This window comes from Aethalodelphis obliquidens, unplaced genomic scaffold (genome assembly GCF_003676395.1).
Source record: "Aethalodelphis obliquidens isolate GAN/ISIS:26980383/991018 unplaced genomic scaffold, ASM367639v1 scaffold19, whole genome shotgun sequence".
In the NCBI taxonomy this organism is placed as follows: domain Eukaryota; kingdom Metazoa; phylum Chordata; class Mammalia; order Artiodactyla; family Delphinidae; genus Aethalodelphis; species Aethalodelphis obliquidens.
The window spans coordinates 5,371,372-5,442,600 of NW_020837963.1; the positions used below are offsets into that span (position 1 = coordinate 5,371,372).

Consider the following 71,229-nt stretch of genomic DNA (forward strand, 5'->3'; position numbering starts at 1 on the left):
GGCGCTCCAGACCCACATTCTGGTGAACGGACCCAATAATGGGAGGAGCTGGGCAAGCCAATGGCGGAATTTTTTAAATTCTCTTTAGTCTCTTCCCCTCTTCATCACAGGCACTACTCTCCAGTCACTACGGGCATTAGATATGTTCTTCTGGGCTTAACTTCTGTTTTCCATTTTGTCTTTGCCTCTGTTCCCTGCCTGTAATAATAACAGTAGATAAGAATTACTGAGTGATTCCTCTGGGCCAGGCACTGTTCTAAGAGCATCGTGTATATTAACTCACTTAAGTCCTGTATAAGCCAGTAGTTCTCAATCGGGGTCAATTTTGCCCCCAGGAGACATGTGGCAATGTCTGGAGACATTTTTAGTTGTCATGACTGGGGGTAGCAGGTGCTACCGGGATCCAGTGCGTAGGGGGATAACGGTGCACACAGGACAGCCTCTCACAAAGAATCATCCCGGCCCAAATATCAACAGTGTCGAGGCTGAGAAACCTTGCTCTAATCCTTAGAGTCTAAGATATTGTCTGTGATTATCATCTTATTTTCCCACTGAGAAAACTGAGGCCCGGAGAAGTTAAGTAAATTTCCCAAGGTCACTCAGCTAGTCAGCAGGTTGTTTTAACCCAAGCAGTCTGGGGCCACTGTCTTGGCCTCACTTTGTGGCATCTCACGTCTGCCCTGTGGCCAGGATCCCCTTCCTTGTGGGCAGCCCTATCTGCTTACCCACTGACATCACCTCTCAGTCAGAGGGAGGAACGGTCCCATCAGGGCCCGGCTGAGGGACCCAGAGTGTTTAGCCACATTCCACGACCCCTGAGAACCTGGGACGTCCTGTGTCAAGCCAGCCCCAGCCCTGCAGCCCACGCTGACCTCCCTTCCCTGAACTGGGTCACAGCCCCATGCATGATGCCTGGCCATCTTATGTGCAGGGATCTTACGGAGGGCAGAAAGATGCTGGGGGCAGAGGCCACACCTCCTCCTGCATCCCCACGCCTCCAGGTGCAAGGCCCTGCGCCCACACTTGGGCCTTACTCAGCCCTCTGTGGTTTGACATATGACATGAGGGTGTGGGTATGGAGGTTCCAGCACAGACGAAGATAGGGATGACTGGTGAACAGACGTGAGGGCAGCCATCAGACCACCTCCAGGCGCCATGGGGCCTGGGCTGGAGAGGAAGCGGCGGTTGAAATGAGGAACCTGCCAGGGCTTTCCAGACAGCAGGCAGGAGGAAGAGGCCCTGTGCAGAGGGAAGGAGAGGCCGGGACTGACACCATCCGTCTCAGGATGCAGGCCCCTGTTTGGCCAGGCCTGCAGCTACTCTCCCACTTGTGAGACAGTTGGCCAGGGTGAGGGGTGCAGGCTGGAGCTGCACACAGGAAGGAGCCAGCAGGTGCGGTGGGAAATCTCCCCACGTGCTGGCCCATTGCTTCTGGGGGGGATGGCAGGGAGGGAGGCACCCTTCCTTCTCCCCACCCAACCTGATGGGCAGGACATTACGCAATCCAAGTGCTCCCAGCAGATCCTGCGGCCCATCCCCTGCCTGCTAGAGAAACATCGGAAGAGACTCAGGCCAAAACCAGGAAAAGATCCTCAAGGGGATGTGAGAATGAGAAGCCCACAAGATGAAAGATGAAAACCCCTAGAGGAGGAAGCCCAGCCCAGGGGTGGGAGTAAGTCGCTTCCTGCAGGAACCCCTTTCAGGCAGCAAGGGTCTCCACTGGGCCCCTCACCCTGGCTGCTCCCAGACCTCCCAAGAATGCCCATTTCCTGGGAGCAGCACCCTTGGCCTCCCTGGAGTCTTGCTCTGGCCTCACAGCCACCCAGAGTGAGCAGGTCTGCTCCCCTTGTCAATGGTCAGGTCCTCCAGCTGCTCCCAGATACATCAGCTCTTCTCTTCCTACAGTTCAACAGCTCCCTCCTGCCTCTGCAGGAGACCTTCTTAAGACACACTTAAGGAAAAGGGGAGAGACAGGAAAAGCAAAAATAAAAAGTACCTTATTGTACTTTAAGATATTATCTCATTCATCCTCATAACATGCTCATTGCTATATCCCCAGCACCTCTCACAGTGCTAAGCACAGTAAGCATTTGTTTGAAAGTGAGTGGGCCGCCCAAAAGTGAAATTAAGGAAACAGTGCCATTTACAATAGCATCAAAAAGAATGAAATACTTAGAAATAAATTTAACAAAAGAAGCACAACAACTTATACCCTGAAAATTACGAAACTTTAAAAGAAGTGAAAGAGGATCTAGATAATTGGAAAAACATTCCACGTTTATGGATCAGGAGACTTAACAATGTTAAGACGGCACTACCCCCCACTTGACCTACAGATGCGGTGCAACCCCAGCTGACGTCTTTGTAGAAACTGGAAAGCTGATTCTAAAATTCAGATAGAATTGCAAGAGACCCACCATAGCCAAGATAATCCTGAAAAAGAAGAATAAAGTAGGAGGACTCACTCTTCCTGATTTATAAACTTACTACAAAACAACTGTAATCAAGACAGTGTGGTACTGGCACAAAGATAAACATACAAATCAATGGAATAGAATTGAGAGTCCAGAAATAAACCCATGCACCTATAGTCAACTGATTTTCGACGAGGGCGCCAAGACCATCCAAGCAGGGGAAATAGTTTTTTCAACAGATAGTGCCGGGACAACTGGATTTCCACACACAAAAGAATAAAGTTGGACCCTTGCCTCATACCATATATAAAAACTAAGTCGAAATGGATCAAAGACCTAATGTAAGAGTTAAAACTATGAAACTCTTAGGAGAAACATAGGGATAAGCCTTCATGACCTTGCATCTGGCAAAGAATTCTTACATATGACACCAAAAGCATGAGCAACAAAAGAAAAAATAGATATGTTGGACTTCAACAGAATAAAAAACTTTTGTGCATCAAAGGACACCACCAAGAAAGTGAAAAGACAGCTCACAGAATCAGAGAAAATATTTGCCAACCATGTATCTGATAAGAGACTTGCAACCAGAATATATAAAAACTCTTACAACTCAACAATAAAAGGACAAATGGGCTTCCCTGGTGGCACAGTGGTTGAGAGTCCACCTGCCGATGCAGGGGACACGGGTTTGTGCCCCGGTCTGGGAAGATCCCACATGCCGCGGAGCGGCTGGGCCCGTGAGCCATGGCCGCTGAGCCTGCGCGTCCGGAGCCTGTGCTCCTCAACGGGAGAGGCCACAACAGTGAGAGGCCCGCGTACTGCAAAAAAAAAAAAAAGGACAAATAATCCAATTTAAAAATGGGCAAAGGAGATGAATAGACGTTTCTCCAAGACACGCAAATGGCCAATAAGCACATAAGATATTTGACGTCATTAGTTATCAGAGGAATGTAGATCAAAACCACTTCATACCCACTAGGATATCTAGACTCAAAAAGTCCGATAATAGCAATTATTGGCAAGAATGTGGAGAAATCAGAACCCTCATACATTGCTGGTGGGAATGTAAAATGGTGCAGCCACTTTGGAAATTAATCTGGGAGCTCTTCAAAATATCAAAGATAGAGTTACCATATGACCCAGCAATTCCACTAGTAAGTATATACAGGCATACCTTGTTTTATCACACGTTGCCTCACTGGGCTTCACAGATACTGTGTTTTTTAGAAGTCAAAGTTTTGCGGCAACCATACATCGAGCAAGTCTATCAGCGCCGTTTTTCCAACTGCATTTGCTCATTTTGTGTCTCTGTGTCACATTTTGGTAATTCTCAAAGTATTTCAAACTTTTTCATTACTATTATATTTGTTATGGTGATCAGTGACCTTTGATGTTTACTACTGCAAAAAGATTACAACTCACTGAAGGCTCAGGTGATGGTTAGCATTTTTTAGCAATAAAGTGTTTTTTATTTAAGGTATGCACATTGTTTTTAGACATGAGGCTATTAAACAAGTAATAGACTACAGCATAGCATAAACATAACTTTTGTATGCACTGGGAAACAAAAAATTGTGTGATTCATTTTATTTCGATATTCACTGTAGTGCAATGCACTGGAACCAAACCCTCAATATCTCCAACATCAGCCTATACCCAAGAGAAATGAAAACATATGGTCACACAGAAACTTGTACATGCATGTTTATAGCAGCATTATTCATAAGAGGGAAAAGGTAGAAACAACCCAAGTGCCCATCAACAAGTGAATGGATAAACAAAATGTGGTATATCCAGACACTGGAATATTTTTCAGCCAAAATTAGTGAACCTTAATGGAAATTATGGACTTTGGTAGATGATGATGTGTCAACGGTGGTTCATTGATTGTAATAATTCGGTGGCACACTGTATCACATGGGACGTGTGGGATGGTAGGGGAGGCTGGGTTTGAGGGTAGGGGTATGTGGGAATTCTGTACTTTCAATTTTGCTGTGAACCTAAAATTGCTCTAAAAATGGTCTATTATTTCGAAAATTAAAAAAAAAGTGTTGCTATGTGCTACAACATGGATGAAACTTAAAAACATGATTTTAAGTGAAAGAAGCCAGTCACGAAAGACCATAGTACATAATTCCCTTTATATGAAATATCCAGAACAAAGGAAATCTATAAAGACAGAAAATAGATTAGTGATTCTCTAGGGCTGGTTGGAGGGAGGGAGTTGGGGGAAGAAAGTGGGTGATAGCTAAAGCATACTGGATTTCTCTTTAGGATGATGAAAATGTTCTAAAGTTGACAGCGGTGGTTGAACATATCTTTGAATATTCTAAAAGCCATTGAACTGTACACTTTAAATGGGTGAATTGTGTGGTATATGAGCTATATTTCAAAATATAGTTGTTATTTTAAAAAGCTGTTAAGAAAAAGACATTTTTTAGACAACTGAAACTAAATATAGACCGTGGATTAGAAAATTGGTCAATATGAAAGCTTTCTGACTTGGATAACTGAAAAACAAATTGATGGACAACTCTGTAAAGTAGGCACTATCATTATTCCCATTTTACAGATGCAGAAGCTGAGGCATGGAGACATCAAGCTACTTGCCAAGGATCACACAGCAGTTTAAGAACCCATAGTCTTTACCCTCTCCTTGTTTCTCCTGGCACCCTGATCTTATCCTTTACAGCACTTGTCACAATTTGTCATTTTATATTTTTTGTTCTACCAGACAATAAGCTCCCCGAGGGCAGAGACAGGTCTCTTCTTTTTTTTTTTTTTAAATAAATTTATTTATTTATTTTTGGCTGCATTGGGTCGTTTCTGTGCGAGGGCTTTCTCTAGTTGTGGCGAGCAGGGGCCACTCCTCATCGTGGGCCTCTCACTGTCACAGCCTCTCCCCCTGCGGAGCACAGGCTCCAGAGGCGCAGGCTCAGTAGCCGTGGCTCACGGCCTTAGTTGCTCCTCAGCATGTGGGATCCTCCCGGACCAGGGCTCGAACCCGTGTCCTCTGCATCGGCAGGCAGACTCTCAACCACTGCGCCACCAGGGAAGCCCTGGAGACAGGTCTCTTCTGTTCATCACTTCTCCATTTTTTTTTTTTTTTTTTTTTTTTTGTGGCCGTGCCGTGCGGCTTGTGGGATCTTAGTTCCCCGACTAGGGATTGAACCCAGGCCCCCGGCATTGGAAGCACTGAGTCCTAACCACTGGACCACCAGGGAATTCCCTCCATCGGTTTAAACAAACATTTATGGAGCCTATTTACTATAAGTGAAGCCTGTATGTGTAACAGTCAGTGAAAATATTTAGTACAGGTCTTGGCTCATTGTGGGTGTTTAATAGATATTTGTAGTTTGGATGGATGGATGGATGGATGAATAGATGGATGGATAAATGGGTGGGTGGATGGATGGGTGGCTGGATGGGTAGATGGGTGTGTGGATGGGTAAATGGGTAAATGAATGGATGGATGGATGGATGGTTGGTTGGATGGATGGGGATGGATGGGTGTCTAGATGGGTGGAGAGGTGGGTTCTGGACAAAGGCTGACTGGGCCTGCCCAGGACCACTAGTTCCTGGCCTTATGCTTCTCACATAGCTACCCTTTTCCTCCTACCCCGACCCTCTACCTCTGCCCCAATCTTCAGGCTTATCACATCCAGAGACCCCCACCAAGTGCACAGTCTCTCCTCTCTTCCTCCATCAAGGTAATCCAAACCTTCCCCATTTTTCAAGGCCTTTTCAGGCCCTACAGCCTCCAGGAAGTCTTCCTAGCCTGCCCCTTTCCTACACTCCTTCTAATGCATAATATTTGACGGACATGCCCTCTCATCCCTGGTCATTCCCTGTAGATGTCCCTATCCTGAGATGCAGGCCTGGAACTCGGGGAGGGGAGAGGCCTTGGCTCCCTCCTCCTCTGCTGTCCCAGGGGCTGGTCAGTGGCAGGCACTGGGTAAAGCCTCTGCATTGGCCACACAGGTAGGAGTCATGGCTTCTCCCTTGGTAGAGAGGGAGTTACTTGCCAAGGACTCCCTCTGGAGGGAGGGAGGAAGGCCCTCAGCAGCACCAGCTCCACAGGGACAGCCAGGCCCAACCCAGGTGGAGGCTGGTCCAGAGCCTGACCCCTGGACCAAGCCGGGGTTGAGCTGGCAGGGGGACACAGGCGAGCTGGCCACAGCAGGGGCCAGGCGTGGGCGCCTGCCTCCCCACCCAAGCCTGAGCTGACCAGCCCCCAGGCAGGCTGGAGGCCTGTTTGCCTTGGCCCTGGGCCAGGGCTGCCCCGCCAATGAGTAATGCGTGAGGACTGCCTGGCTCCAGTTCAAGGGAAACGGGCTGGAGACAGGGCCTCCTCGGCCTGCGCAGGGCTAGGCTCTGGGGGCGGCTTCCCAGAAAGTGTCTGCTGAGGCTGCCTCAGGGCCACTGCTGGGCCTGACACACCCCCTTCTCCCTCCCCCTCGTCCCCTTCCTCCTCCAGAAAGACCACAGAGAGGCAGAGCTTGAGTTCCCAGGAAAAGATCCTTGAGTGTCGCCAAGGACCCCAGCAACCCACCCACACCCCAGCAGAGCTGGCCCTTCCCTGGTGCTATCAACCCACACTTTTAGAGCACCTACTGTGTGTATGGCAGGGACCTGCTGTCAGGGAGTTCATGGGAGTTCAGCGGGTGGGGCAGGGGCAGGAGGGGAGAGGAGGCCCCAGAGGCTGTGGGTGCTCATACTGGAAGCACGAGTACTAGGGGAGACCTCGGTTATCTGTCCATATCCCAGGCTTCTGGGTGAGGCCCAGAGAATAGGAGTGACTTACCCAAGCCACACAGGGAGTTAATTACAGCAAGATAAGAACCCAGGCCTCCTGACCATGGGTGCCCAGCCCCTGGCTGCTCTGAAGGGCAGCCCTGGCTTTAAAACTGCATGGCTGTCATGATTGGAAGGACACTGCCTAGGACATTTCTATTTCAAGGCTGGGTCCTCCTGGGGCTTTCCTAAGGGCTTCCGTAACCTTACGACTCTACCCCTGCTGAGTGGCCTCTGCTGGCTTAGGACCCTAGTGACCACCCAGGTGGGGAGCATGCCACGGCCATCATCAGTGTCAGGAGGGGCAGAGATTCCCAGCTCTCCTGTCCCAGTGGGATGGCTTTGCAGCCAACCATGTCCTATGCCCCTCCCGGCCTCTATCTATGGTCAGTCTTTGGAGTTGCAAACTACAGAAGATCATTCTAGCTGAGTTAAGCACAAAAGAAAAGTCCTGACAGGATCCTGGTAGGAGTCCCACAGAATCAACAGTGGGCCAGAGAACTTCTCCATAGCGGGGAGGGCTGGCAAAACCCCACCACAGAGCTGCCTCTTGAGATCCCACTGGCCACCCTCACCCCAGCGCCGGAGCTCCAGATCACTCTCCTCTCCCCACTGACAGCTGCACCGGACACCAAACGCTGGACTGTGCTGTTCGCCCCACGAATGCTGCTGATCCCCAGAAATGGGATGTGGCCACTGCCCACCCCTAGAATCACTCTCCTGCCTCCTGCGCCTCTGTTCCCTCACTCTGACTCCACCACCAGAGCAGGGGCATCTGATTGGCCAATTCCAGGTCACGTGCCTATACTTGGCCACTAGGGAAGCTGGGAAAGCAAGTGTCTTGCTCTTTAGTCTCTCAAAGAATTTCCCAAGCCAGGTAGAGAGCCCAGGTGGCATACAGGCAAATCAATAACAGACGTCCTCTTGCTCGCATTCCCCCACCTCCCAGTCTTGGCTTATCCCACTCCCGCCCAGACTGTCAAAGGTGCACACACGGGCTTCCCTGGTGGCGCAGTGGTTGAAAGCCTGCCTGCCGATGCAGGGGACACGGGTTCGTGCCCCGGTCCGGGAAGACCCCACATGCCGCGGAGCGGCTGGGCCCGTGAGCCATGGCCGTCTGCGCATCCGGAGCCTGTGCTCCTCAACGGGAGAGGCCACAACAGTGAGAGGCCCACGTACGGCAAAAAATAAATAAATAAAAAAAATAAAAGTGCCCACAGGCACAGAAGGGTGTTGCTGAAGGGCTTTGAGTTCAGTTTGTAATTGTATCATGTATGGAAAATTCTCAGCTGAGGGCGTGGCACACAGTCCGTGTTGAATACAGTAGGGCTTTTCACCCCAGGGAGTGTGCAGATGTAGGAGCTGAGGGAAGGTGACCTGTGGTTTAGCTAGCTGGTGTTAGGATCTGGCCCAAGGCAGATAAGGATGGGGGTTATAAGAAAGTGTCATATAAAGTGCTGCAGAATCTGGCTCATGCCAACAGAAGAGACTGGAAGGCTTCTTGGAGGAGGAGATATTTGAGCTGGACATTGAAAGAATAGAGTTCATCAGCTAGAGAAGGGGGGAAAGACATTCCCAGCCAAGAGTCTGTGGGAAAGTGTGGAAACGTGAAAGTGCATGGCTTTTACAAACAAAACTCAGATCTGGCTTTACAGAATGCCCTCTGCCATAACCAGGAGTATCAATCAGCAGGGCGACAAGCATGGGTACAGGGAGAATGGCTAGGAGGCCTCCGAATTACTCAGGCCAGAGGCCAGGAATGCCTAAGTTGAGGTACTGGCAGGGAAAAGAAAACGATTTGATATCCAGAAACTTCCAGGGAATTCCCTGGCGGTCCAGTGTTTAGGAACCCACGCTTTCACTGCCAAGGGCATGGGTTTGATCCCTGGTCAGGGAACTAAGATCCCGCAAGCCGTGCAGTACGGCCAGAAACAAACAAAAAACCCAACAAACAGGGCTTCCCTGGTGGCGCAGTGGTTGAGAGTCCGCCTGCCGATGCAGGGGACACAGGTTCGTGTCCCGGTCCAGGAAGATGCCATATGCAGCGGAGTGGCTGGGCCCGTGAGCCATGGCCGCTGAGCCTGCGCATCCAGAGCCTGTGCTCCGCAATGGGAGAGGCCACAACAGTGAGAGGCCCGCGTACCGCAAAAAAAAAAAAAAAAAAGATAATTGGCACCAAAATGATGGACTAAACCAAGGAAGATGAACTCATGGGATCCAGGGAAAGAGAGACCCAAGCCAACAAAGGGGTGGAGGGATGCTTCGGGGTGACTGCTGTGCATCAATAAGGTCCATGAGGCAACCCGTCCAGAAGGAGCAGAAGGATGGATACTTGAGGAGGAAAAACATTGAACTGACAAATTGTCTGATAGGTTTGACCTTAAGGAAAAGTCAAGAAGTGCTTGAAGTATATTGAGAAGTGCCTGAAGTGTATGGAAAGCAAACTACAATGAACTCTAAGGCAATGAAAAGAACCTACGCAAGTCTTAACTCCAGGAATACCAGAGTTGTGTAAGGAAAGAAATGCAATCATAGTACACTCCATGGCTCCGCAGTGAACAAGACTGGCATGGTTCCAATAGTGTAAGTATTGACTATTGATGAGAAGGGAAGTAGTATGAAGATTCAAGACAGTGATCGCTAACTAGAAAGTTAATAGAAAGTTAACTGATAATATTTAAAATTAATGCATTAAGGAATATCAGAATATTATTTAGAAATATGGTGATATAATCACAGCTGTAATGTAAATTACCCCTGAACAGTAGCACTGAAGAAATTGAGAAGGGTTTAACATTTTTTCTTAACACACTTTTGTAGCTTTTGAATATCTGATAATGAATATATATTACTTTTACCACATCTTAAACCAATAAAATATGTTTAAATACTAAAGAAAAAAAGAGATATGGTGATAAATACCAAAAGAAACAGCTGGAAGAGTTGAAAAGGTTATTTCTGGGAAACTCAGGGGAAGAAAGAAAGGGCAGGGGACTGCTGTATTTCATTGTAAGGCTTTCAATTACCTTTGACTTTTAAGACTTTGTGCATGAACTTGAAAAAAGTTTTTAATTCCTTAAAAATAAATGGTCACAAAGAATAACAAATCAAGAGAAAAAATAGGCAAAAGATATAAAGAAATTCACAAAAGAAATGCAAATGTCCCCCAAATACATGGAAAAAAATTACATCCACACACACCATTCCACTCCCTGATGATGAAAAAAAACATCAGAAGTAGCTGTGCATTCACGGACCTGGAACATGATCTCATTAGATTATTAAGTGTCTGGAGGACGGTACAGTTTACAAAACAATATTATAGTGTCATTTTTATAACAATTTAACAGCTTTTCTTCGAGCACCTACTACTATGGTAGGCACATAAGAATGTATTTTTTAAAAAGTCTAAAAGGGATGTGCTAAGATGTCAGCAGGTTCAATGTGATTGTGGAACTAACGATAATTTTTAAAGTTATTTTCCCTTTTTCTTAATTTAGTCTAATTTTTAGTGAACCTAGCTTGCTAAGTTTTGCTGAACAACAAAACAAATGAAATTTTACTTATCCATTTACCTATTTGGAGCACCCTAGAATATGAAATAAAACACTGAACATTGGTTTGGTTAAGCACCCAATTACTAACCCGCTCAGACACTGCAGAGGGTGTATCATGCCAATTTGTACACCTCAGGGCTCAACAGAGTCTGGCACATAGCAGGTCCTTAAACGAACAGCTAGACAATCAAAATTAAGCAGGGGCTGGTGGGATATTGTAGGCAGGGGGCTTACTGTACATATGTGAGCCTCCAATACGTATGTGGAACACAAATAACTACATGCTAAAAGGATTAAGAGGAGGGATGTATATAAAACACTTAGCATAGCGCCTGGCGCTTTGTAAGTGCTCAAGAAATACTAGTTACTATTTGTAATAATAGTTGTAGTAGTGGTTATCATTGTTCTGATAGTACCTAGGACTCCAGAAATTCTACCCCTCACGCAGCTGCCCAGACACAAGGCTCTTTGTCGGAGCACTAAACAGTCATGAGGACAGGAACCCCTTTACCTCCTCCCACCACTCTCCCTCCTCCTCCTTCTCCTCCCCCTGCTGCCCACCACCCACCGGAGCAAGCCTGGGGGGCAGTGCAGCCTGAGTGCACCCCCCAAGGCTGGCCACCAGGTCCCAGGGATCCCACAGCTAGAATGTCTGGCTCATTCTCTCCCTGCCCTACAGGACCAATGAAGACATGCCACACCTGCTGTGTGCGCTCCTTAGGTCCTGGAAGAGAGAGAGAAAGGGACACACCTAGGGGAAACAGGACTGATTCGGGGGAAGGGATTGCATGCCATTGATCCTCTTTTTAGAAAATAGACTCTAACTGAAGTATAATACATACAGAAAAGTGCACAAATCCTAAGTGTACAGCTCAATGAATTTCCATGTAGAGAGCCAGTTGATTAAGAAACAGCATCGTCAGCCCCCAGAAGTTCCTCTCATGCCCTTTCCTGACATCTAACACCGTAGACCCATTTTGCCTGACATGGAACTTTATACAAATGGAATCATACTTGTCTGGGTTTTGTGTGTCTGGCTTCCTCAGTTCAGCACTGCGCCTGTGACTTTCACTCTCTCGTGTGCAGTTGTAGTTCTTTCCTTCCCATGCTGTACGACATCCACTATATAAATAAACCACATTTTAAAAAAATCCATTCTACTTTTGATGGACATTTGAGTTGTTTCCAGTTTGTGGCTATTCGAACAGTGCTGCAATGAATATGCTAATATTCAGAAGGCTCAGGCGTTTTGGTGAATGTACATCTGCATTTCCGATGTGAGTATGATTAGCTTCAGTAGATACTGACAAGCAGTTTTCCAAAAATGGTTAAACTAATTGATACGCCCACCATCCTCACGAGAGAGTTCCAGTTGCTCCACACCTTCGCTCCTGTTCAGTATCAAGTGGTATATCTTTTAAATGAATACGAGCATCCTTTAAGTTCAGCTCCAATACTAGACCAGCATGAAAATGAATGATCTACAGAAATGCCTGTGATGTATCGTTAAGTGACAGAAGCAGGTTGCAGGTCAATATGCATAACTTGATTCCATTCATGAAAATTGTGTATGTGCATAGGCAGAAGCAGAGACCAGGTTCAGAAGGGGATGAATCAAAGCCTCCTGTGATCGTGATCATTTCTGGGGAGTGGCATTGGAAGGCATGATTTTAAACGTTGAGATTGAGGATAATTTTTACTTTTGTGTTTTTCAGTATTTTTTGAAGTTTGGGAAAAAACCTGCATAAATAAAATAAAATTCTCCATCCCCCATGCCCCATGCCCATGACACACCATTCCATTACCTAAGACTGGCAGCCTGACCCTGTCTTTCTTGTTATTCCCAGCATTCTCTCCTGCTCTGGAACTACCCTGGGCAGGGTCTCTGGGACAAGTCTCCTGGGCACTGTAATTTCTCAGGCTGCAGTGCGCCATTAGAAGATCTGGTGCTGGTGACATGAGGCCTGGACGCAGCAAAGATTCCAGACCCTGATGGGACAGGACAGCCCAACCACAGGGCAAGTCTCCTGGCAGAGACACCCTTGGAGTCCTGAGCTGCCTCAACAGAACCTGGGCCTCAGGATGTATCTTAACCTCGAAGAAAGAGACCAGAAAAACTGCTGTTTCGCAGCTGCAGCCTCCCATGGGGGCTCAGGACTCAGAACAAGAGCTGTGGAATTAGGCAGACCTGGGCTCCTGCTCTACTCCTCCCTGGGCCTCCATTTCCTCACCTGTAAAATGGGCTAATAACAACATTTACCTTAGAGACAACACCAAGTGCCTTGCTGAGAGTGCCTGGCACAAACTTTGCCTTCAATAAACACAGGCTGCTGTTATTATTATGATTGCGGTGGCAGCTCTTACCATCACCCCAAGAGGCAAAGTTTTGCACATACCTTTTGGGGGAAAAAATATAAGAATGCACTCTTTCTTTTCACAAATATTATAAAACAAGTACAAACCTACTTTTCTTGGGGGAAAACTAAATTCATCTGAAACTTGAATGCATTTATTTCAGTTGGAAAGTTGAGTAGTCATTCAACACTGATTCATCCAAGGAATATTTGTCAAGAGCCTACTATGTCCCAGGCACTGTCCTAGATACTGGGGATATAGCAGTGACCAGCGCTTCCCATCTACTAGGGGAGTCAGACAATAACCAAATCAATAAACAGGTTATAATAAAATGCTAAACATGTATATAATACAGTACAAATAATGCCGACCAGTGTTATGGAGAAAAGCAAAGCAGGATAAGAGGAGCTATGGGGCTCCCCTGGTGGCTCAGTGGTTAAGAATCCGCCTGCCAATGCAGGGGACACGGGTTCGAGCCCCGGTCTGGGAGGATCCCACATGCCACGGAGCGGCTGGGCCCGTGAGCCATGGCCGCTGAGCCTGCGCTCTAGAGCCCATGAGCCACAACTACTGAGCCCGCAAGGCACCTAGAGCCTGTGCTCCACAACAAGAGAAGCCACTGTAATGAGAGGCCAATGCACCACCACAAGGAGTGGCCCCCGCTCGCCGCAACTAGAGAAAACCCGCACACAGCAACGAAGACCCAATGCAGCCAGAAATAAAATAAATAAATAAATTTTAAAAATAATTAAAAAAAAAAAAAAAAGAGGAGCTATGTGCTGGGAATGCTACCTGATGTGTTCAGCTGAGCCAGGGCTCTGCTCTGGAAATTTCTCTCTCCTTGGCTGAGTGAGGAAGCCCAGGAGGCAATGGTCTTGGCCGGGTCTCCACTGACACTGGCCTGGGCTGAAACTGTCTCTTGTGCCTGGGGAGTTGGGTGGGGTTTGAGGAGAAGGTGAGAGGGGCTGCCAGTGGCTTTTAGGAGGTGAAGCTCCAGCAAGGGGGTATTTCCATGTAGCCTTGGACCACATGGGGAGACTGTGCCCTTAGAGGGCAGCCAGCAGTCCCTCCAGGGACACCACTGGGGGAGGCCCCTCAGTTCGTGTCAACCACAGCAGGTAATTACTGAGCACCTACTAGGAGCCCAGAGCTGGGCTTGGTGCGATGAAAGCTGTGATTCAAGTAAGTATGCGAAAACACCAAAACAAAACAAACAGAAAAAGTTAAGTAGGCGAGCTGGTGCCTGACCTCAAGGAGCTCCAGTCCCGCTGGAGATACAAGACCAATCTCCACAAAAAGAAGAAAGCAAGACAGATTGGGTCGAGTGTCTGGGTGGGCGGAACAGGTCATGGGTTCATCAGGATGGCAAATCACCCAATCTCCGTCCGTGGCACCATAAAGCTGTACATTCACACAGCCTGCGGCAAGCCCAGGGGCTTTCCAGGGCAGCGATTCAGGGATCCAGGCTGTTCTCATCTCATGCCTCCATCTTCCAGCTCCCTGCGGCAGAGGGAGAGAGGGAGAGCTGGATCACCTCTCACCAGTTCTTTACGAGGTCCCTCCACTTGCAGCCCATCGGCCGGAGCTAGTCACACGGCCCCAAACAAACTGCAAGGGAGGCTGGGAAACGGGGGCCACATAGCTATGGATGAAATGTCTGAGAATGAAATGTCCGGCCTCGGGTACGTGTGTCTATGGGATGACCTCGGAGCTGGGGTCTGAGATCCTGCGGCTCTTAAATCCCAAGGAAGTCCCATCCTACAGGCTCCCTAGAAAGATGGCCCCAGCTCTCCTCGTCTCTGTGGCTCTAGTGGGCACTAGATAGACCCCAGAGTGAGCCCAGCCTGGCACCCAGGCCAGGCACCCTCGCCCACCCCTCACCCCCAGCCATGAATCGTTCCTGATGAGTCAAAGCACTTGCATTGGTCCGAACTCACCAAGGGCCTCCTGCAGCGGCCACTTCGTGTTCGCTAGATTAATTGCAGCTGGGGGAGGGGAGGGAATCCATTTTTAGAAAATCATTAGTTTCAGAAAGAGAGGGGGGCGCTTCTGGTTGGGGAAAACCGCTGAGCTGGCAACTCGGGCCTGCTGCTTCAGCGCCAGGCAACCTGGGGCTGTGCACGCTGCTCCACTTGGTGGGCACCGTCCGGGGCCCATGCCCCCTCCTCCCGAGGCCGGGCATCCCAGCCCTCCTGCCCTGGCTCCCACCGGCCTTCGCTTCTGCTCTGGCCTGGACTCGGCAGTTTGCTGGCATTCCGAGCAGCAGGGAATCACCCCGATATTGACCACCCACCCACTGCCTTCTCTCGGCCCCGTTGCCACACAGCCCCCGTCTGTGGCCCCAGGGGAAAAAGAAGGTTGGGGACCCCTAATCACCACCGCCTTGGATTGAACATCTAGTAGATTAAATGGCATGAAATTGCCATTTTTGTAGGTCTAAACAGTCAGATAGTAGCAACCCCACGTGGTTCAGCCTCACCATGCTATGCCTGGCTCTTCGATGCATTTCCTCACTAACCCCCTTTTGGCCCCATGGGGCAGGTATAATGTGCATTTGATGTTTCAGAAATTGAGGTTCAGAGAGGTTAAGTGACTTACCCAAGTGAGCACTCCAACCTTGGTCTCTCTGACTCCAAAACCCAGCACGCTGAGTCATATCCCCTGAGTCACCCACCTGCCCTGGCACTCGGCTCTCGAGTGTCTAGAGCTGTGCTTCCACGTGGTTGCGTTGACAACACGCGGACGGACAGAAAGCTCCTGGGGAGGGTGAGTGTGCAGGCCTCACCGTCAGGAAGTCTGTTTGCTGTGGGCTTGGGTGCAACTCCATCCTTCCCTCCCCCAGGCTGTATGTGGGTGTCCTGGGCAAATCACTCACCTGTGGGAGGGTCTCCTCTTCCGGAGCTGGCCAAGGCCTGCCTGTGTGGTGCCGCAGCGTGGGCCTGTGGAGGACATGCGCTGGGAAGACCCTTGGTGCACACAAATCTTTACAAACCTCAGGCGCTGTTTCTACTGTTCAACAGATCAGCCTGGTCCTTTCAAACCAGAACTGGTTTTAGAAAGAACATATGCCCGACTCAGTCACCCTTGACCCAGGCCTGCCCACAGAGGTGAGATAGCACAGAGGTGATGAAATCTGACGCTATCACTTACCAGCTGGGGGACCTTGGGCAACTCTCTAACCTCAGTTTCTTCATCTGTAGAATGGGGTCATGACACTGCATCTACTTTTAGGATAGTTGTAAGGATCACATGGCACAATCGCAGTGTAAAATGCTTGGAACACTGCTACCGCAGAGTCAGAACGCAATCAGTGCTCGCCATTATTATTATTACTATTTCCATCCCAAGCACGGTTCTGCCTCTCCCTCCCTCATCAGGACAAGCCCTGTCTGAACACTGTACCGGAGATTTTTAAGGTAGTGGATCCTAAGAGGGATCCCAGAGTGCCGAAAGCTTACTGTTCAGTAGGGAAGAGAGAATCCTATACCACTGCTGTCTCTTTAGAGCAGAAATTTTTGAGAGGCTTCCTGGAGGAGGTGTGGTCTGAGTTGCATCCTGAAGGATGAGAAGAAGACAGCCAATTGAAGAAGGAGCTGGAAAGCGCTTGCTTGGAAACACATAAGCAAGGCGTGTTTGACGAATTGCAAGTTACCCTGAATGCTGGGGACCAAGATGGGGTGGGGGGTGGGGTGTGTGTGTGTGTGTATGTGTTGAGGGGGTGGGGGGTGGGGGGTGTGTGTGTGTGTGTGTGTGTTGAGGGGGTGGGGGATGGGGGTGTGTGTTGAGGGGGTGGGGGGTTAAGGCATGAGGTTGACGGAGGCAGATGCTGAAAGGCATCTGGAGTAGAGGAAGGAGGCTCTAGAAGGTCCCAAACTAAATCGTACTAGTGGGGATAGAGCAAGGGAACATACGTGAGAACTGTTTGCACTTTTTACCTATGGATGGAACGAGGCAGGGAGGACAGGATCTTGCTGTTTATTTCATGTCGGGGGACAGGGCAGGGGAGATGGGAGAACCCAGGTTTCTGGCTGGGGCAGCTGAGGCATTGCAGGTGAGGAGAGATGAAGGTACCGGAGTGACGTTGCCACCCGGGGACAAGGTGTGGCCCAAGAAGAGAGGGGAGGACAGAACCCTGTGACACACCGCAAAATCTGACTGGTGAGCTGAGAGAGGAAGGAGAACCAGGTGACAGGAAAACTTCCCTCCAAGGGGGCATCTTTTCCTCTCCACGAATCCAAACTCCTTGGCTGGAGGTCCTCGCTCCTCACTCAACACATTCTGCCTGGGCTGCTGGCCACCCTCAGGCGCGGGCGTCTTGTCCTCCAGCACCACGGAGGACACGTGTCCCCTGCAGCAGTCCTAGCACATCAGAGGTGCCCAAGGGATGTCTGCGGTGACGGCAGCTTAGTGCCGTGTACTGCAAACACGGGGTTTCCCCTAAATGTCCTTCTTTCCCTGACCCAGGGTCAGCCACCCCACGGGGGTCCACACGCCCACAGCCCAGTTCCAACCTTGTGGGGCTGAGAGTCAAGTCCAGGTGACAGAGGAGGGTGTGAAGGTGCTGCTGCCACAGCCCCTGCCTCCTGGACCCGGAGGCCCTGCCCACGTAGCTCGCCGGGCAAGCAGCTCGGGGCCCGCCTTCCCGCTGATTTGAGGTGGTGGGACTGGAGTCCCAACAGACTCCACCAAATAACATCTCTACAGGGTTTGGACCAAGGAGTAAGGCCAGAGTCAGCCCGTGAACACCACCACTCCCAGCACTTCCTCGCCGAGTGACCTTGGGCAAGTCTTTTAACCTCTCAAAGTTTCCAGTTTTGCAGGGGGTCCTAGGGAGGATTAAATAATTCCCTTAAACGCTTAACATCATGCCTGGCAACTAGCTAAGCATTCAATAAATGGTAGCTATTATTATTATTAAAGAGCTTCCTGGCATGCTGATGCAAGTTAGAGCAAACGAAAATGCCTTTGACAGCTCCCTAATGCAACACCTTCCACCCCACCCCTCCTCCACCACTACCACCTGGGAATTAATTATAGCCCTCCTTGGGTGTCTTCCAGACGTGCATTTTACACCTATTCTAGGTTGCAGAACTAGAATAAATGGAGGCAGGTTTCAGTTCAACTGATAAAAAGCTGCCTCAAGTGGTAGTGAGCTCCCCGTCACCTCATGTGAACAAGCTGGCCCAGATGACCATTTGGCACTAAAGCTCTTAAGTTAACATTCCTCGCTATACAATTGTATTAGAATTCCCTCGCATTAAACAGTGGTGCCAGTAAGCTGTAATGCTTTGTGTCATTTGGCAAAATGAAAAATTGGCAATCCTATTTTGGCCCTCCAAAAATTTTTTTCTGAAATTGTACCAGTTTGTGATATCTAAAATCTTAACTCCCACTTCAAAGAGCCCCTTCCTGGGTCTAAGGTTTAAGACCCCCTGACATAGACACCTAAACAGCCCCATTTGGTGCCCGATTTGAACCTATTTCTTGTGCAAGAGGTCTCGAATCTAAAACGTGGCTCAGGGACTTCCCTGGTGGCGCAGTGGTTAAGAATCCGCCTACCAATGCAGAGGACAGGGGTTCGATCCCTGGTCCGGGAAGATCCCACATGCTGCGGAGCAACTAAGCCTGTGCACCGCAAGTACTGAGCCTAGAGCCCACGTGCTGCAACTACTGAAGCCTGTGCGCCCTAGAGCCCATGCTCCGCAACAAGAGAAGCCCCCGCTGCCAGCAACTAGGCAAAGCCCGTGCGCAGCAACGAAGACCCAACATAGCCCAAAATTAATTAATTAATTGAAAAATAATAAAACATGGCTCAGATCAGTGAAAATCCCAGGGGCAATACCAGCAAGTGCCACTGGGGCTAAGCTGGGCTGGCCAAGGGAATAGAACTGGAAGAGTTAAGCAGATGCGGAGTAGGGTCTGCCCAGACTCCTTTCAGCCTACTCCACCTCCCGGAGGGCCCAGTACAGAACTTAGCGGACCCAGATCCCTCCCTCCCACCATCAACACTCAGCCCCAGCCTCATCTCTACTCCAGGGCTTCAGCCCTCAGGGAATCTCTCCTGGAACCCAGTGTGGCAGTGACCTTCCTCTGGGAAAGGTGCAGTCGTCTCAGGACTTAATGTAAAGCAAAGGAGTCAGCAAGCAGGAACTGGATGGACCCCAAGTTCTTGGGACTTTACCTTCCCATCCTATCTCCCAGTGCAACCTCCTTCCCAATCATTCAAAATGATATTTCAACTTTTCAGGCTTTGAAAAATCAGCTGCCTTTGTAACTCAGGGCTCCCCGAGGTTGACCCATTACAAATTCAGGACACTCACCAGCTGCACCCTAAGGTTCCTGCCTAACAAGAAAGGTGGTATCTGTGTAGGTACGGGGAAGAGCAAGGCGTTCCGGATCGTCTCTCCCTTTTGTGGTCCCACCAACCAAGCTTCCTCCCCAACCAAGCTCTGGGAGACCCCAACTGTTCCGGATTCTGATGGCTACATCCCGCCGCCCACCCACCAGAAGAAAAAGGAGCTGGAGGACAACATGGAATCAAGTATACATTTTAAAAATTGTTTAATGGAACATAAACTCCTTTAGAAAAACATTCAGCTAGGTGATAACACCCATAGAAAAAAACACCAATCTTGTGTTTATCTTTTTTAATTTGGCATTTGTTATTTGCATTTATATTAAAGCAAAGTGCATCTTTTCTTTATTTTTGTTTATACACATTGCACAATACATAAATAATGATGCTTATAAAACGTCTTTATATTTACAAGTAATAATATATTTATATATAACATAAAATACATTTTTTCTTTAATAAATCTCAGGGTTTTTTTTTCAGGAGTCCTTTTTCTCTCAAAGCACTACAATGCTAAATTTCCAATGAGAATGCTTCTCTTGTTCATTTAAACCTTTGTAGTTAGAAAAATAGCTTATGTTAAAGTCTAAACATGCTCATTGAGCTAAGAGCAGTGTCAACGTATCATACGAGTGTATGAGTTGTAGAAGAAACGGAAGAGTTAGGTGTCAGCTCAGGATGGTACCTTGGGTTAAGATGGACCGAATCCTTCTTGGTGGGGAGTGGGGCGGCTCCCCTCGCTGGTCTAACAGCAGAGCTCAACACACAGGCTGCAGAGGGGAGGAAAGTGCTGAGCTGGTTTTCTGAGTCCAGGAAAAACCTGATGTAACCAGGGCAGGGGAGAGGCGGAGGGGCCTGAGAGGGCACTGGGTGAGCAATACTGTGACGGGGCTGCCCCGGCAGCCCTCGGGAAGCCCATCTCAGAGGTATCCAGGAGCAGATGGCCAAAAAGGAAAGACACGACAACGGCAGCAGGGTGGCCGGAAGGGAGTGAGACAGCATGGAAAAACTGGCAGGGTGGCTTCTAAGAAGCCTGCGGACAGGCCAATGTCCTAGAAGGGGAGAGGTGGGATGGGGGCTTCCCCAGGCTGGGGGACAGAGCCTTGCTGCTGGCCACTGCTGGGACACCCGCTGCCCCACTGTGCAAGTCCAAGGAGCACGAGGGACACAGCTTGGGAGCGCAAACCTCTCAGCGGTCAACATCCGTAGGAAACACAACAGAGCACACCGCTTCCCCCATCTGCGTACACACACACACACTCTCTCTCTCTCTCTCTCGTACACCCTGACGAGGGCAACGAGGACCCCGAAGTCGAGGCCTGCCCCCCCATTTACAGTGTGTTCGGTGGTACTGATTTTTGCTTCCCCTTTTCACGCCTCGGTGTTCTGCCAACCATACCACCCGCCCCCGCCAAAACCCCGACAATTCTTTTCATAAGCTATTTCTCAAAGAACAAAACAGAACATAAACAAGAACGAGGGGAAGGAGGGGAGAAAAAAGAAAGAAAGAAAAAAAAAAAAACGACCAAAGAGTTTGCATGAAAAGCAAGCACTCAGGAGGAAACTATTAGCAGCAAAGTAGTTTGGACCGGGCCCGCTAGGCTCCCGCTGTCCTCTCCCCACGTGGCTACCGGCTGTTGAAGATGACCTCCAGCCAGCACGGGCAGCTGCTGATGAACTGGCGGGTGTAGCACTGGCCCCAGCCCTTCACGAAGCTGATCTGCACGGTGAAGCCAGTCCACGGCTGCTGCATGAACTCGTGGTCGTTGGGCCGCTGCAGGCTGTACGCTTTCTCGTAGTCAAAAGCCTTGATGGAGAAACCGGGGAACACTTTGTGTACCAACAGCGTCCTGGAGTCCGGGTTGTCCAGTGTGGCTGACTTGATGAAGATGGGGTAACTGCTGCGGTTATACACCCACACGCCATCCACTTCCCGCGTGAGCTGGATGCCACAGCCGATCTTGCTCCGCACTTTCTGCACCAGCTGACTCTTGTTGTCCGAATTGAGCTGTCCGAGGCAAAAGCCATTCCCCTGAGGTAGATCATAAAAGATATCCAGGGAGGGCTCCTGGACACAGTAGAGCCTCCCCACTCTCGTCTTCTCCTCCCAGTATGCCACCACGCACCAGTGTGACCGATCCCCAGGCTCCAGAAGAAGTTGGGAATCTAGAAAACAAAATGGCGGACATGGTTGGGTGATGGAGCCCCTCCTTTTTACTCTTCCTCCCGAAATCAAGATCACACACAGCCCCATGATCAGCTCGTCTCTCAGGGCAAGACAGAAGGAGGGAATGGGGTGCTGGATGTGCTGCAGGCCGAACAGTCCTCCTACTGGGGCCTGGAAATCGTGACCCAGTGACGGAAGAGCCTTGCCTCTAAGCGTGGGGCTTGCTGGGGAGCCTCTTCCCTCCACTCCCCACACCCTGTCAGAGACCCAGGATACCAGCACGTGTGCCCACCCGGCCAAAGGAAAGCCCCATCGCTGCAGAGCTCAGAAGCCAAGACCACTTAGTAACTTGGCTGGTCCTAGTTTTAGGGCTAGAAAAGGCCTTACAGTTGGATGGTCTAGAATTACAGTTCTTTAAACTGGATGGAACCTTGAAGGCCAACTGCTCCAGTCCCTTGTCATCCTCAGGAGAAAACCTGGACTCAGAAAGCTTGTTGCTCAGGCCCCAGGGATGATGGAACCAGACCTAGACCCCAGGACCACCTGCTAAGCAGTCTTTGTGCTTGTTGTCTCCCAGTTCTCAGATCAGTGCCTTGGTCATAGGAGGCGCTATCCGGGAGGAAAAAAAAACTTTTTTTTTTTTTTTTTTTAAAGGAGGAGCCACTGCAGAGTTTATTCCCCGCCACAAATATTTATTTACTTATTTATTTCTTTGGCTGTGCTGGGTCTTACTTGCAGCATGTGGGATCGTCGTTGCCACATGCAGTATCTTTGTTGCTGTGTGTGAACTCTTAGTTGTGACACGTGCAATCTAGTTCCCTGAGCAGGGATCGAACCCTGGCCCCCTGCATTGGGAGTGTGGAGTCTTAGCCACTGGACCACCAGGGAAGTCCCATATCCAGGAAAAATTTTAAAGGACGTGGTTTGGGTTAAAAATATCTATCTTCCTAATAGAAAAATAACTCTCAATGTGTCTGTCAGCGGCAGCTCTGTACACGTGAGTTCAGGTAAAAATGCCAAATCACAACCTGCAAGTTGGTGTCAGCCCAGACTACCTTAACTTCCTGCAGCCCAGACAGAAGACGATGTGTTTAAAGTGGGTACCGCCATGCTTGCAGGGTCCTGCTTGCTGCATCTTCCTTTCTTCCCCTTCCCTCCCTAGAAGCATCTAAAGTCGATGCCCTGCCCCCTTCCTCCCCTGGAGGGCCCACCCCGGCTTTCCTAGACATGCTGCTTCCCACGGGCAGCAGGGGAGACTGGGGTGATTCTGGTAAGGTGACTCCCAAACAGGCGCTCAGAGATCTTTAAAGGGGGGAGCATATGAAAGGAAAGGGGGCCCTGGAGGCTGGCATTCCGACTCCTCTAACTCCTCCTTTAAGCTAGAGCCGGCAGGGCAGGACTCAGACTGGGAACCGTGAGTCTCCCCAGCCCAGCCGGGCTGCAGGAACACTGTGGTTTGTGGTGGCAGGGCGGAGACCGGAAGTCTTGTATTTGTTAACGAAAATGGGGAGAGACAGGAGGAAGGCGTGGCAGGCAGCAGAGGCGGCCTCCTGCCCTCCCTGTAGGTCCCTGCTTCTCACTTACTGGGGGGGGCTTGGGGCATGAAGTTGGGGGTGGTGTGTGAGGTCTTTGGGTCTGACTGGCCTTTTTGATTTTGAACCACTGAGTTTAGGGCCTGCACGATGATGGGTCATACAGCACAGCAGCGGGGGTAAGGGAGGGCTCGGGTCTCCATTGTCCTGCTGCCCCAGCAGGCTGGGTAACCAGTGCAGCTCAGCACACCCACTCCTTCCAACGTTAACAGGCACGTAAGGACCTGGGAACCAGTCAGCTGCATTAACTTTACATGGAGGTGTCCCGTGAATAAGTCTGTACAAAGGCGCTCGGTGACCCACTGAGGCAGCCACAAACACCCACCCTGAGCACCAGTTGCCTGGATGCCCCCCACCTGGCCTTCTCAAATGCCTGCCCCGCCAGCTACACAAGACGGGGACGCTGAGGGCTCCTTCCTCCCCTCAACCACCACCCCACCGAAAATCAACACCAGAAACCTGGCCCATCACCCCCGACCCCGACATTCATCTCTGAAGCACAAGTGTGAAGGAGGCTGTGTGCATGGATACGAGCACACTTCGAGTGTGTGTTATGTGAACGTGTGTTTGCATGCGCATACACAGGAACATATGGAAAAACAAGAGAGGTACAAGAGCTCCAAGCAGAAGGTGAGTCATCAGGCCTTAACTTGTTTCTGCAAAGTATCCATCAACTGCTAATAAACTCGCGAGCGCTAGCAATCTTCTGAACCCTCTTGCCGAGGGAGTTCAGCTCTGAAGGCTATACCAAAGACCCACAACACCCGCGTAAATAGAAATGCTCTGACGTCCAAGTTCGCCGGGTTGCAGAAATCCCTCTTCTGGAAGGCACAGGGCGCCCACCTGCCTGCTTGTTTGAGGCGGGAGAGCGTTTCCAAATGTAAGAAGTTCTCACTTATTATCCCAACTCAGGACAACAAACCGGCCTGGAAAGGAAGGCTCAGGAGTCGCTGGGAGGGAAGTTCAGGAGACCCTCAGCGGAGCCTCACAATACTTTGTTTCATGGAGCCCGGCTCCCCTGAAACCTGGCACCCGCCAGAGTATGGGGGTTGGGGGAGTGGGGGGAGGGGGAGGAAGGGGGTGGGAGCCTGAAGATTGAGTTGCCCCTGTGCCAGGCCCACCGGCAAGGGGCGGGGGGCGCCTTGTCTGCCTGGGGGCAGAGGAAGCTGGGCGGGGGGTGGTGGGGAGACTGGGGCCTGAGGTTGGCCAGTAGAGAGGAGGGGGAATGGGGCGGGGTGGGGGGGCGTTCTGGCGGGTTTCTCTTTCATCTGTGCGGCCCGACAATGCATCCAGCAATTTGCTGCCAGACATCCCCTGGAAAAAGAAAAGGCCTTTTTCTGTTGAGGTTAATGGCCCGGCCCAGATAAACGGCAGCGTGTAGGTGTCCCTGGATGTGAACAAGGCCCCGGAAAGCCCACTAGGTGCCCTAATCTGGGGCAGCAGGGCCCCCACGTGTCGCCCCACCATGTCACCCTGCAGTCCCCTAGTGCCCTGATACCTCTTCTCCTTGCTGCTCCTGAACTCCACAGCTCTGAGCACAGAAACAGGCTGTCAGACAAACCCATCACTGGAGCGCAGGCCCCTTTTACACAGCACGCTTCTGGGGGCCCAGTACAACGCCCCAAATGGCCAGTTCAGACTCTGCTCCTTAGCCCTGAAGTACCCGCCGTCTGGGCTCATTTCTAGGAAGCGCTCAGCATCATCTTCAGAGAAGCACAGTTCCTGGAATTGGGCCCACAGCCCACAAGCATCTCCCCACAAAGGTCAGGGCAGACGCTTAGCTCCTGGGGGCTTCCCAGGCCTCCAAGGGAGGAGCTGGGAGGACCCTGCACAGAAAAAAAAAAGGCCCCCTCGTTACAAGGACTGAGGAAGGGTCTTAGTATCCTGGTTGCCGATACTTAACCTCTGAAGGCAAAACTCGCAGTCCCTTGTTAATTTCCCTCAGCTTTTATAACGTTTTCCGGTATTTTCAACTTCTCGCTCCTCAGAAAACTGTACCAGGGGCCTGTTTTAAAACTGTATTTGTGCATTCTAAAGCATCCAAAAGAAAAGCTGTGTTGTCAAAAGCTACCTAATCAGATGCCTGCTCACAAGTTTTTCTTTTTATTACAGTTCAGGGAATTTGTGGACCAACCCCAGAAAAGTGCTGAATCAGCCTAAAATTCCTTTAAGGTTGGTTTTTCCCCCTCCCCTTCCCAATTTCCCTTAAAGCATAAAATCTACCCTTTAAAAGCAAAGCGGGAGGCCTTGTGGAGAAGAAGGATTGTGCCTCGTGTTTGCACTTGCATTAGGGAAGACCACTTAACAAGGAGCTCCATGCCTCATACAAAGAGTTATTTAATTACCCTGGTCGTGAATGAACAGACCAGACCCTCCCAGAAGACCAGAGGCTCATGAATGAATCTCATGCCTGGGATCGCAATGGCACAGGGTGACCAGACCCTCAAGGCATAGGTAAGAGAGGAACTTCCCCCTTTTAAAATTTTTGATTTGAAGGTGTAGGAGATGAAAAAGAAAAAAACTGGAGGGAGGGGCTCCCCTGGTGGCGCAGTGGTTGAGAGCCCGCCTGCCGATGCGGGGTGGGGACATGGGTTCGTGCCCCGGTCCGGGAAGATCCCACATGCCACGGAGCGGCTGGGCCCATGAGCCATGGCCGCTGAGCCTGCGCATCCTGAGCCTGTGCTCCAAAACGGGAGAGGCCACAACAGTGAGAGGCCTGCGGACCACAAAAAAAAAAAAAAAAAAAAAAAAGGGAGGGAGACCGCAGAAAAAAAAAAAGAGGGAGGGAGGAAAGGCCAAGTTCGGTGCCTCGACGGTACCATGTCCGGTCTCCAATTTAGGAAGCTGACCATGAGGCCAGAGAGGCAGAACTGTTCCAAAACACCCAGTCCCAGTGGGATTCTGAGAACGCTTGAAGTGAAGCCATCTCACCCTAGCTGTGTCCACACACAGAGGCGGTGCTGATGGGACAGGGGTGGGGGGTCCCCAAGTTTCTGACTTTTCAGGACAGGGACATACTTGGGAAACGAAGCAGCACAGAGAAAGCCACAGAAGCAGGCACCCACTGAGTCCAATGTGCCCACTGCCAGGGCAACCAGGGGGCTGGAATAAAAGGCGGGCGGGTGTGTGTGTGGGGGGGGTCTCAACCCACTCTCATCTCCGCAAGGCACTTGGATTATAAAGGGATTATTTCTCTTACTCAATATTCTGGTTATCCCACGGTGGGATGGGTCTGCGAGCCCCCTCCCCAGTGGTCCAGCAGAGCACCCGGCTGGGGATGGAACCTGGGCAGAAATGGCTGCCTCACGCGGGCTGATGAGGGCAAACGAAGGGCACACATGCAGACCCAGAAGTAAACCCGGCAACCCTGGAACGCAAACGTGGCCACGCCTCGCCCTCTCAGGTCCAGGGCCCTCCCTCCTCGGGACTCCGGCGCCACCAAGGGTTGCCTCATCCTGTCCTTCCCCCTACATCAGTCGTCCCAAAGGTTAACAGCTTCATCGGCCCGGCTCCCCACCCTGGTCAGGAAACTGTTCAGAGAGCAACCAGCTCATTTCAGGGACAAGGACTGAGATAAAAGGGGACTTGGTGCCAACCCGTCCCATCCACTCTCATCCCAAACACAATTAACCAAGGCTCTCGCTGGTCTCTAGCTTTCAGGAGGAAGCAAACACATAAAAACTTGCTTCGGTGTCTGGGCTCAGTCTGGGTTCTGGGGTCAGCTCTAACCAGCCATGCTTACAACCTCACCCCGGACACAAAAGATGACGCCAGAGCTGCCCCCTCGGATTCTTGGGGCAGCAAAGACAGCTCTGGGGTTTAAAGCAAGCTACCATGGTGGTTTAAACTAACTCAAAACGTTTCAGGTTAACTCTCAGTTACCCAGAAAATGCTCAGACCCAACCCATCACCGCTACCCCCAAGCTCCTACAACCAAATGCATCAGAGAATGAACTCTGGCTGGTAGAAGGCAGGACGGAAAAGTTGGATTTTTTTTTCAGAGCTCTGCAACAAGGTTCTCCGCTGAGGCGGCTGGGCTGGGGGGTGGGCAGGGGGTGCCACAAGCTCTCCTTCAAAGGCCAGGGTGCTTCTTCAGGTCCCTGGGCCCAACCTCACTCCTCAGCGAGTTCTACCCGCCACGAGCTGACCAGCTGTGGAGTCAGACACTCCCCCCTTCAATCTGCCTCCCGTGTCACCTTGGTGGTGACTTGAGCTCATCTCTAAAATGGAGCTCCCACACTGGCATTGTGACAATTTGATGAAAAGCAGCCAGAGGTCAGGGCCCAGCCAGCAGCCACAGCGGAGGGTCTCGGCTCTTAGGGGCATGTTATCTCTTAGGTTCTCCAGATGCTCGGAAAATGCTGACAACTCTTCGCCCCCCCCCACCCCAGGTGGGACAACAGTTCTGGGCTGATACCTTCACCTAATGAGCATTTACTATGTATAGTTCTGTTGAAAGGGGCTCACAGAAAGGGGACCCTGAGAGGCTGCACGGTATTACCATTCCTATGTTAAAGGAGGGGCAATGAGACACACATCACCTGCTGCAAAGCAGAGCTGGGTTCAAGGCCAGAACATTGGCTGGTGTGAGCTGTGTGTGGGCGGCCACCTCAGGCCTCAAAAGCCACCAGTCCTCTCCAAACACTAGAGGGGAAAACAAGTGTCCTTCCCAGCCCACTGTGGAAATGCTATGCCTACCGTGGCCCCTGAGGATGGGGTCCAGCTCCTTCGCACCAGGCAAGCCAGGAGTGAAACGGCTTCTTTGCCAGCAAGCTGCTGCTCTGTGACCTTGGCCAAGCGGCTTTGCCCCCTCAGAGTCTCAGTCTGACCAGCCCACAGCTGGGGCAAAGGCGACTGGGGCAAAACAGCCCCATGGGCCCCCTTCTGGCTCTGATGGTCTCTGGCTACACTGTGGGTTTCAGTATTCAACAACACAGGTTCCATTTATTTCTACTACCTTCTGGAGAGTAAGAAAATCAATTTGGGGAGCAGGGCACATTTTTGCATTTCATTTGCAACAATAAAACAAAACAAAATCAAAAGGGAAAGGAGATTTGAGTCAGATTTGGCCGTGTCCATCTATAAACCAACTTTTTTTTCATTGCAAAGAGTTAACAAACTCGTGTTCTTTCTGTGTCGTCATTCATGGCCCCCAGGAAAAGGTGAGTGTCTGGGGAAGGGTCTCCTATATCACCATCTTATTTCCAATGCCCACCCATGCTCGGCGCCCTGAAACTTCTCAGCCATCATCACCCTCCTTCCTCTTGCAAACTCCCCTGGGCTGACATATTTGGCAGGTCCTGCTCGTCTAGAAGACTGATTCGTGACTGTGCCTTACAAACTGTGATGAGTAATCAGTTACTAGAGCTGAAAAGTACTTCCCTACTCCCCCAACGGGCCACAGCCCCACCTCCTAAAGCCCCTCAATCGGCCCAAGTCGGAGGCCCCCAGCCCAGGGGTCCCTCCTGAGAGCAGTGTTTTGCCATCAGAGAATATAATTAAGGGTAGCGCCGGGGAAGGGGGGAAGCCACACAGATCAAAAGCTCCCATCTGTCTCGCCAGCCGGGCTGACGCGGCTTCCTGTGCCCCAGCCTTCAGCCATGCAAATTATAGCGTGTACCCGGCTGCCTGCCTTCTGAGGAGGCCAGCTCTGCCCAGCTCCTAGAGGCCTCAGAGGAAGGGTGGGGACTCCCAGCCCGGCCAACTCCATTCATAATATTTACAGTAAATGGGCCTCCCTGGCTGGTGGTTAGCGTGCATCCAGCCTCGTCCTTTTCAAGTCTGAATTTCAAGTCTCTTCCACCCCAGGGTGCATCACCGAGTTCCCACCGTCGTCCCCCCCACCAACTTAACTCAGCAGCTCCCTTCAGAAAGAGGGGTCACACACTTGCATACAGAGCCCCCCAGACCTGCCTGCACGGGGGCATTATCTGCTCACCTGCCTGCCCCCTGGGTAGGATCCTGGCCACTCCCCGGAAGACACAGCAAGGAGGACGTGCACACAACAGAAGGGTATGGACGTCACATCTCTAACCCACCCACCCCCAACCCGGGGAGAGTCCAGAAACCCCCCCAAATTCCACGCGTGGATTCCCAACTGGCGATGCGCCTCCCCTCGCAAACACAGATCCAACAAAGGAAACTACTCTTAAACCACCAGGAAGTCCCTCATTTTCTTCTTTTTACTGACCACTTGTAAGTACGCTGGCTACACGTTAAAGAAGCTTAATAAACACAGATGCACAATCAGCCAGCTTTCCGAAAGGACACAACCCCCAGAGGTGCAGGACAGTTTTTTCCTGGTTCTGCAGGTCTGGGGGCTCTGCAGAAGCAGCTTTTGCTGTGGGTCTCAATTGAATAAAGCCCCCGAGCTGCACGGACCCTCCAGGCTCCCTGCAAGGTATTCCAGCCCCAGACGCGGGCCCTGCCCCACCCCGTCCTTCACACAGCTCCAGCTCAACTCTCGTTTTTCTGGAGGGTAGAGAAACCTTCCGAAGAAGAGGAAAAATCCAGTGAGAAACAAAAGTCCTTTTCATCCCTCCCCTCCCCCAGCTCCCCTTGTTCCATAACAATTATGAAAACTGTTGGATGGGATGGCATTTTGAACACTTACTGCATTCCGGCCAATAAATTCCAGCACTGGATCTGATGGAAAAGCCTTCCCTCTCCGGCCAGCTCCCTGGCTCCCCGCCCCCTGCTCACTCCCAGCCCTCATTCCTTCTTTCTTTACAACCCAACACCAGGGCCTGGCCAGGGCCGCACTGTACTTACAGGGAAAAACAAAGTACGACAGAGTGGAGACAGTGTGCAGACTGGAAAAGTTAATCATTCCTTCTGTCTGCCTCCGTAATCTAATCTCCCTGGCTTTGACACACTCACTGCTCAGCCATCCCAGCCCTTTCACCCCCAAAGCACCCAGGACCTCCTAGGCGTGAGCCCCCCCCCCTCACGGGCCCTCCCACCCCTTAGCCTCCAGTGAGGAGGCCAGGGGTATGAAAGCCCCCTACCCTGGACCACCGTCACAAGGCCACCGCTGCTCAGTGCTGTGTGCTCCACAGTTCGGAGGACTCTGGGCCTCACGTGAACGCGGGCTCCAATCTGGCCTGTATTCCTGCAGAGAGCCAGGCCACCCCTCCTCCGCTGTCCTCCTCCCCCCACCCCATGCCACTCTCCTCTCACTCCCCCTGCCCCAGGGCTCCCCCTCGAGTCCACCCAGTTGCCCCATGGGATCTGTGATCCGTCTATGCAGACACTCAAGTCAGGATGGCCCTGCCTCAAAAAACTCAACACAGAATTACCACATGACCCAGCAATTCCACTTCTGGGTATATGCCCAGGAGAACTGAAGCAGGGTCTTGAAGAGATACCTGTTCACCCACGTTCACAGCAGCATTATTCACGATAGCCAAAAGGTGGAAGCAACCCAAGTGTCCACTGAAGGATGAACGGATATCTATACGCATTTAAAAAGAAAAGCAAGTCTGACACCTACTACAACATGGATGAATTTTGAAGGCCTTACACTGAGTGAAATAAATACAAAAGGACAAATCCTGTATGAATCCACTCATATGAGGAACCTGGAACAATCAAATTCATGTCAGGAGCTGGGAGGAGGGGGGACTGCGATATTAGCGTCTAATGGGCACAGTTTCAGTTTCGAAAGGTGAAAAAGTTCTGGGGGTGGATACCGGTGATGTTTGCACAACCACGGGATGGACTTAATGCCATTGAACTGTACACTTAACAAGGGCTAGAATGGTAAATGGTATGTATATTTTACCACAAAAAGAAAAAGGCCCGCCTCTCCTAATGCTCTCGTGTACACCCTGCCTTCTTGAGTACAAGGGATTCCATGGGATGGGGCTAAAGGACCCCTGGAAATGTATGCACATGCATTTTTCTGGGGAAAGTTCCTTCAACTTTCATTCATTCTTGGAAAAGTCTGCAAACCTCAAAACGTGAAGAACTACAGCCTTTTCCTTCGCCGGTGGAAGAGGCCATTAGCTACCCACCACCTCCGCGAAAGGGGTCTTATTCTCACACACCTTCAAATCCAAGCACCGAAGATCACAGGATTTCACTCAGTACTGCAAGGGACTTGGAGGCCAGGTCCAACTGCTTATTTTGTAGATGAAAAAACTGAGGTCCAGGACACAAAAATGGCTCAGTGAAGGCCATGCAGCCAGCTGACGACTGTGCCCCCGTCCTCAGCCCAGGAAAGCAGGCCAGCCCCAGGGGACTGAAATTTGGAGGGTGGGCGCTTTCCCTCCCATTGTAATTCTCTCCAAGCCCCCTCCTGGGGCATCCGACAAACACTTGAAATGGGGGTCGGCTTCTGAATCTTTGCAAGCCCCCCCCAAATCCAGGCCTTTTCCCAGGAAACACCGCCCCCCATCCACAGTGGGCCTTTAACTGTGATCCCACTGAGCTGAGGCCCATCTGTTTTTAAGAACTGTATACTGTGCACCCAGATCACAGAAAGAACTCAACTCCTGCTTTTCCCTCTTGGTTACTGATTAATGAGGGGGAGGGGCCGTGCTGGCTACGAGGCTGCCCTGGGGCTGGCAAGGTCCCCAGGCGCTTTCTGAGCTGAGCGGCTCTTCCTGGCCCTCTCTAGCCTCAGCTCACTGGGGAAGGTGACCGCAAGGTGGGAAAGGGTGACTGGAGATGGTAATTTAACGCTCCAAGTGGCAGATGCAGAAAGGTGAGTTTACTGACAGTACAGTCTTTTCTTGGCGTTGTCTTTTTTTTTTTCTTTTTTGCTGTCCAAGGGCCTCTCACTGTTGTGGCCTCTCCCTTTGCGGAGCACAGGCTCCAGACGCGCAGGCTCAGCGGCCATGGCTCACGGGCCCAGCCGCTCCACGGCATGTGGGATCCTCCCGGACCAGGGCACGAACCCGTGGTCCCCTGCATCGGCAGGCGGACTCCCAACCACTGCGCCACCAGGGAAGCCCTTGGTGTTGTCTTTTTTTGTTCCTGTTGAACGTCCATCCCAAGTTAAAAAGTAGAAAGGCAACACAGAAATGAGCAAACACGAGAGACACCAACAGTCCCTGGCCTGGTGATCTGAGTGCTCACGTCTGAATGACAGAAACTCCCCATTTTGCAAGAGGAAAACTGGAGTTGAACTCAGTTCTTCCCTTACTACCCTGGATCTAACCAAAGGCCAAAAGAGCTCTCCGGACTCCACAGAGGAGCAAGGATGATTAATTAAATCAGTGAGCTCCAGGAGGCCTTGGGGGAACGGCCAGGGGCAGGATGCGCAGTGAAAATGAAACCCCTTGGTAACTGGGTATTAGATTACCTCAGGTAAACCCACCCACAGGCGGGCCAGCCAGAGCTTCACACACTGGCTGGGACCTCAGAAATGAACTTGACCATCAGATTTTAAATTAAAAAGCAATGTTGCATCCCCAGATGGTCCTCATGGGAATCAAGCCCACCGGAATTACAAAAAAAAGTCCAAGTCCTGGGCTTTGAAAATGTCCCACCTCCCCTGTGGCTGTAAAGACATAAATGCTAACATTCCAGGTGCCCATGCCACCCCCGCCCTGCCCCTTGGCTGGTCACCTCCACTCTGCTGGGCTCCCAAGTACCACCAGGGTCTGGATTATAACCCTACCTCCTGCTGTTGCAGCTCTTATCTCACAATCAACAAGTGGGGGGGCGGGGGGCAGGAATAGAAACAGAACGGGAGGCAGACCTCTGTTTATCCACAAGCTTTGCTTTATCTCAACTCTCAACAGACCACACAACCAAAGCAGAGAAGCTGTGCTGGCCCTGCGTGCTCAAACAATCTCCCCAGGGTACCAACCCTGCACCTCCCCCGTGTCTTACAACGCCTCACCCCATGGCTGAGAAGCTGCCCTGTGCCTGCCTCCAGACAGAGCCACATCCTGTTCAAGGACCCTCCCTCTCACTCACCCCAGAGCACCTTCAGACAGACCATTACGTCTGCAGAGTCCAAGAACTACATCCTCCATGCCTGGCAAAGCGTGGCACAGAGTAGGTGCTCAGTAAATAATCGCTAAATGATTGGACCACAGGGACACGCTGGCTTCTCCCAAAGCGGCTGCACCACCACCACCCCCCAGGCCCCAGCTTTACACCTGGCAGAGCGAGGCCCGTGAGAACCCACCTGGGAGCGGAGCGTGCCTTCCAGGCAGGGGTCAGCCAGAAAGGCCTAGGTCTGGCCCCAGGCTCCCCGTGGAGGCGGGAAAAGAGCCCCTATCCTCAGCTACTTCCCTGCCAGCTGCGGCTGATCCCGGGAGGTGTTTCCAAGCCAGGCGCCGGCCAGGCAACCTCTGTGGGCTCACCACCTGCCCACAGCATTCTGCCTTGGCGTCCTGCTCTGTTTGGACAAGTTAGCCTCACCGAACGTTCAACAATGCTTTTACACACCCCAGGGCTCTTGTTGTGTTATGAGAACAAAACAAAGCCCACTAAGGAAAAAAGCTGGGGGTTGGGGGGAAATGGGGAGCCAGCCAGCCACACACAGATCTCTTTCTTTCTGGTCTCCATCCTAAAGATGGCTCCTTGACAGCCCGGGTCGGGGCCCTGTCCCATGTTACGAGAACAATGACATTGTCCAAGAGGGGACTTAGAAACCCAGAGATGAATAAATGAAAACTGTTTTCACACCCAGCACAATACCACCTTCTGCACATCGCTGTGGGGCTGCACAAGCCCTCTTTCTAAAGGGGGAAGCTTCTTGGTGACTGAGGGCTGAGTTACCCCCATCCCCCAGGGCTAAGCACAGCTGTACCAGGGGAGCTGTCTTCTGTCACCTCTTTACCGCTCACCAGAGTCCTAGCGATAGGCAGTCAGGAAGCTAAAGGAGGGACTCCTTGGGCAAAATGAGGCCCACTGCTAGTAAATAAAGGCAGCCCCAGCCTGCCAAATGCCAGGCACCTTGGTTAGGGGAAGGTCATGCTGGGGTGAACAGGCTAAGGGTATCCGTAAATTCCCACCCACCCCTCCCCCCAAAAAAGAGATTTTTTTTTTTTTTTTTTTTTTGCAAGTTAAAACTGAGCTAATGACACTGGGTGAGGCTCAGTGTCGAAGACTGTGCAGCCAAACCAAAATTCACTTCCAGCCAAGAGCTGCTCGGCCTCCCCATTTGGGGAAGGAAGCTGCAATACTCATGAAAGATTCTTAGTATACTGGGCAAGAAGGCTGCAGTTAGCATTTCAACTGAATGTGACCCTTCTGGTAAAATATTTTTTTAAATAATAAAAATAACATAAAGTTCTCAAACAGCCTCTTTCTTAAAGAAAATGGCCCAGAAATTCTCATGGGAGTGGAAGGAAAGAAGGGGGAAAAAAAACAAAACAAAACCGGGCCGACCTCCTCTCAGCCACTACCTTTCACGAACAACTTTTTTTCTGGAGTTCTTCTCATAAAAGGAATGATGCCATTTCCTGTCTTGTCCCAATACTTCCTGTTCACTTACAAGGTGAAAGTTATCACCCTGTTTTAAACAGCTGTCCTAAACTCCACAGAAAGCTCCTTTTTCCATCCAGTGCCCCATCCCTGTCACAAAATCTCCCCATTTTAGAATATAAACGCTATCGTGGTCTACACCTTTAATGAGTTGGCTTGAAGAAAAAGCCTCATTCTCTCTATGGTAGACACTGAATCTTCAGTCGCAGCCGCCCCAGAAAGTGGGCTAGGGGCACAGACCCCCGTGGGGAGAAGCGAAGGGGGCTGGGGGCATCACCCCCAACGAGCCACCGTGTTTAGGTAGAGTTGCCGCCACCAAGGGAATGTTCCTTTCTTGGTGTGTTAGCCACTAAACTGAGAACTGTGCCTCAGCAGTTAATAATATCTTCCCGCTGAAAATAGCCCGGAGAGGAAGCCTGTCTGTGACAGTAGGCACACAGCCAGACGGGGCTAGCCATTCAGTACTGAGCGAGAGAGATGGTAGGGCCAGTGGTGACCTCCCAGTGGCCACGCTGTACAGTATCCTTTCACAAGGCTCCTGCAAAGGGAGGGCTCCCGGGCGAGTCACCAGCCTCCTCTACCCTGCAGCCCTATAACCTCGGTGAAGCTGTCACAGCAACTAGGGTCTTAGGCAGCAGGACCAGAGGAGGGGGCCGATCACCCTGCAGGGTGGGTCAGGACGACTCCAGGCTTTGGGAGACCCGCCCCTACATGGCTGGTTACCAGTCCCCGGGCTGCCCAGAGGAAGACAGCATCTGGGGCAGAGAAGGAGCAAGGGCGCTCACTTCCCCTGCAGAAAGGTCAGCCTCGGAAAATGAGCCACAGGGAACTTTCCTGTCTCTCCTTTCTGCAACCAGGATGGAAAAGAAAAGGTTGAAAAATCACAGAGACAGACAGGCCCGTGACTGTGGGCCCATGCCTGGAGACCTCAGAGGTGCTCTGGAAACAAGCGTCTATCTACAGATCTCAGGCACCTAACTGAAGTCTCCATTTTCATTCTCCAGAGCCAGTGTTCTTTATTGAATATCTAAATACCTGCATGCATTTAAAAGCTACCACAGGTCACTACTTTTTAAAACTGTGGCAAGGTAGGTGTAACACAACATTTACCGTTAGTGACACTGAGAGCACTCGCAGAGCTGAGCAACCATCACCACTACCTAGTTCCAGAACATCTTCATCGCCCTGAAAGGAGACCCTGTCCCGTGGGTCACTTTTACCATGTCATCCACTACAACAAAGCCAATGGGAGGAAGAGGCAGAGTTAACACACCTTGTCAAGTTTCTACAATCAAGTGAAAGTCTTAGTTGAGAAGAGGCTCAACAAGCAAGGTACTCGAATTCTTCCCTATAGGAGCACAGGCAGAATCACAGAACCTGCACAGCCACCAAAGATATTCGCCACAAAAAAAAAAAAAAAAAAAAAGATACTCCCCCACAGGAACACAGACCCTTTTCCCCCTTACACCAGGGGCTTCCCAACTTGTCTGCACCTTGAAATCATCTGGGAAGCCTCAAAGAATACTGATGCTGGGATCCTGCCAACAGACTGTGATTTGGAAGCTCCCAGGGGTCCCGATGTGCAAACAAGTCTGGGGACCACCACCCTGCGCCTTTTTTTCTCCCACCAGGTTAAGACACCTGCTGTGAAGTGGCCTGGCGATCACAGCACTGGAGGTGCAGTATCACGGGATAGTTAACAGCAGCAATAAAGAAGCAAAGGGAGCCAAACTTGATCATGAATCCTTTGGCATTCCCTCCCTTTTCACTGCCCCCCTAGCTCTGGGCCACAGGTTCAGAAGTCCACGCAGCCACTGCTGGGCTCTGCTAAGAAAAAGCCTCCCTGGGGAGAGGGTGTTAGTGCCCCAAGACAGCGGCCAAGAGCTGCACCGGAACCTGGCCCCTGCCCCTTCACGGGCCAGCCCTGCTCTGCTTCAGGGACGGGGTGCATGAGGCAGTGGCCCATGTAGTCCGGCTGGCAGAGCAGCCCCAATTTGCTCCAGAGACTTTAAATGCTGTCACCCTGCATTTAACCCCTGCCTGACTGCCCCATTCTTTCCAGGATAAAAGGGGTTTTAACAGTGAGCCCTTCTCCGGGGTTGAGTGCATGACCTCAAGCCTTGCAGAAGAGGCAAACGGCCTGAGCTGCTGTCCCTGACTGGTCTTCACTGGGGAGTGGGTGTGCACCAGGTGAGCCGGCCGGGGATTGAGTCGTCAGCCTGGCATTTAGGGACATATGGGTCCCTAAAGATTCAGACTGTCACTCCTCACCAACATGGTTGGGGAGAGGAAGGCGAGAGGATAGGTAAGGAGCTCGCTCATGGTTACATGTGCTGGTGCTTCTGCCTCCCCACAAGCCCATGCTCAAGGCCACTTGGATGAACTCAATCCACCCCCACCCCACCCCCCATGGCATTAGAGACTCCAGCGAAACCACAATCTGCTTGTTCCCAGGCACGGGAAGGAGAGATATAAAAACACAGCAATAGGCACCCGAGGAGATTCCCAGCTTGCCATCACCATTCCCAACCAGACAACAAATGCAGCTGAATAACTTTCCTTAAAAACAGGATGGGGCACTCTTTCCTAAGCTACTTGGTTTGAGCCCAAGTTGACTGTGGACTGAGCCAGGACCACATTTTCAGATTATGTAGGTGTTTTTGAAGACTGTCCTCCGAGGCTCTCATAGACGCCAGCAGAGATTAAAGAAGAGGAAAGAACCTTTCCTGGAATGGATGCTGACCTAAGGACATTCCCATCACCCAGGAACTAGAAGCGAGCCACGGATCTGAAGACCTTAGCAAAGGAGCTGGCCTCCCTTGGGTTGGTGGGACAGTGTCTCTCCGATAAGCATGATTTTGTCCAACCAAGAGATGGGTTCCTCAACACCCTCCCCCAGACACATCGGTACTACACCTCCACTGCCTCGCACCTCCCTCCCTGAAATCCAGGGTGGCACCTCTTTTGAAGTTTAAATGACTACAAATGGGGGCTTCCCTGGCGGTGCAGTGGAGAAGAATCTGCCTGCCAATACAGAGGACACAGGTTCGATCCCTGGTCTGGGAAGATCCCACATGCTGCAAAGCAACTAAGTCCGTGAGCCACAACTACTGAGCCCGCGTGCCACAACTACTGAAGCCTGCATGCCCAGAGCCCGTGCTCTGCAACAAGAGAAGCCACTGCAATGAGAAGCCCACGCACCCAAACAAAGAGTAGCCCCCCGGGCTTCCCTGGTGGCGCAGTGGTTGAGAGTCCACCTGCCGATGCGGGGGACACAGGTTCGTGCCCCGGTCCGGGAAGATCCCACATGACGCGGAGCGGCTGGGCCCGTGAGCCATGGCCGCTGAGCCTGCGCATCCGGAGCCTGTGCTCCGCAACGGGAGAGGCCACAACAGTGAGAGGCCCGCGTACCGCAAAAAAAAAAAAAAAAAAAAGAGTAGCCCCCCACTCACCACAACTAGAGAAAGCCTGCGTGCAGCAACGAAGACCCAACATAGCCAAAAATAAATAATTTTTAAAAAATGACTACAAATGACGCTGGCCTCTAATCCCTGCCTTAATCAGCGAGGCCCGTATGTCTGAGGCCCAATCAGCTTTAGACACCAATATACAAAGGAGGAGGCTGGGTCTGCAGCTGAATAACCTGGAATTCACAAGTGAGGTGGTATTTCTTCAAACCCCTCCCACCCCACCCCACTACCCCGAATCAGGACAGCAGACAAGCTAAATGAAAGCTCCCCCCTAGAAACTCCAGATGGAGGCTGCAAAGATGACAGCTTCGAACACATGCTTTTAATTACCAGTGACACAGTGAAAGCTCTGGGAGCAAATCCTTTCCACTTCCACCACCGAGCTGAACCTAGAAGCTTCCCATCTACGTAAGACCTCTCCCAGGTGGGTATTCTTGAGCCAGGATACGTGCCAGCAACAAGGGTTTGTCTTACACGCCTTTCCAAAAGCACCATACCCAGATCCCAATTCAGAACCAATCCAAACAGGCCCCGGGCCCAGAGCACATATCCTTGTGGAGAAACCGTCTCCGAGGTCCACCTAGCCCGCGTGAGAGGGACCCAGGCCTATCCCAGCGCCTGCCCGCTCATGTGTCTGTGCACGTGTCTATCTGTAGGTCTGTAGCACGCATACACGCGCGCGCGCGCGTGTGCGCGCGCACACACACACACACACAACCAGGCAGCAAGCAATCCATCTGTCTCCGAGAGCCGGCTGTCAGAAATGAAAGTACAATCTCCTGGAACCGAGTCCCAGCCTTCTAAAAATGTGCCGTTTTCCCAGACTGAGGAAACTTGCAGGGGTGGGGTCTGTTTCACTGCGAGTCCCAGAGGCCTGGCCTGTCGTCTCCCCGGCCAGCCCCGCGCTGCAAGGCTGGAATTCCAACCTGCAGCCAGCGGGCTGGCTCCCAGTGCTCCTACCCACCCACTCCCCTTCCTCGCAGGAAAGGGAAGGGCCAGCCTTGGAGTCACCCCGGCATCTCGGGAGGGGCGAGGGGCGTGCCTTCAAGCACACCCTCACCCCCACCCCCGAGGCACCACATTTTCACATTCGGCTGTTTTTTTCTTTCCCTTCTTCCTTTGCCAAGAGAATCAAGCCCTGGCTCCCGCTGCCGACCTTCCTCCCACCCTAAACTGAGCCCCATTCATTAAGCCCGATCTCGGCCAGGACAGGAAGGAAAACAGCACACAGGGCCCGTGAAAGAGACACTCAGAGAGGTGATTTCCAGGGGGGAGGCGGGGGCAGAGCCCTGTGGGCACCTTCCCCGCTCCCCGCCGTGATGCCCACTTGGCCTGGCGCTCGCCACAGCAGGCTCCCCGCTCCAGCCTCCCTCCCCTCCCTGGCCCAGCCCCCTTCAGCCACCACAGCCCCCCAACGGCCTCATCCTCCACCAGGCAGACACACCCCGGCCTCGGCCACCTCCACCCCCCCCCATGGAAAGATCAACTTCTTGGAAAGGAGGTTTGGGCTTTCTCCATTTGCAAAACCCTCCGCCCTGGACTCGAGCCACTACCACCATCTTTTGGGGGGGCCTTCTTGCGGCAGAGGGTGGAGCCCTGGGTTTTCTCAGGGCCTATTGCCTCCCCTCCAGACACCCCCAAACCACTGGCACCAACCCAAGAAACAGTTTCTTCAACTTCCCCCCACGGCACATTATTAATAAACTACTCCAACTCTGAACGGAAAGAAGAAAGACTTGAAACTTTGAAGCCTTGGGAATTAGTAAATCAAGAGCTAAAATTCAAAACAAATGCTCTTTCATGTGGAGCCCCCCGTCACGTTTTTTTCTTCTGGCAGTTTTGTTGAACGACGCTATCCCTTCAGAGACAAGCACTCCTTCCTAGCAGCTCCTCATTCATCGAAATGGCTGCAGTTACTTTGGGGGTAGGGGAGGAGTTCATCATTGCTTTACCCCCAGTTTCTTTCTAGGACTAGAAAAACTCTTGGAAGCCCACCGGTCTCAGAAAGGGCTGCACTGTCACACTTTTGGCTCTGGGGGCCAGGTAAGGAGGCTGATGGCTCAGGCGGGTATCGTTACTTCCTCCAGCAGAGGAGACAGACAAGATGTTATCAATAAGACAAACCTTCCGAAAAGCCCCCTCTCAAAAGCTACCACTTCCCTTGCTTGTTTCATGTGGTTCAGAGGGGCTGGGACTCCTCCCTGCACATTCAGAATTTAAAAAATAAAACCCTCTAACAACATCCTGAGTGTGCTATTTTGCCCAGACCCTTTCCTCTCCTTGGCTTTCTTTCTTTCCGGAACTCTCTCAGCCTTAGAAAGCAGAAAAGACACAGCTCTCATGTCCCGGTATGTTCTTCCCTCCTCCACCGCCATGGTCCACTCCCATTCTCACCCCAAGCCCCTGCCCTTTCTGGGTCCCTCTTTTTTCCTGTTCAGCTCTCATTAGGAGCTTTGAGTAAACAATACCCTCTGTCTCAGATAACAGCCAGAGTATATACTGCACTGAAATCAAAACAAACAAGGGTCTCCCTGAAGACATTCTCAGCAAGCTCAATTCCTGCAGAGGGAACTGGCTAGCATGAACCGAGCCGAGGCTGAGCGACACCTGACCAGTTAAAAGTCGCAAAAGACGGTGCACCATGGTCTCCCCAAAGACAGTTTTTTGGGTTTTTTTTTGCGGTACGCGGGCCTCTCACTGCTGGGGCCTCTGCCGTTGCGGAGCACAGGCTCCGGACGCGCAGGCTCAGCGGCCATGGCTTACGGGCCCAGCCACTCCGCGGCATGTGGGATCCTCCCGGACTGGGGCACGAACCCGTGTCCCCTGCATCGGCAGGCGGACTCTCAACCACTGTGCCACCAGGGAAGCCCCAAAGACAGTTTTATAGCTTCCATCGGAGCTGCCATGATCCTACACCAATGTCCCAAGGGCCAATGCCCAGAACTCTGCTGAATTTTCTTTTCTTTTTTTTCCTGGATCACTTTCCCTCTTGTTTTAGCTAGTTCTTAGAAAATCCAGTGATGGCATACTGGGGTGGGAAAAACAGGTGGAAAACAGGACATATTTAGAACAGAATGGAAATGTCTCCCACTTACATTGCTAATGAGTTTCTCCAAGTTTATCGCTCTCTTCTCCTGTCTCTCAGGGACAATGATGTTTAGGCTCTCCAGTGCCCCTCACCCAATTCCATAACTCTCCAGCCTGGGAGTCCAGGCCCCTGCTCACACCTGTGGGCCCTGAGGGACACCTTCCCTGCTGGGTAACAGTATTAGCACCTACTGTCTGCAGTGTCCCCACCATGCACTGCAGACTTCTGCACAAAGCTGGATGGGAAGCAGGATTTGCAAAGAAGCATCGAGGCCATCTACTCTAAACTCCCATCCTACACTTGGGGTCTGTCTTCTACAAGTTCCCCAAAGGTGGATCCATTCCCTTCAAGGCACCCGATGCACTGAGAGTGAGAGCAAAAAAGGGCTTAAACCCGTGAACTAATGACACCAAAGTCACCAAGTGGAAGCCCCTCAAGTCGGGAGCTGCTTAACAATAACCACGAAACGTGGCCCAACACCAGCCCTCCGGCTGGCCCCCACACTTCCAGATCTATGGCCCAGAAGGATGAGCTGAAGGGCAACAGAGTCATCACAGATACATCCAGTTTCATGCACATAAAAGTGAGAATTAATTCCAGACCAGCTGGGGTGGCAGAAGGCCACCTCCATTCCTCCAGTCTCCAGTCATTTCAGGAGGTCTTCGAATTGCCAAGAAAGTAAGAGAAAGCAGCTCACCTGAAAGCCCCCCAGGGGCCAGATAATTCGTTCCCCCTGTTTCAGCGGAGGAAGGCACAGCATCTGGACAGTCTGCTGTGGATATGAAGAGAGAAATAAATAAATAAAAACACCAAGATTAATTTTTAAGCACATTCTAAACAGCATTAAAGAGAAACCACACATTCCAAACGGGTGACTCCTGGCCGCGATGCTGATTATTAATGGGCTGCTCAGGCTTCGCCCCCCCATCATAAGACAGACCACAGCACCTTGTCACCCGTCTGGGCTCCGGGCGGCCAGTTAATCATTAGTCAAGACAGACGGGCTGGAATTTCTCTTTTATGGCAAGTCCCCCATTGAGGAAACCAGGTAGTTCCCAAGGTCAAAGGACGCCCGGTTCTTGTCTCTCCACCACCTTTCCCATCTTTTCCCAAAGCATGGCCTCTCTGCTTGGATCCAGTGGCCTCGCTGCCACTCTCATCTTTTTAAAGACAGACTTCCCAGTTCTTTAGGAAGAACTGGTGCTGGGCTGAAGGGACTTCTTCCTTTTTAACTGAGATATAATAAGTATAAAAAAAATACAAATCTCAAGTGCAACTCGATGAAATGAATTTTACTCATGTACACACCTGTGTGAACAACCCCTCACGCCACATCAGGACAACAGAGAACATTTTCAGCAAGGCTCCCTAATCCAAACTCGCCATCTCTGGAAACCCTCCCAGGCAACCCCAGGCCTGCAAGGCTCCCTGCCTCAGTTCCTATAAAATCTTTCTGGCACCCAGTACTTGTAACTTCCTTCTGCTGTCTTTATTGATTTTTTCCCTTCAGATCCTGTCTGCCTGAACTAGACTAGAACCTTCTCTTCAACGTCTTTGTCACCCTCAGGTGCTCAGCACAATGACCTAAATGGTCATGAGGATAATGCCAATTCCAGATGAGAAATATATAGACTTCTCAACCTCCCTCCAGGCAATTAAAACAAAAAATAATGGCCACGAGCCACAACGAATTAGTCCCTCGAAACAAAAATACACAAGACCCCACAAGCGTATCACGCACCACTGGCCATGCCAAACTTACTGAAATCCATAGAGAAAGGCCGGTTCAGGAAAGGAGCGTCCCAGCTCCAAAGCAAAAACACCAGTCCCTCCACCCCAGGCCACTAGCAGGATGTCCCCGGGGGGTGCGTTACCAGTTTCCCCCTGGAAACACTTGGCCGAGAGGGCGAATAGGAAGCCAAGTGAAAGAGTAGTCCAGGGGCAGGTAGCCACAGAGCTCTCTAGGGGCCCAGCAGCTGTCTCCAGTGCCTGGTAAAAGGGGGGAGGGGCTGGGCCACTCAACTCTGAGGTCCTCTCTCTAATCCCTCTCTTGCATTCTCTCTCAGGCTGGAAGAACAACTTTTCAAGAATTCTTCTAAACTGGGAAGGAGGAAGCAAAGGAGGGGCAGCGGCGGGCAGGGGAGAGAGAAAAGACTGTGTGGGTAATTTCACTGTATCAGGGTAAAATCTGATTCCTAACAGGAATATACAGTTTTACAGGATACACTTAATCAAATGGAAAACAATAGGGGCAGGCAGGAAATGGAGTTGCTGGTTAAAGAGTGTAGAGCCTGCACTTTCTAAACTACTTCGATGGCCTTCACTATGTTGGAGATTGGCTTCTACCTACCCCGCAAAGGGAAGACACCCCCATGGTGACTTATCCGCGGCCACTCCCTCCCTCCCCCACCAGCTCTGGCTGGCTGAATCCCAGGGACAAGGTGTGTTTCAAAGGAAGAGCCCACATCTCGGGGCAGAGCTGGGACCACATTCGGGGTTGTCAGCCTGTCTCAGATCAAAGGTTAAGCCAGCTCCACACTGGCAACCACAAGCATTTCTATGAAATGGTGCTCTGCCCTTTGATCTCAGAAGGGATTTACAAACATTAATTAGGTCTCCTTACCACCCCTGTGAAGTAGCAAGGTATACCTGTTTGACACGTACCCAGGTAAACTGAGGTATCACAGAGTAGCCCAAGGGGCCACCCAGTGAGCTGGACCATACCCAAGGGTTCAGCCCCCTCCGTCCCAGGGTAGGCCACGTCCTCACTCTCTTCCCTGAAGGTAGCTGGGCTGAGACAGTCTTCAGTACCCAGACGGGCCTCAAGCTCCTGACAAGTTAGTATAGGTCAAGGGCCACAGCTCCGTCTCTCACCCACAGAAAAGCTCTGCTGAGGTAGCTCCCCGAAGGCAGGGTTCTCAGCTACTGCCTTGTCGTCTGCTCCCCAGAGCCCAGGCTGGTACACTCAGAAACGCTAGGCTACTCCTGGCTCTTCTCCACCGCTGAACACTACCAAGCACCCAGTGAGCGCTGGGTTTTGTGGGAGCCTCGTTCCCCTCTCCCAGCAGTAAGAGAGCTTTCAAAGATGCATGCCTGGGAACAGCCAAGGAATGAGCTGCTGCAAAGGGTACAAGGCGACAGAGCTGGGGACCCCACTTCTCTCATTCAGAGAATGGTTTCCAGACAGCCAGGATATTCTTGTCAACTTAGTTCTGAGCTACCTAAGTACCTACCGTCTGGGACAGAGAAGCCTCCACCACCACCACTATACCCCAGCTCCACCCCAATCCACAACCCAGGTTACAGAAGCACTAACCAATGCATTGGAATCTTCAATGCATTTTAGGCGGGCACATCAGGTATGTAGAATGACTGAATGAGTGAGCCAATAAATGAGTGAATGAATGCATCATCTAACCTAACTCCTTGATCACGTGGGTTTAAAACCAGGCCTGAAAAAGTTAAGAGTGGCCTGAGTTAAAAGGTAAATGCAGGACTAGGTCCCAGACTTCTCAACTAGGCTTTGGAGGCTCGATCTATCTGCCAATGGTCACCTGGATCCCCAGCCCAAGCAAGTAGATGTACCCAGCAACATCCCCTCCCCGCCAAGCCATTCTTCAAATCTTTCAGACCTTCAGATACAGAGGACACAGGAAGCAGAGCCTACAGAGCAATCCCTCCCAGCATCCCCGCTCCATAAACTGAGATCTCATTCTAACAGCCTGCTCTTACCCCTGGTGTGATGGGGCTGGGGGAGGGGGGGGGCTGGTGTCCTGACTTCTGAGAGCCTCAAGTCACAGCCACCCTACTCCTACATCCAGCCATGTCTAACACTCCTTCCCAGAAGATCCTGCTGACTCCGAACCACAGAGTACCCAGGCCTCCCTAGTCAGGCCATGCCAGAGGCTGCAGCGGAACGGCTTGAACCATAGCAAAATGGAGCTCCCAACTTTCAGCCGGAGCATTCCTCCAGGGCTGCAGGGGGACCAGGCCCCAGCCTCTTCCCACTGCCTCTGCCCAAGCTGGAGACTTCACAGAAGAGATTCCCTTAGTTGTGCAACTGGTTAGGATTTTAATAGCTGTCCACTGTAAACCTTACGGCTGGTTCTCACCTAGTAACCCAAGACTAAAAATGCAACCTACGACTTAGAAACTGAAGAATGTAAGCAGCTGATTTAAGTTCCCCAGCCAAATACTCTCCCCCATGTGCAAGGCAGAGAGAAAAACCTGGGGCAGCATCCCATCTGTGTGTCTGACCTCAACATCTCTGGCTACAGCAGCCAACAAAACCAGGCCCAGCCCTGGCAGCCCTCCAGCGCGCCAGGAGATTCCCACCACAGGGGCTTCGCCGGTTAGCACCCTCACATCCTTACACAAAGGTGATGTTTTTCACTCCTTTTTTTTTTGTTTTGGGGTTTTCTGGTTTGGCGGGGGGAGAGGAGGGTTAGATTTTTGCTTTGGAGTGTTTTGGGGTTTTTTTTTTTTTTTTGGTTTTGTTTTACAGAAACGTTTTGGGTGAGTAACCAAGCTGTGAGTTTCCGATTGGCAGGTTAATCACTTCCTATTGGCCGATCTGGAGAACTTTTCTCCCCCTTGGAAATGGCACATTCCTGTCTTTGTGGCTTCTCTGTTTGCACACATTTTGCTACCTAATGTCAACACTTGCTAATGAATAAATATATCACTCCACTCGCTGAAAATGAGGTCCTGGCCTGAGAGGGTGACTGCTTGAATCCGGTGAACAGATCTGTCCAGGTATCTCTGCAGGAAACCCAAGAGAATGTAGTCCTTCTTTCCTATGACTTTAGGAAATTTCTCAGAACACTTCGCCCTAGTCTTCTTTACCCCTGGGGCCAAGGTAACTGGCCTCCCTCTTTCTCACTTTTAAGGAAAACCTCCAAATTTGAAGACTATGGAAGGGAAAACAAAAACAGGACAGAGAGAGCCCCTTGGAGAAATAAGCTCATAAAAGAATTCTTGAGTATTGATGCCAAAAACCTAGTCAACTTACATTCTTGGAGAAAACAGAGCTTGGTAATTCCAGTTAACATTTGTTACAAATACAGAGCTGCTTATCTCCTCATTAATGACTACTTATCTGGTGTTTTGTAAATCGAAAGCAAAATATCACATGCTTTGCAGGCCACTTACTAGACAGGCACCAGGCAAGCAGCAACGCCTTCCGAGACTGGAGGGATCGTGTAGTTGGGGAGGGCTGGCTGGAGAGCACGGGCTTCTCTTACACCGTTCATTAAAGTATTTAATTCTGGACAACGCCCCAGCAAGACTTTTAATTAGTGGGGGAAAGGCCCAACAGCCAAAACTCATGAGGCGGAAGGACTTGTAGAATTCCAAGAGGGAAATGGGGCCCAACCCTTCACTTTTCCTTCTCCCAGAACCTTGGCAAAATAAAAATGTCGAAAGCGTTGCATTTGTCAGGCACCAGTGTAGACAAAAGTCACAATCCCTACTTTCAAGCAAACGAACCTCCCGCTGTAAGAAGGGGCTCCAGGAAACAAGGGCCCATCGAAGTTGTCACCCTCGAGTCCCCGTTTTTCAGACCCTCCTCCCCTGGCACTGTCAACCTCTGCACTGCCTGCCAGAAACTGAATGCAGACGAGCGCAACTGAGGTGGTGTCAGTCTCAAGTGGGGCTTCTGCCCCGGCCCCGTGCCAGCCTGTGACAAAGCACCAGGCAGGCAGAGCTCTGCTAGAAACTATTCTAGCCCTCACCAGGAACTCCGGGAAAACCAGGAGAGGGCTGTGGACTTTACTTCTTAACTTTTCTAATCTCTTGCTCCAAACCAAGGTCCGTCTCTGCACTTTTTAAAACTGTCTTCCCTCCCCCATCGGGTTATCCATTCTTCCCACTGAGATACTTCTGGCACTCACAACGTCTCCGACGTTGCCCATCAACCTGTCCTATTTGGCTCCCGAGATGCTTCGGCGTGGATCAAATTCCACGTGTTAAAAGCTGAGCCGACTTGGGTTATGGAGTGCAAATACATGAAAAAAGGAACAAAATGGAAATATCTAGGAAACAAACACCTTTGCAAAAAGATATATATGTATACACACACACACATTATCGCCAGCTCCAGTCACAACAAAAACAGAAAAAAACCCACCAAACTTCCAACATCGGCAACCTATAACAACCTCGGGGAAAGTCCAGCGTCTCCCCACGCCGCTGCCTAGGCATACACATCCGCGTTCTAGAGACTCCATTTCTAACTTAAGATAGGAAGGATATTTTTAAAAGCATCTACTCACCAGTTGGTTTGAGAAAATCCATCGGGTATCTGGAGTAAGGAGGAGGGGGAGACTCTGGAATTAAAAAAGAAAGAGAAAATAAAGGCCGAGCCATGAGAAAGAGATAGAAACTTATGATAAGAGGCATTCTTTTAGCCCAACTGTTTGTCTTAGCTGTGGGGGTTGGAGGCAGGGCCGCGGGGCGGTGATTGCCTTGATATTTAGCTGTCAGATAAACAAAAGAGGCCGCCTGGCGCCAGCCTCGGCGCTCCGCTCCTCCACGTCTGCGGCCACCGCCGCCGCCGCCGCCGCCGCCAGCGCCGCGCTCGGCCGGCCGGGCTGGAAACCACCGGCTCGGCCGCGGCTCGGCCGAGGCCGCTCACTTCACAGGGCAGCAGGGCCACAAAGCCCCCTCCCCGTCCCAGAACTTCACACCCCACTCCCACCGCCCCACCCCACCCCCGCCCCGTCCCCCAGGGGTGCAATTCACCTCCGCCACCGCTGCTCCGCTCCGCACCCGCGCGGGGAACACGGGCTTCCCCTTTGCCAGCCCACCTGGGAGGTGCACCCCAAGAGCGCTGGTGAACTTGGATTTGTGGGCGCCCGATGTGCACCCCGCCCCCGCACAAAGACGTATTGAAAAGGGAATCAATGGAGGCCGGGAGGATAAAGAGGAGGAGGCTGGGGTCTCAACTGAGAAGCAGCCCAGGCCCCAGGGGCAGCATCCTCACGGAGGCGCTGGGGGCAGACCATTCTACAGTCAGTAACTGCTTTCCTGTGCTGGAAGAATGGAAAAAGCAGGGGGCACCCAACTTCTCCTGACTGCTTGTTCTCTTTCACCCTGGGGTGGCACAGTTTGGAGCAGATATCCAGCGCGACCTTCCATCCTAACTCTCCTTGCCTCAAAACCCAAAGCTGCGCCGGCCAGGGCAGTCTCCCGGCCCCTTGTGCCCGACGTGACCCTCTTTATTTACTAAAGGAGAGCCTTACTCTCTAGCCTTTACAACTGCTTCTCCCAGCCTTCCTTGGCGGCCTTGGACCGAATCCAACTCGGCCACACACCTCAACGCCTTTCCCAGAGCGGGGGAGGCGTGACCCCCACTTCTCTCTGCACCCCTTGGCTAATCCGGAAATGAGGGCATCTAATCTTTAACCCCCTGTGTGTAGAGAGTGTGCGTGAGCAATGCCCAAAGCCTCCCCTGCGCCCCGGGGCAAGAGAAGAAAAAAACTGGAAGGGAACCCCCAGGGAATACCTTTCCAGTTTCCCCTAATCCCTTCTCGACCCTTGTCCCCCAAGTCTCTTCCCAGGAGGAGATGTACACTCCCCTCCAGCGAGGTAGCTGCACAAACACACTGCCCAACGGGGCTTTTCTTGCACCACCTGAGCGCCAGAAGGAGGGGAGGGTGGGCGCAGAACAACTTCCTACCTAGTTCGCAGAGTCGGCTAAGGTGATGGGGGTTGCAGCACACCAGCTCGGGGTTGATCTTCCCGTAAGATTCACAGCAACACAGCCTCTTGACTTCCGAGGAATGCCTGAGATCCGGCCACCTGAACACTTTGCACAGCAGGAGGGGGAGCGAATAGGACGAGGGCGGCTGCGCGGGCTGCGAGCCGGAGGGCGCCCCCAGGCCCAGCCTGCAGTCCAGGCGGCCAGGCAGCAAGAGGCACGCGGTGCGCGTACCGCCGCGGGACTCCACGGCCTGGAGCAGCAGCTCCAGCTGCCGTTCCTTCAGTTTCTTGAGCACCGAGTGCGTGAGCGCCTTCAGATCCGCCTCGGCGCCCCCGGCCGCGCCGGAGCCCGCGGCTGGGGGGTGAGGATGGTGGTGACCTTTGGCACCTCGCACCGCCTTGCCCAGGCAGCAGCCAGCCCTGCCTGCGCCGCCGCCACCGGCCCCATGCGCCCGGCCGTCCGTCGCCCCTTCTCCCCGCAGGTCGCCTCCTCCTCCGCCTCCCCCCGCGCCCTCCTCCTCGTCCTCGCCGCCGGGCGCACGGCTCCTCCAGAGACGCCGGACGAGCGCAGATCGTTTGGTCCTGAACATGCGGGGCGAGGAGGCGAGGAGAAAAGTCGTTTGCCGGCTAAGGAGCGAACATGACCTCCGCACACCATGAAGAAGTCGGGTGCCGAGTTGGGGCAGCAGGCGCAGGCGACAGCAGCAGCAGCAGGGGCCCTGGCAGGAGCGGCGGCGGCCCGAGGGGCGCTCCGTGGCATGCGCCAGTCTCCCGGAGGCCGGGGCGCGCGCGGGGGCCCGGGGGCGCCCGCCGGGGCTCGGGGGCCTGCGCTCCGGCTGCCCCACCCCTCGCGGCCCGCGCCGTGCGCCGCTCTCGGGCCCCGGCGCACCCCGGAGAAACGCGGCCGCCGCTTCCCTGGGGGCGGCGAAGCCTACCCCGGTCGGCGCCTCCCCAAAAAGAGGCCCCCCCGCAGCGGCTCCCGAGTGTCGGGCTCGCCAGCCTCGGCTGCCTACATGGAAGATCCGCGAGGGCAAAATACGAAAGGCGTTCGGCTGGGCTGCTGGAGGGAGGAAAAAGCCTCTTTCCCCCTTGCTAAGCAACTTAATTTGGGGGTGGGGAGAAACTGGCAATTAAAAAAAAAAAAAAGCAGGCACGCGATTTATTTTTTTCCTCTATATCCTTAGTAACCGGATCGCCTTGAATTCCGTACACACGAAGACTCGGGGGAGGGGGCTGAGTGGACTTCACCCCGCATGAGATGTCTGGCGAAATAAGGAAGCTCTCTCAAAATCTAAGAACCAAACATGCAAAGCCCAAAATGAAAAACACCACCTCCTCGCACCCCGGAGGCCTGGGGGCGTCCGGCTGGACCTGGGGTTTAAAAAAAGAAAATGTTTACAAAGTAGAACTAGACGTTTGAGGGGTGGAAAAAACGTATCCACGAGTTACATCCCCCTTTTTTCCTTGCAGAGCCCCGCTGGTCTTCCTCTCCTTTTCTTCTGCCAAAAAAAAAAAAAAAAAATCGTATTTTTTTAATCCACAGAAAGCTTTGGTTAGGCTGCTTCAATCCTTCGCATCTGGGTGATTTAGGGTAGTCTCTGGTCTTTCCTCTTGCGCTCCCGGGGGCCCCAGTTCTCAGCGGGGACTTCCTCGGAGCTGGCGGGGGCGCAGGGGCAGAAGATGCTGCGGCGGCGGCTGCGCCCCGCGGGGCTGACAGCGCGGGGGAGGGCGGCGCGGCGGCCGCGGCGGGCCGCTGGCGGGTCGCGCGCTCTCGCCCTCTGCTCTCTAGTGCGGGAACCGCCGGCGCCCCCTCCCCTGGCCGCGGCCGGCCGCTGGGGCTCCCCGTGTGGGCTGCTCGCCCCGACTCGGCTGCGGCCGCTGGAGGCCCCGGTGTCCCTCACGCCGCCTTCTCCTCCGAGACTCTCCTCGTCGCGGTCGGGAGCCTCCTTGTCCCCCGTCCGCCCTCTCCTGGCGCTCGGGTCCTTCTGCCGCCGCCGGGGGCTCGCCGCGCCGCACTCAGGGGCTCCTGGGCCGTGCGCTCGGCAGCTCGGCGCCGGCGGGCTGGCTCTGTCTCGGGCAGCTCTCTCCGGCGCGGCGAGCGGACCGAGCACGGCGCCCGGCTGGCTCGGCTGGCGCGGCTCGAGGACAGGTTCCTCCGTGCGCCGAGCAGGCGAGCGAGTGTGCTCAGGGCTCACAGCCTCCGGCAAGGCCTCCCGCCCCCGCCCCCTTCCCTCCCCCTTCCTCCCCCTTCCCTCCCCCGCCCCCAGCCGCCGCCGCCGCCGCCGCCGCCGCCTCCTCCCCGCCTCCCCCCCCCCCCCCCCCAGCCCTCTGCTCTGCTGGTTCCACTGCGCAGTGGCGCGCCCGGCTCCGGCCTCGTCACGTGGCCGTCTAGACACCCTGTCGCTTTAAAAAAAAAAAAAAAGCGATTGTGTTTCGCAAACAACAGATCGGGTTTCTAAAAGCTATTTCTCCACCCCGCCCCCCGCCACCGCCACCCCCTCCCGGGTCTGCAGGGGTGGGGGTGGGGACGAAAGGGGGGGCGAATAAAGGTGGGGAGCACAGAAGCTCCCAGAATCGACTGAGACCTGGCGGAATCAGAGGAGAAATGGAAAGACCCAAGAGCACCGAACAGGCTTCGCCGGCGAGTTATGGAGCGAAGCGAGCGGGTCGGTGGCGGATTTAGACCCGGACCGCGGAGCTTCTCAGTGGCTGTCCCGCGCGCGCTCGCCCTAACGCTTCATTCATTCGTTTTGTTTTAAAGGCCCTGGCGACGGATCCCCTGGCCGCCGCGCGGGAGGGAAGGGGGAGGAGAGCGCTGTCTCCGTTTAAAAGACATTTACACCGGACTGGACCAAGGCCCTAGGAAGTGTGCGCTGGAGGGAACAGCCGGGCCGCCGAGGGCGGGGAGGCGGCGCGAATGTGACCTCAGCGGCGGCCGCGCGCTCCCTCCCGCCCTCTCCCGCTCCGGGCTCGGGTTTCTAGGACTGCCTGGAGAAGTGTGTCTTGTGCAAAGCTCTGGAATGCATTTGGCTGGCTGACGAGTTGCGAGGGGCAGCATCCTGGCGGGGGGAGGGGGGCTCGCCCGCCCCGCCGCGTGCAGGTTTCCTCCGGAGCCCGGAAGACCTCCGCCACCCCGCCTCCCAGCGCAGGAAGGTTACCTTCCGAGCAGACCTGCCTAGAGCATGCATATGCATGCAGGGCCTGTTTCTTCGCCCTCCTCGGCCCCGTAGCTTTCAAGGCGCTTAGAGTCAGAGAGTTTATCCCCTTACCCGAGGCTTTAGAGAAGCGTAGACCCAGCAGGCAGACTATTGCATGGAAATGGGTAAAGCATTGGTGGAGCAAAGGACCAGATTACGTTTACTTCGTGAAAACTGTTGATAGTAGAAACGTAATGATTTAAATATATACGCATCATTATTGAGGAGGCCACTAGTTGGCATGGTGGTCTAACCTCGCATCTTATTCAGTGAAATAAGATTTTTTTAAAAAGCCATTTAGAATTGTGAGATCAGAACGACTATGAAACTCACTGGGGATTTTAACGAATCTTTAGAAAAGGTGAAAGAAACTATTTTCATTTTCCCAGCTAAGTTATGCTCCTTTAAAAGGCAAAGGCACAAAAATAATAATAAAATAATAATAATAAAGAAAAACAAAAAAGGCAATAAAAGTAATAAAATAAAATAAAAGGAAAAAGCACAGATGAATCTCAGCTTTATAGCTCAGCCCCTTCCCTTCCAGCAACTTAAAAGGTGTCTGTATGCCATAGGTGCTTAATAAATATTTAGGAATCAACAGACTTGAATAGACTCATTTGGACCATTTCCCCCAAACCCACCAAGAGCACCTTTGGAGATATAAAAGTGAGAGAAAATCATGATCATCTCTAGGCAAGGGACCCTGAAGCTCACTGACCTAGAAGACCCAGAAATGCCAAGCAGTGCAGAAACGTGTAGGACAGGGCAGCAGCTGGCATTCTAAACCTTGTAAGCCACATAGGCTGCAATTGTATAAGATCATAATTTTGTTACAAATAAAAATATTGCTTATTGAAAAGGGCATTGAAACCTCTGTGTGTGTGTGTATGTGTGTGTGAAATTTTCTGAACAAGCAAGCTGCAAAGACAGCAGGAGAGAAAGCCCAGGAGAAAATGGATTTGGGTGATCCCATCATCATTGGCAGGGAAAGACAAAACAGACAGAGATGGGATTTTTGAGGTATCTGGGAAATGTATAATACACTCACCTCAGAAAGGCTCAGAAAGAATACCTGATTCCTGGCTGAGACTCTGCCACTCACTGGTTAAATAACACACTAGTGGTGATATTAGATGAGCACTTGGCAGGGTTTCAAAAGCTTTCTGGGCAAGTTTCCTGCCCTCTCCGGGGTCTCATTCCCTCTCTCTGCTCTGGGCCTAGCTAGAAGATGTTCGCTTTCCTGTCGAGGCTAGGCCAGACTGCAAAGTGACAGGAAGGACTTAAATAAGCAGTGAAAACGAAAGGCACAATTCTAATTAAGCTTCTTGGCTAAATGGAGAACCTGAAGGCTGGGAAATCTGGCCAATGGTGCTAACGCTCTGGCATGCGAGGCCGGAGCACGCACAGGGCAGGTAGATTTAGCGGGGGTTTCAGGAGTGGAATCTGACGTCACAGCTTGTCTGGGTGGAGCATGCATATTCTTGCAAAGATACGTTACCATACAGTGTAATTGTGGGTGCTTTTACTTCAAGTGTCACCCCTGTCTTGCCCTCTCCAATGGCTTTCCTCCTCCATTTACTGCCCTAGGTAGACAAGGGGTGGGTTGCTGGGCAAGTACCTGCAGTAGTTGGTGCTGCTTTATAGCTCCCTGGCATCCCCTGAATCAGTCAACATCCCAAGCCTTCCTGAGAGCCAGTCCCACCCCATTCATATTCTTATTCCTTTCCTTTCCAAGAAAGAAGCTGGACAGTAGAGGAACTCCTGGCTGGCTGGCGTGCCTAGAAAAGGAGTTCCTTTCCTTTCCACAGGCACAAATGAGACTGACGGGCACCCCATTTCAAACTATTCTGATCCTTGGAAAAGTTTAGGAGTTCACCAAACTATTGTGAATGAGTTTGATTCTAATCATTTGCTGGCAGGGAATATGGAATAAAATATCTCATTTGCAGTTGTTTATTTCCTGTTGTGGCTTCTATTTTCATCTTTTAGTCACTTTGGTGATAGTAATCAAACCCTAATCATGGTGCAGCCACAAGTCACAGAGACCAAAATAACCTGCAACAGAGTTATGACAAACAAGGATGGAGGCAACGAAAGACCTGGCTACTTAATCACTGGCCCCTGGCACCCGAAGGACTGCGGGGGCCGCCATTTGACTGACCGCTGGCTAAGCAGCTAGAGGAGAGAGGAAGCTGGAGGGAAATTGCTCCAAGGCCCCCCGGTCTTGAGCAGTCAGGGCCCCAGGGTGCATGAGGAAGGAGGGCAGCAGAGTGCACAGGAAATGGAGGAGAAGCAGGTAAACCGTCCACAACTGCTGGGGGGAAATTGACATGAAAGAGAACGAGGAGGACAGAAAAAGAGAACCTGAAAACCTCTCGAGGACGATAAGCAACTCTAAGCAAAAGCTTAAATAAATAAATAAATACCTCCTGTCTGGGCAAGACAGGATTCTTCCTTTCAGTACTTTTCTCATTTCCAGTGGTTCTTAGAAGAGAAGGGCAGAAAGAGGCCCCAAAGGACATGTGGGTGTGTTGATGCTGGGGGCCAAGGGCCGAAGCGAGGCAGGGGTGAGGATTTTTCCTTGCAGAATCCAAAGAAGAAACAATCGAAGAGGCAAAAAAAAGTGTTGGAAAATATCGACATTTCTTGCACAACCGTCCCTCGAAAAATGTGTGAGTGAGCCCTCAACCATCCTGAACTGGCAGCGATACAAATGGAAGTGATGGTTCATGAAAGGAAGACGGCATGAGTGAGGCTGATGTGACAATCAGCACTTCTTGGCGTATGTTAGAAGAAGGAGAACGTTAGGTGAATGAAGTGCATCTAATTCACAATCAAATAAAGATGCTATAAGCACTGACTCATCAAATATTCTTGTATTACAGACAGGCTGTCAACTGGTCTGTAACATTTGCCAGGTGGCTCTCCAGACACTCACCTCGGTACTGGGGGCTAGAGGGGGAGGGGCAGGATAAAATGAATGTTCTTATGAAGGAGACAAGAGAAACACCCAGAAAAAGTAAAGATCTAGGACAACAGAGACATTCAAATATATAGTCATGTAGATACAGTTTCCTCCAGGGAGGGGCACTGGATGGCTGATGAAAATGGCTGGGAGGGAAACTTCACTGTACATAACTTTTTGTACCTTTTCAACTTTGTACCACGTGAATTTGTTACTTATTCAAAAATATACAGATTTAAGGGTTTTTTTTTAAATCCCTGCCTGCTTTTCTTATTTCCTGAAATTGGCTGTTCTGATGTCCTTGTAGAAAAGGATGAGTTGGCGAGGTCCCATGTGGAAGTGAGGCTGCAGACAGCTTCTCTCTCTGTGGGGCAGTTACTACAGGAAGGCTGATGACAACAGAGGCCAATGTGTCATCCCAGACGGCAAGGGTGGAGGCCGCCTTTTCATGACCCTGGCAAGAGTCAGTGAGGAAACACGCCAGTCCTAATCAAAAGTCATTCTAGATATCAGTCAGGTGCAAGTCCTAACCCGGGGAGGACAGCCTCATACACACTGGCGTCTCTCGACCACAGAGGCACAGGAAGGAGCCTGCCCCATCTGAGACATATAAAGGTATATTAAACAGCCTCTGCTCTCAAGAAATGCACAATCTAGGAGAGGGCTAGAAATAAAAAAACAGCCAGCCCTCGAGAACGGAGGCCCCTGCGCAGGAGAACAGAAAGTCAAGGGGTTTATTCTGTCTGGGAGGGGGTCTCAGAAAGTTTCCCAAAGGAAGAAATATCTGGAACTAGACTGGCTGAGTTGACAACCAGGCTGAGGTGCTCATGAGGTGAATGACCCTATTCAAAAGGAAAGCACGACGGAAAGAAACAATGGGTAGTTTTCTGTCCACTTCGAGCTCAGTCTTCAAAACTCAAGCCACACTTGTCGCTTTGAGACTATAAACACTCTCAAGCCTCAAGGGGCTTAGGGATGGAGGTGAGGCCCCTGCAGTGGATGTTCAGGGAGATCACCTCCCTCAGCGTGAAGTTTTCTTTGTAGAGAGAAATTGCAGGCACAACACGACATCATCTGTAACCGCAGAGAACTTTCTTCTCGAACAGCTGGGAAAATCTCATGATCTCCACTCCTCAAATCAACAGTCAGGCCTCACTTGGGGCAAACTGCTTCATGTCAGGAGGCGATGCCAGTTTTAACACAAGGGAAGGGAAGAGCCTCCAGCGTGAAGCTGGCCTGTGATGGCTCAGCAATGGGGGTGCTTAGGTAATGGCCTCAAATTCCAACAATGAAAAACTAGGATTCGCCATTGCAGTACAGACAGAGAGACATACAGTTTAGCTGATTTCCACGGGCACTAAAAACACTGATTTTAAAGACGGCAAAGCAAGAAAATAAACATTGAGCCTGATTCAGAGGCACCCCGATGAGCCCCGCTGTTATTCCTCACTCTCCACGCTGCAGACAGGGTCTTCATTGGAACTTCAAGACACAATGAAATGGACTTGAAGCTACCAAATTAGCCTTCACTGTTTTCTGATTTTTCCCCCTATTTCCCCCCCCCCTAGTTTTACCTTTCCCATTCCCCTGTCAAAAGTCTTTAAAGGATGACTTTGGTACTGAATTCTGCATGGTAAGTGCCAGTTAGCATCTTAGTGACGAGACATCCTGTTAATGGTGAATCAGAACTGGGCAGCCTGCAGAAGGGGTAATGTTTTGTCTGTAGGAGAGCAAAGAGTCATAGGTGACCACACGCGCTGCTCCTGACACGTCCTGGGACCCGCCAAAGCAGCCCGGCCCCATGAGTGATGGCCAAAGCATTTCCACTGTGAGGACCTGTGAGAGCAGACAGGACCCCTAGCCCAGTTTTCAGACCGAAAATACTTTTCTGCCATTCCTAGCTGCAAGGCTTTAGGAGAGCTGTTTCCGTAGTCTGTCTGCCTTCCTCATACAACAAACACTGAATTAACAACGTCGTGTGTGTGCCAGACCCCGTGTGAGGCTCAAGGAACAAAGCCTTCTCCACGGGGTTGCTGGGACGCGGCTCGGGGGCGCACCGGACACAACGCCAGCACAAGTGCTATGTAAACGAACTGGTATACAGATGCTAATCATCATGATTATCATGGATTTGGAGGTAGGAGCCACCCAATAAACTAATTTTGCCTAACAGTCCAAGCCTAGGAAATGAATTTTTACAGAGATAGATGTCCAAGTGATAGGGTAATGAAGAAGGAAGCCACTCGTTCTAGTGTCTGGGACGTCGTGTGGGTTTTACTAGGACCAGTTGGGATGGTGTCAAAGAAGCAAGTCCAGGATCAGAGTTTAAAAACAAACTAATAAGCCTGGGAAATCTTTTTCTCAGGTTGAGAGAGGGGTAAGTGAGAACACAATAAAAAGTGTTTCTCATTCTTTGCTAGCATTACTGTGAGTCATGAATATTTTCCTATGTCCTAGAAATAACTTTCTGGTAATTATGACGAACAAGGAGGGAGTGGGACGGGGTCCACTTTTTTGGGGAAGGATATACCCAGTGCAGTCTCGATCTCACCTTTCTCCATAAACGTTAATTTTGAAGCCTTTCAAGGTGTGTGGAATATGATGTTACCTAGCATTGCTCACGTCTGGTAGACCCATAAGAGAAGACAAGGAAAACTGCGGTAAAATGTGGTGAGAGCCAGAAGGGATTTTAAAGGTTACATGGCTCAGAGTCCTCCTCTCCAGTCCAAACCCCAGAACCTGTCATCCATGGTCAAGTTTGCATAATATATGTTTTCTCAAATGCTAAATTATTGGGTATATTTAGTTTGCTTTTTCTATTTTATTGATTTTTGAATAGGTAATATATGTTATGCACAGTCGTACGTAACTCAAAGAGGACAAAAGGGCGTGAAGGGAAAAGTAAGGCTTCCTTTCACCCAGGCCCCCAGCCGCACATTTCTCTCTCAGGAGGCAGCCCCATCACAGCCAAACAGACAAAGTGAGTCATGTGAAAAGGCCCATCTCTGCTTTGAACTCCAGTCCCATGTAGCCACCTGCCTTTTTGACTCCTCCCTTTGGATGTCTCAAAGGCGCCTTGAGCTGATTATGTCCCAAATAGGGCATCTTCCTCCGAGAATCTGCTTCTCCTCCAGACCTCGGCCCTCAGAAAACTCAACCGCCTCCACCCAGTGGTGGGAATCGAAACAGAGGACCAGCCCAGACAGCAAACTCTTTCTTCTTCATCCCGCATCCAAACCAGCCTTAACATCCTGTCAGTTTCACCTTTGAGATGCCCCTCAGCCCATCCACTCTTCTCCAGGTCCCCCCACTGCAGCCAGCTGGACACAAGCCACCAGCATCTCCCTGCTGACTGATGCACACAGCGCTTTCCTCACTTCCGCTCTGGCCTCACTCGGACCCACCAACCCCCCTCTGCTGAGGTTGGTCTTGGTGCTAGCCTGACTGCACCACCACCCAACAGTCTTCCTATAGCCCTTGGAACAAAGTCCCTTCCTTGACCTACAAGCCCTGAGTGGCCCGGCACCCCCTCCTTCCCCTTGCTGTCACCTCAGGATCTTCCTCCCACTCCAGGGCCTGGGCAAGTGCTGTCTCTCAGCCTGAGATGCCCCTCTCTCCTCTCCAGGCTCCTAAGCTTGAGTTATGTCACCCCCGCCCCCATCATATGCACCTTCACAGCCTCAGGCATCTCCTTGTGCAGCATTTACTACACTGGAAATTTTACCTTGAATTCTGACTCCTTGATTAATGTCTCCCCCCCACCTAGCCAAGTGTAAACTCCTTGAGGGCAGGAACCCCATATTACAGCCCATCAAGCACTGTGACTGACATAAAGCAAGCACTCAACCAATACCGGCTGAACAAGTGACTGTTTGACCAATAACGAAAGAATAAATCATTTCTTTTGAGATGATGTCCTTCTTAGTTTGAGGAATCAGTGTGCCCTGTCTTTTATAAAATGGTGGTGATAATAGACCGTGTTTACTTAAAGATTTACTTAGGAAAATTAAATGTTGGCAACTGAACTCAGGGTACCTCAACTCAAAACCGACAAATTACTGCTTAAAGCCCAAGGATAGAATCTCAGATCGAGAGACCCTGGAGGAATCTAAATACCTTCCTGAGGAATAAGTTGTGCCAAAGTTAAGGGGGCATAGTTAACACTCTCAATTACTTCCGATTCTGTGCCCGTCTCTCCTGTCTGAGGATCATCACCTGCATTCCCTCAGCCAGAGCTCCATGAGGATGGAGAGAAGATTCCCTAAAGTCGCCCACCTGGTTAGCGGCACTTTCAGGTCCAGCACTTGCCTGTCACTCCATCAACATGTCTCGACACCCAGCAGTGTGCAGTGGTCCCAAATGTCTAAAAGGCAGCATAGCAAATGCACAGGTAAAAAAGAAACAGAAAAAAAGCAGTCCAGGGGCTTCCCTGGTGGCGCAGTGGTTGAGAGTCCGCCTGCCGATGCAGGGGACACGGGTTCGTTCCCCGGTCCGGGAAGATCCCACATGCCGCGGAGCGGCTGGGCCCGTGAGCCATAGGCCGCTAGGCCTGCGCTTCCGGAGCCTGTGCTCCACAACATGAAGTAGAGTGAGGGACGAGGGTTGGTGTGCGCTGAGAATGGCTGTTTCAGGTCTGTGATCAGGGAAGGCCTGTCTGGGGAGGAGCAAAGATCGGGTAAGACCCTTTCAGGAAAGAGAGACAGCCAGGGCCTGGACCCTGAGACAGGTGAGCTAGCAAGTTAGAGGAATAGCTGGGAGGCCAGTGTGGCTGGCATGGTGACAGCATGGAGAGAGGGATCGGAATTGCGGAAAGAGAACTACTGGGGGAGGGGGGCTAGATCATGCAGAGGCCCCCAGGTGTTCATGTTTGTTGAATGAATGTGCCGACAAACCCAAGATAACGGAGACAATTATGGTATCAGAGGAAGCACAAAGCACCCCAACACTGGAGCCAGAAATACTGTGTTCAAATATCAACCATCACCATTAGTTGTGTCACCTAAGACCTTGATTTCCCCATTGATAAATGGGGATAATAATACTTACCAACGCAGAGCTATCTCGAGAGTAAATGAGATGATGTAACATACAATGGAATATTACTCAGCCATAAAAAAAGAATAAAATAATGCCATTTGCAGCAACATGGATGGACCTAAAGATGATCATTCTAAGTGAAGTAAGTCAGACAAAGACAAATACCACATGATATCACTTATACGTGGACTCTAAAAAATGATACAAATGAACGTATTTACAAAACAGAAACAGACTTGCAGACTTAGAGAACAGACTTTTGGTTACCAAAGGGGAGAGGTGTGGGTGGGGGGGAGGAATAAATTAGGTGGTTGGGATTAACATATGCACACTACTATATATAAAATAGATAATCAACAAGGACCTACTGTATAGCACAGAGAACTCTACCCAATACTCTGTAATAACCTATAAGGGAAAAGAATCTGAAAAAGAATATATATATATGACTGAATCACTTTTCTTTACACCTGAAACTAACACAACATTGTAAATCAACTATACTCCAACGTAAAATAAAAATAAAAAATAAGATGATGTATCTCAGAGAATATTGTAGAGATGAAGCTACAGAATCATATAACTTCACCATTTAGGCATTTCTGAACCTAGCATAGAATAATTTTGTGGTATCTAGGCCTTAAGAGGGTCCACTTATACAGGTTGATTGACCAGTAAATGTTCCGTTTGTGGAATCACTGCTGAAGGCATTTGTATATAGTAAATTTGTTATCAAGTCATAGCAATATATATATATATATATATATATATATATATATATATACACACACACACACACACACACACACACACACAAATATATAGCTCGTGTTCATTCCTCTTTTTCTTCTTGATTAACAGGAGTATATTAAGTACAATTTGTTGATGAAGATGCTGAGGAAACTCTCTGACACCAAAACCATCTGAAATTGACCATTTGCTTAAAATTGCACAAACTCACAAATTTTACTTTTAAGAAAACAAAAGAAAAACTGCCCAAAGAGGCCTAGGAAAGCAGATATAAGCTCACTCGTAAACACCCCATGTTTAGGGTCCTAAACTATGAGCCGGGTTCTGGTCTTTCCAGGAGAGCCCCATGTTCCTGGCATGTGCTTTTGCATCTAACAGATCCTGAGCAAAGAGAGGGTGGTCCGCAGGCACCAGGCGGGGTTAGAGGTCCCCACCTCCCCTTATGGTCCTCCCCGGGATGAGGAAGGAGGCCTTCTCCTGGCACATCAGACATCTGGGCAACAGCCCTTCCTCCGAGTGGCTCCCCAAGGGTTCCCTACCCAGGCCTCTGCCTCACTCATTCCCAGCCCAGCTGTCCCCTCTCCCAGACCCTGGGCTTCAGGGAACACCAGCTCTGCCTTCTGGAAGCCACCGTGGGCTCAGACCAGGGGAGAGGCTCCAACAATTACCTCTGTGCCCAGAACTGCTGATCTAAATAGACTTCTGCTGGTTCCCTGTCAAGCCAGAGACACTTAGCAGGCACCCACATCCCTCAGGATGCCAGAGGAGGGAGGCACACCCATTCCATTTCTCACCTATCCATCCCCCTCCACACCCCACAAGTTACATTCGTCCTTAACCCCAGCCAGCTGTCTCCCAGCATCTCACACTGGCTTGCGACAGACATAGAGGTAGAGGAGGAACAGAGTAAATCCCACCCAGCTAGGAAAATACAGGTCCCAGAAGGCTCTGAACAAATGTGAGTTCCCTTTCTCCTTCTCTCCAGGTGATGGACAGGGGCCCCCAGGGGGTATTTTCCTCTTCCAAGAGAATATGCTCCCTTTGTCCAGGGTATCACTATCCTCTCTGCCTCCACACAGCCTTCCAGCCCAACACTCAATCCCTCATGGAATATTCTTGACACTTTAGAGGATCTGGCCGGCATGAAAGCCAATGTGGCTGCATTCTTTAATTAATATTTATTGAGTGTCCCTATTAGGTACCTGGCAAGCACACTGTGTTGTGTGTGGCTAAAATATCTATTCCCTTTCCTCTCCAAGAAAGTACATTCCTGGACAACCTAGGAACGTTGACATGCCAAGTAAAGGAACAGCACACTCTAGCAACACCAAGAGTGAGCTGGGAATTAGTGAGAGGACAGAGGCAGTACAGGAATCTGGAGATGGGAACTTGAGTACCAAACTGGCTGTGTAAATTCCAGCAGATAGCATCACTTTTTTGAACCTGTGTCTACACAAATGTGATTAACAATATCACCCTGCTTGCCTCCTGGGGCTGAGGATGTTGTAGAAACCAGGTGAGATCCCGTATGTGACGCCCTTTGAAAAGTTTAATACGCCATACGAACGCCAGATGTTTCCTCCCAAATAAAATCTTTGGTGCCTTTCTTGGAAGGCACAAAAATTGAATGAGATTTAAAAGAATGGAACTCTGGGAGGTCAAAATCTGACAAATGCCATATGGCATGAGTTTAGATTCCGAGGCTCTGATCCAAACTGTAGACGAGCTCCTTCACCCTTTGATAAATGCTAAATACATTCATCTCCAGCTATATGTATGTATACGTGTATCACACACACACATGCACACACACACAAACACTAGGAAGGAAGGGAGTCCTTTGGGGGTCCCTTTGCAATAACTTGGGGTTGCATATCGGCAAATGGGGAAAACCCTATGCAGGCATGATGTGAGTAAATTAGACCATGGTTACTACAATACAGTGTTAAGTGCGTAAACTTTAGAATCATAATTTCGTGCATTCCTAGCATAAATTGGTGTGATGTTTCTGGAAAGTAGCAGACAATTTGATCAAGACAAAATGTCCCTCTGGGGCTTCCCTGGTGGCGCAGTGGTTGAGAGTCCGCCTGCCGATGCAGGGGACACGGGTTCGTGCCCCGGCCCGGGAAGATCCCACATGCTGTGGAGCAGCTAGGCCCGTGAGCCATGGCCACTGAGCCTGTGTGTCCGGAGCCTGTGCTCCGCAACGGGAGAGGCCACAACAGTGAGAGGCCCACGTACCGCAAAAAAAAAAAAAAAAAAAAAAGTTCCTCTGGATAAACAAAATGTGGTATATACAATGGAATAGTATTCAGCCTTGAAAAGGAAGTTCTGACACATGCTACAACATGGATGAATCTCGAAGACATGCTAAGTGAGATAAAATCGTCACAAAAGGACAAATACCGTATGATTTCACTTATATGAGGTATCTAGAGTAGTCAGATTCATAGAGACTGAAAGTAAAATAGAGATTACCAGGGGCTGGGGGAGGGGGGCATGTGGAGCTAGTGTTTAATGCGTATGGAGTTTCAATTTTGCAAGATGAAAAAAGTTCTGGAGATGGACTGTGGTGATGGTTGCACAACAGTGTGAATGTACTTAAGGCCACTGAAGAGTACATTTAAAAATGGTTTAAATTGTAAATTTTATGTTATGTATGTTTTACCACAAGTTTTAAAAAATGTTTCCATTTCTGACCCAGTAATTCATCTAGGAATGTATTCAAAGGACATAATCAGAGAAGAGGGCAAAGATGTTTGTATCATCTTTGACTTAAGTCTTATTTTGGAAAAACTGGAAGCAATCCAAAGGTGAAATAATAGTAGAATGAGTAAATAGATTATAAAATATCTGTGCTAGGAAACACCATGCCACCAATAAAAAGCTTGCTTTTGAAGAATATATAATGACATGGCAAAACATTCATGAGAAACAGGATTCAAAACCGTCTGCCCAGAGTGATCTCAATCTTGGCATATGTATACCAGTATATGCATAAGGAAGAAAGGTCATAAGGAAACAAACCATTGGTTATCTCTGGGCGGTAGGGATTAGAGATTATATATAGGGATATATTATATTTTTATGATTTTTATGTTCTCCTTCATGTTTCCTAGTGTTCTATGATGAGTATGTATTAATTTTATATCAGAAAAATGATAAATCATTATTAAAAAGACTGTAGAGCTTGCAGATGTGTCTCCAGATCCCCTATGGATCTGGGTACCCTCAGGAAGTGGGTGGCACAGGCAGTGTTCCATGGGGTATGCTTCCAATAAGCTCTCCTGAGGATGAATCAGACCTGTAATGTACATTGTCTGCAAAATACCTAGGGCACAATGGAGACACCTGTGATAAATATTTGTGATTAGGTAACTGTGGTCCAAAATACTTTACAGTGCTTTGGGGTGTCTGTAGCAGTTTTCTTGAAACTTTGGGGATATACACAGCAGTTGCCTAAAGATTATATGTCAGAAGTACGAAAGAAACATAAGGTCAGATGTGTATGTCATGTTTGAAGAGGATATGATTCACATGGGTTTAGCTGAAATGTCCAAAATACAATCTTCGTTATATGTTACACAGAGGTATTAGAAGTTGCCCAACTGAAAGGACAAAATATAATTGAAGAAAAGCTCCCATGATCAGCTCAGTGCTGTGTGACCACCTAGAGGGGTGGGATAGGGAGGGTGGGAGGGAGTTGCAAGAGGGAGGGGATATGGAGATATATGTATACATATCGCTGATTCACTTTGTTATACATCAGAAACTTACAAAAAATTGTAAAGCAATTATATTCCAATAAAGATGTTAAAAAAAAAAAAAGAAAGAAAAGCTCCCATTTTCAATGCAAACCAAAAAAATAAAATACTTAGGGAAATTATTCCAAAAATAATGCATGATCTAAATGAAGGCATTTTTCAAACACTAAGGAAGACTTGAATGAATGAAAAGACATACCCTTGGGCTTCCCTGGTGGTGCAGTGGTTGAGAGTCCGCCTGCCGATGCTAGGGGACACGGGTTTGTGCCCCGGTCCGGGAAGATCCCACATGCCGCGAAGCAGCTGGGCCTGTGAGCTATGGCCGCCGAGCCTGCACGTCGGGAGCCTGTGCTCCGCAACGGGAGAGGCCACAACAGTGAGTGGCCCGCGTACCGCAAAAAAAAAAAAAAAAAAAAGAAGACACTCTAAAGCTTTAGTTATTAAAATAGTTTTTACTGATGCATGCATGCATAGAGAGAGTTTTTACTGATCTATGCATGCATAGAGAGATCCATGCAACAGAACGGAGAGGTCAGACATAGGTTTAAATACTTTTTTTTTTTTTCAAAGAATCAACTTATGGCTTTGAAAATTTTGTATATTATATGTCTATTTTCTATTTTGTTAATTTCTGGGTTCTGGGTTCCGTTAGCCTTTTTCCTTTGGGCTTAACATGTGCTTTTTTCCCCTAACTAATTGAAATAGATACTTAGATCATTGATTTTTTTCAGCCTTCCTTCTTTTATAACATATGCATAAAACTATACATTTCTTTCAGTATAATTTTAGCTATAGCCCATAAGTTTTGATATATTTTAATTATCGTTCAGTTAAAAATATTTTCTACTTTCCATTTGACCCATAGGTTATTTTAGAAGTGTGTTGCCTAGTTTCCAAACATTTGGGGGATTTTCTAGCTCTCTTTTTGCATCTTAATTTCAGAGAACATACTCTGAATGATTTCAAATATAAATACGGAATTTAGTTAAATATAAAAATGGTTCTTCAAATCAGCTGAAAGAAAATGGATATCCAATAAATAACATTGGGACAACTCAATGGGGACTTGGGAAAAAAAAATACCAGTTATTCATTTCATACAGTAAAGGAAATTCCAGATGGATCAAAAATTTCAACATAAAAACTAAAGCCATAATAATATTAGAGGAACACAAGAGGAAATTCTTTTAAAATTTCACAGTAGGGAAAGTTTTTCTAAATCCAACCTTAAAAGATTGATAAATTTAGCCAACATAGAAATACTCAAATCTTTGCTGGCCCAAACTACCATGAACTTGCTCTTACAGGTTAGGTGAGAGGGCATGTCCTGAGAGGAAGGTGAGGAGAAGTTAAGCACTGGCAGAGTTTGGGACTCGGGAAGTTTCATGGCCAATAACTGGGTCTTCGACCGTAGGATATATATAGACAGGGAGGAAGTGGGGGAAGTATTTCAGATCCTGGGAAATGAGGACAGACAAGCACCTCACCATGTTAGCAAAGCATTCGGATTACCACAGCTTTGTTTTCAACTTGCTAGGAGATCTGGGGCATGAGCTTCAGTCTTCAAGGAAGAGTCGTCTCATTCAATGCAATACATTGTCCAGGACCCTAATCAGATGTGTGGGTCATAGGTGATAAAAACTTTCCACACTGAGCACATTGGGGTTCCAGCCAGATCTACATGGCACCACTCACCTAGCCCTGTGACTGTGAACACATCACTAAATCCCATCGGGTACCATTTCCTCAGCTGTCAAAAAGGGTGGCATGAGAGGTAGTGGTTAGAAGCACAAACTCTGGAGCCAAACTACCTGGATTCAAATCTTGGCTCTGCCCTTTACTAGCAAGGTGCCTCAGTATTCACATCTGTGAAATGGGGAGGATAATTGGCTGTAGGATTGTTCTGAGAATTAAATAAATTAATACTTTTATTAGTATATGTAAGGCAGTTAGAAAAATTCCTGACACATGGCTCTGTGTTACCTGTAAAATAACAATAATCATTGTTACTAGTATTTAAATTGACTCATATATGAAAAAGAACCCTTATCTAAGAGGTAGATGACTTCATTTGTAGTTAAAGATGAAACTTTAGATCCTGAAATAAGAGATACTGGAAAGTCTCTTTCCTATAATTTCTCAGGAACTATAGACTCAGGATTAGGAAGAACATTAGAAATGATCAATAGGAGATCAGATCATCCAGGCTGTTTGAAGGCTTTCAGTGACTGTGAATTCCCTGCTTTCAAGGAAACCTGTTCTTCTGATACTGAAATTTCTAGTTAAAAGGTTGACTCCAAACTGAACTGGTTTGCCTGCTTATAACTTCCTCCCATCGATCCAACTCCTACCTTCAGCAGCCACGTAACAAATGTAACCTACTTCTACCAACCAGCCTCTCCTTGAAGATTTTTACTATGTCTTCCTTTACCTCCTTTCCTAGGAACTAAACATGCCCTGTTCTGGCCCAGAACAGGATTTCCTCACCATCGTGGTCACCCTGCTCTGGGGGCCCTCAACTGGTCAACATTCCTGTTTAAACTTGGTACTGCGATCACAGCATTTTGGGTCTGGAATGTCCTACTCATGAATGTTGAGTGAATGAATGAATGAATGAATGAAGTTCTCCAATTAGCACCGTAATACACCAGAACTATCATCTCCCTTTTATTATCACAACCTCGGATTACATTAGCTTTTCCCAAAGGAGCTTCCAGAGCTCGTTGACTTGGGGGTGCAGGCATGCTTCCCAAGATCTCTTCCCTGCCTGGAGAGATAAGGCTGTAGGACCCACTGTCGGGAGCCTACCTGCTCTGGGAATCTGCTAAAGAAGAAGGCAACACCATGGGAAAGGTGAAATCCGAAAACCAGCACTCTAATCATACAAAGAAAGAAGTTTGCCAGTGCCCGACGCAGAAGGTCCTATCTCTCCTGTTGGAGTGAGGGTGACTGGGGTGTTCCTTAATGCTGCTCAACAATAATTTCTGGTTCCATTTACAGGCAAAAGACAGAAACGCACTTCCCGGCCTGCTAAAGTTAGGTGTAGCCACATGACGTGACAATGAAACGTGAGTGGAAGAGACGGGTGCAATCACCGTGTTCCTTTTTCCTGCCTTTGGTGATCATGAGCACACAGACGTGGAATCGCCCCCAGTGGGGACCTCGGGGAGCGGAGCCTGAGACAACGCACACAGTAGGCGTGGAACCTGAGTGAGAAATAGGCCTTTGCTGTTTCACCAGTTGGGGTGGGGTTCGGGAGGGGAGATCAAGAGGGAGTCTACCTCTACCTGCCAAACCAACCTAATCCCAGGTATCTTGGGAAACAAAAAATGAAACCCCTTGTGGATGGAGCCATGGAGGCCCAGAGAAGGAAGGTCCAGACCCTGCCATTCCCAGGTGTGAGCCTGGGTAAGTCACTTGGCCACCCCAGACCTCAGTTTTCTTATCACTAAAAGAGGAGGATTTCTCTAGATGATCTTCCACTAAGCCTCCTAAACTCCTTCAGATCACATCAAAAGACAATCTTAGTGCAAGATGTCAACACTGGGGGAGATTGGACAAAAGGTATACATACAAGATCTCTCCGTAGTATTTCTTGCAACTGCAGATGAATCCACAACGCTCTAAAATAAAACGCAGGGAATTCCCTGGCGGGCCACTCGTTAGGACTCCGTGCTTCCACTGCTGGGGGCCCGGGTTCCATCCCTGGTCAGGGAACTAAGATCTTGCAAGTGGTGCCCTGTGGCCAAAAAAAAAAAAAAAAAAAAAACAGAAAAGTGAAAAAAAAAAAAGACAACCTTAAAGCTGAACCCAGTTCTCTTTTTTTAATTTTTATTTTATATTGGAGTATAGTTGATTAACAATCCAACAATGTTGTGTTCATTTCAGGTGTAAGGCAAAGTGATACAGTTATACATATACATGTACCAATTCTTTTTCAAGTTCTTTTCCCATTTACGTTATTTCAGAATATTGAGCAGAGTTCCCTGTGCTATACAGTAAGTCCTCGTTGGTTATCTGTTTTAAATATAGCCTGAACCCAGTTCTTAAAGCACTAGTGAGTTTGATGTTTGCTGGTATAATTCTTCCGGAGAAACCCCTCCAAAGGCCTCCATGGGATTTCCTGGGCATAAGGCAGGTTGGCCATGTCCTCCATTCCTCCTCTTTCAGAAGACGCATTTAACTCCCAACAGTGTAAACCAAGAGCTCCCATTCTCCTGCTTAACTTAGCCACAAAAATTAAATATTAAAAAACTACAGGGACTTCCCTGGTGGCGCAGTGGTTAAGAATCCGCCTGCCAATGCAGGGGACACGGGTTCGAGCCCTTCCGGGTCCGGGAAGATCCCACATGCAGCTGAGCAAGTAAGCCCGAGCGCCGCAACTACTGAGTCTGTGCTCTAGAGCCTGCCAGCCACAACCACTGAGCCCACGTGCCACAACTACTGAAGTCCGCGCGCCTAGGGCCCATGGTCTGCAACAAGAGAAGCCAATGCAATGAGGAGCCCATGCACAGAAACGAAGAGTAGCCCCGGCTCACCGCAGCTAGAGAAAAGCGCATGTGCAGCATCGAAGACCCAATGCAGCCAAAAATCAATCAATCAATAAACTACAAAAACGTTATGTCACAATAGGTGTTCTTTTGCAATGTAAAACGTTCCAGGGAGGGAGACGCAAGAGGGAGGAGATATGGGGATATATGTATATGTATAGCTGATTCACTTTGTTATAAAGCAGAAACTTAACACATCATTGTAAAGCAATTATACTCCAATAAAGATGTTAAAAAAAAAAAAAAAGAACACAGAATCAAAAAAAAAAAAAACTTCCAGACAGTTGCATTTTAAAATGCTGGAACAAGTAAATTCTGGTTGTGTTATGCTTTTCACTTTTCTATGTTTTCTATATTTTATTTAATGAAAGAAATTGTGGACAAAAACTTTATTTAAGGAAACAAAATTCATGGTCACAGCAGCAGCCTGTTTAGTCCAGATAGTTCATGGACAGTACTGAGCGAGGAACTTTCAGGGAGCCCATCAGCCAGGTGACCTTGGGCAAGTCATTTTACCCCTATGGGGCTCAGCGACCTCTATGCTGGACTACTCGTCCATTCTCTGAATGACCCTTTGAGGTCATTCTAGTTCAAGACAGAGTCCTGGGAAGACTCCATCCTTTCAGCTCTGGTCAGTTTCTCTCCCCTTAGTCACCCTGAGCCAGAGCTACTGTCACCAGCATTTCTGCCACGCCCCTATTTTCCAGGCACAAAATTCCAGGGATCTAAGCATGCAGTGGGATCTGAGGATGCTGACAGACCACGACTAGTCTAACTTAATGACGGGGCAACAATTTTGGCTGATCTACACATGCAGTAGTCAAGATCCTCTTTAACAGTGGGTAAACTGAGGCACAGATGAATAAAAGTTTGATCAAAGTCACCCAGGTTGGTGCTGGTGCTGCCCCTCATTGCAGTGCCCTCCCCGAAGATGCGCTTGTACCCAGCCCTGTGCTCTGGTTAAAGAGTTCGTGCTGCTCCACAGAGCCATCCAGCACGAAAGCCCTGGTTAGCAGGGACCCACACATCAGGGCTCTGGGAGGGCCTGCTGCATCTGCCCTTAGGCAAACTATTTGACTTTCTAGATTGTGCTTCCTGGAAGGAGGAGAGAGGGATGTTGGTTTCTCCCAGCATTAAAGCTTAATGCTTAAAATCAACTTATTTTATGATTTATAAACTTTTTCTTGACATATAACTTACGTACGGAAAAGTGCACAGATCATAAACATACAGCTTGATGAATTTTCACAAACTGAACACACCCATATAACCAGCTCCTGGGTCAAAAACAAGAACATCACTGGTACCTAGAAACTCCCCTCCTCATTCCCTCCCAGTTGCCGCCCCCAACAAGGGTAACTAACCATTTTCCTGACTCCTCACACCTGGGATTATTTTTGCCGGCTTTTGAACTTTCTATAAAAGGGATCACCACATTTTTAAAAGCACTTTCTTTATAAGCAACTGAAACTTTAAGTTCACATGTAGAGGAATTTGGAGATGGCATTGTTTTTGATTTGGGCAACCTGCAAGCGGCTTTAAATTCACTCTATATGGACCATGAAGCGATTTAAAAACCAAAGTATTTTACTCTGCCTGATCAACTCACCAAATGAGTCTCAGCAGTCTCTCTCAGGGTCCCTGGGGCTCCTTTGCTAGTCCTTTCCCCTTCTTAGAATCACCTAAATCCTGTGATTCTAAGACCCAAGCCAGACTAGCTTTATTTTTTTTTATTTTTTATTTTGGCTGCTTTGGGTCTTCGTTGCTGTGTGCAGGCTTTCTCTAGTTGTGGCGAGCGGGGGCTACTCTTCGTTGCAGTGCGCGGGCTTCTCAGTACGGTGGCTTCTCTTATTGCGGAGCACGGGCTCTAGGCGCGCAGGCTTCAGTAGTTGTGGCTCGTGGGTCTAGAGCGCAGGCTCAGTAGTTGTGGCGCATGGGCTTAGCTCCTCCACGGCATGTGGGATCTTCCTGGACCAGGGCTCGAACCCGTGTCCCCTGCATTAGCAGGCGGATTCTTAACTACTG

General features: G+C 50.3%; 1 protein-coding gene across 2 annotated transcripts; it reads right to left on the reverse strand.

The window, feature by feature from the left end:
• Positions 1 to 19,660: 19,660 nt before the first annotated feature.
• Positions 19,661 to 51,109, reverse strand: SMAD7 (SMAD family member 7). 2 transcript variants are annotated; one of them, XM_027118468.1, is made up of 4 exons: positions 48,919 to 51,108; positions 47,513 to 47,566; positions 41,938 to 42,012; positions 19,661 to 21,644 (listed from the first exon to the last, which is right to left on the reverse strand). In XM_027118468.1, the coding sequence occupies exons 1-4, from the start codon at positions 49,529 to 49,531 to the stop codon at positions 21,106 to 21,108; spliced, it is 1,281 nt and encodes a 426-aa protein (XP_026974269.1). In that variant the 5' UTR covers positions 49,532 to 51,108; the 3' UTR covers positions 19,661 to 21,105. The 2 variants fall into 2 exon arrangements, with proteins under 2 accessions (XP_026974269.1, XP_026974270.1); XM_027118469.1 differs by having other exon boundaries at positions 19,668 to 21,644; positions 41,938 to 42,009; positions 48,919 to 51,109.
• Positions 51,110 to 71,229: the final 20,120 nt, after the last annotated feature.

What these genes read in the sequence shown, in the direction of transcription:
- SMAD7 (XM_027118468.1), bottom strand. Translation starts at nt 49,531, where the DNA reads ATGTTCAGGACCAAACGATCTGCGCTCGTCCGGCGTCTCTGGAGGAGC. An exon ending in GGATTTTCTCAAACCAACTG is followed by an intron (nt 42,013 to 47,512) that starts GTGAGTAGATGC and finishes TCATATCCACAG; the next exon opens with CAGACTGTCCAGATGCTGTG. An exon ending in GGCCCCTGGGGGGCTTTCAG is followed by an intron (nt 21,645 to 41,937) that starts GTGAGCTGCTTT and finishes TTTGTTTTCTAG; the next exon opens with ATTCCCAACTTCTTCTGGAG.